This window comes from Salvelinus alpinus, chromosome 31 (assembly GCF_045679555.1).
Source record: "Salvelinus alpinus chromosome 31, SLU_Salpinus.1, whole genome shotgun sequence".
In the NCBI taxonomy this organism is placed as follows: Eukaryota; Metazoa; Chordata; class Actinopteri; order Salmoniformes; family Salmonidae; genus Salvelinus; species Salvelinus alpinus.
In genome coordinates this window covers 15,028,679-15,100,767 of record NC_092116.1, presented here as the reverse complement: position 1 = coordinate 15,100,767, position 72,089 = coordinate 15,028,679, and the positions used below count along the sequence as shown (strand labels likewise).

Below are 72,089 nucleotides of genomic sequence, written 5' to 3'. Positions count from 1 at the left end.
AATGTACAGGGAACTTCTCCATGTTTCCCTCTGTTTTTCTTCTCTCTCTCTTCAGCTTTGTTTTTCCACTCAAACCACCATATCTGCTCACCAGCATCAAAGTCAGATGTTTTAAGCAGATGTCTTTTGCTTTGCAATGGGAGCACTCTATATACATGCACTCTTTCTTCAGGTTCTCACAGCACAAAGACTCAAAAAGGTTCTCACAGCACAACGACTCATTAAGGTTCTCAACGTTGCTGCAGCTGATCACTTTGTGATACTGTAGTTTGTCTGCCATGAACTGGAGGTTAGCGTGGGTTTTGCAGAGACGTGTCCCTATCCTGGACTGTTGGCTTGACAACCCAAAAAGGACGTTTTTTGCAGAATTCACAGTAGGAAATTTGAATTTCTGAATATTCCCTCTTAAACTTCTGATAAAGGTTCTGAATTGTGCCATTCAAGAAGTGCTTCTGTTTTTCTTCTTGTTCCTCGTTAGTGTGTCATTTTTCCCTGTTGTTGTTCTGCTGTTGTCATCACGTTCATAGAATCTAGTGTTTTTCTCTTCTGTGGCAGTGCTAATTCTGTTACACTGATTTTTCCTGGAGTATTGAAGACTTGATGGCCTGTTTTCATTTGCCCTCATTGCTTTTGCTGAAAATCCAAAGTCTCTGTTTGCGGCTTTGACCAGGCCATACTTTCTCAGGATGTTGCCTCTGAGCATTTTTGAAGCCACTCGTTTGTCTTTGGCACTGCACATTTTTTCATACTTTTGTTTTAACTCTGCAATGATGGCATTTTGAAACAATAAAATCCTTCTCAAGTTCTTCGGAGTTCCCTTCATTTGCTGTTCTGTCTGTCTTTGGGGAATCTTTGGGGAATCTTGTCTCTTCATTTTGTTCATCAGTCGATCATACCTTTTTTTGTATTTTTCACTTTCCGTAAAGCATTAGCAAGTTTGACATTTGTCATACTAAGATCTCTGTATGCTTTTGAGCGACCTCTTCCAACCTTTTTCCTTCCAGTAAGTATTCAACTTCTCATTCATGTTGCAGACGATGAGGAAGGGGTACCAGTGTGTGCATCAGGGGTAGGTAAGTTAGGGGCAGGTATGTTAGCCTCATGTTCTGGCTGCAAGTCATCTGGTGACTGATGTGGTGTGTTGGCTGATAGGTAGGTCTCCATTGCAACTGTTCTCTTTAAAGTCTGTCTTCTATTCCGTTGGTTACATTTCCATTGCAATCTCTTGTTTCTTTGTTCTTTCAGTTCTCCCTTTTCTTTTTTCTTCCAGTATCTCTCCCTGTCTTTTTGCAGATGCTCCTGGTATCATATAGGATTTTTTTACATTTTGTTTCTATATGTCTGTGACCTCTGGGTTGTTTTATGTGGCATCTTCTAAAAATAAAGACAAATACTACTTAGTTTTTAACTTGTGCACACCTTGGAGCATTTTCTAGATTCAATTAATTTAAAACATGATTAAATGAGCCTAAAAAATAAATAAATAATGTTAAGTAAAAATGAATAAGATAATGGTACATTACAGTACAACGGTTTGATTTGTTTGATCTTAGCTAGCTACATAGCCGTCTTTGTATCAAAGATAATTGTGTAGTTTAGAGTAATTATCGATGTTCGCTAGCCAGCTATTTTCGTTCTTCTAACGTAACGTAACGTAGTCAACACTGCTAGCTAGCCAGCTAGCCAGCTAGCCACCGAATAGCAGCACTGTAGAAACTATTAGAAACTATTACATTACAACGGAACAACGGAACGACTTGATTAGTGTAGTGTTAGCTAGCTACATAGTTGTCTTTGCTGTCTTTGTATCTAAGATAATTGTGTAGTTTAGAGTAATTATCGGTTAGCTAGCCAGCTATTTTCATCCGCCGCGCTGCCGTTCTCCTACCTAGTCAACACTGCTAGCTAGCCAACTTCTACCGAATAGTAGAAACTATTACATTACAACGAAACGACTACAACGGAACGACTTGATTAGCGTAGTGTTAGCTAGCTACATAGTTGTCTTTGCTGTCTTTGTATCCAAGATAATTGTGTAGTTTAGAGTAATTATCGAGGTTACCTAGCCAGCTACACTTTCAAACAAAGTCAACAACGCAGCCACTGCTAGCTAGCCTACTTCACCAGCCAGCAGTACTATATCATTTTAGTCAATAAGATTTTATTTTTTTTGCAACGTAAGCTTAACTTTCTGAACATTCGAGACGTGTAGTCCACTTGTCATTCCAATCTCCTTTGCATTAGCGTAGCCTCTTCTGTAGCCTGTCAACTATGTGTCTGTCTATCCCTCTTCTCTCCTCTCTGCACAGACCATACAAACGCTTCACACCGCGTGGCCGCCGCCACTCTAACCTGGTGGTCCCAGCGCGCACGACCCACGTGGAGTTCCAGGTCTCCGGCAGCCTCTGGAACTGCCGATCTGCGGCCAACAAGGCAGAGTTCATCTCAGCCTATGCTTCCCTCCAGTCCCTCGACTTCTTGGCACTGACGGAAACATGGATTACCACTGATAACACTGCTACTCCTACTGCTCTCTCCTCGTCTGCCCACGTGTTCTCGCACACCCCGAGAGCTTCTGGTCAGCGGGGTGGTGGCACTGGGATCCTCATCTCTCCCAAGTGGACATTCTCTCTTTCTCCCCTGACCCATCTGTCTATCGCCTCCTTTGAATTCATGCTGTCACAGTTACCAGCCCTTTCAAGCTTAACATCCTTATCATTTATCGCCCTCCAGGTTCCCTTGGAGAGTTCATCAATGAGCTTGACGCCCTGATAAGTTCCTTTCCTGAGGATGGCTCACCTCTCACAGTTCTGGGTGACTTTAACCTCCCCACGTCTACCTTTGACTCATTCCTCTCTGCCTCCTTCTTTCCACTCCTCTCCTCTTTTGACCTCACCCTCTCACCTTCCCCCCTACTCACAAGGCAGGCAATACGCTTGACCTCATCTTTACTAGATGCTGTTCTTCCACTAATCTCATTGCAACTCCCCTCCAAGTCTCCGACCACTACCTTGTATCCTTTTCCCTCTCGCTCTCATCCAACACTTCCCACACTGCCCCTACTCGGATGGTATCGCGCCGTCCCAACCTTCGCTCTCTCTCCCCCGCTACTCTCTCCTCTTCCATCCTATCATCTCTTCCCTCTGCTCAAACCTTCTCCAACCTATCTCCTGATTCTGCCTCCTCAACCCTCCTCTCCTCCCTTTCTGCATCCTTTGACTCTCTATGTCACCTATCCTCCAGGCCGGCTCGGTCCTCCCCTCCTGCTCCGTGGCTCGACGACTCATTGCGAGCTCACAGAACAGGGCTCCGGGCAGCCGAGCGGAAATGGAGGAAAACTCGCCTCCCTGCGGACCTGGCATCCTTTCACTCCCTCCTCTCTACATTCTCCTCTTCTGTCTCTGCTGCTAAAGCCACTTTCTACCACTCTAAATTCCAAGCATCTGCCTCTAACCCTAGGAAGCTCTTTGCCACCTTCTCCTCCCTCCTGAATCCTCCTCCCCCTCCTCCCCCCTCCTCCCTCTCTGCGGATGACTTCGTCAACCATTTTGAAAAGAAGGTCGACGACATCCGATCCTCGTTTGCTAAGTCAAACGACACCGCTGGTTCTGCTCACACTGCCCTACCCTGTGCTCTGACCTCTTTCTCCCCTCTCTCTCCAGATGAAATCTCGCGTCTTGTGACGGCCGGCCGCCCAACAACCTGCCCGCTTGACCCTATCCCCTCCTCTCTTCTCCAGACCATTTCCGGAGACCTTCTCCCTTACCTCACCTCGCTCATCAACTCATCCTTGACCGCTGCCTACGTCCCTTCCGTCTTCAAGAGAGCGAGAGTTGCACCCCTTCTGAAAAAACCTACACTCGATCCCTCCGATGTCAACAACTACAGACCAGTATCCCTTCTTTCTTTTCTCTCCAAAACTTTTGAACGTGCCGTCCTTGGCCAGCTCTCCTGCTATCTCTCTCAGAATGACCTTCTTGATCCAAATCAGTCAGGTTTCAAGACTAGTCATTCAACTGAGACTGCTCTTCTCTGTGTCACGGAGGCGCTTCGCACTGCTAAAGCTAACTCTCTCTCCTCTGCTCTCATCCTTCTAGACCTATCGGCTGCCTTTGATACTGTGAACCATCAGATCCTCCTCTCCACCCTCTCCGAGTTGGGCATCTCCGGCGCGGCCCACGCTTGGATTGCGTCCTACCTGACAGGTCGCTCCTACCAGGTGGCGTGGCGAGAATCTGTCTCCGCACCTCGTGCTCTCACCACTGGTGTCCCCCAGGGCTCTGTTCTAGGCCCTCTCCTATTCTCGCTATACACCAAGTCACTTGGCTCTGTCATATCCTCACATGGTCTCTCCTATCATTGCTATGCAGACGACACACAATTAATCTTCTCCTTTCCCCCCTCTGATAACCAGGTGGCGAATCGCATCTCTGCATGTCTGGCAGACATATCAGTGTGGATGACGGATCACCACCTCAAGCTGAACCTCGGCAAGACGGAGCTGCTCTTCCTCCCGGGGAAGGACTGCCCGTTCCATGATCTCGCCATCACGGTTGACAACTCCATTGTGTCCTCCTCCCAGAGTGCTAAGAACCTTGGCGTGATCCTGGACAACACCCTGTCGTTCTCAACTAACATCAAGGCGGTGACCCGTTCCTGTAGGTTCATGCTCTACAACATTCGCCGAGTACGACCCTGCCTCACACAGGAAGCGGCGCAGGTCCTAATCCAGGCACTTGTCATCTCCCGTCTGGATTACTGCAACTCGCTGTTGGCTGGGCTCCCTGCCTGTGCCATTAAACCCCTACAACTCATCCAGAACGCCGCAGCCCGTCTGGTGTTCAACCTTCCCAAGTTCTCTCACGTCACCCCGCTCCTCCGCTCTCTCCACTGGCTTCCAGTTGAAGCTCGCATCCGCTACAAGACCATGGTGCTTGCCTACGGAGCTGTGAGGGGAACGGCACCTCCGTACCTTCAGGCTCTGATCAGGCCCTACACCCAAACAAGGGCACTGCGTTCATCCACCTCTGGCCTGCTCGCCTCCCTACCTCTGAGGAAGTACAGTTCCCGCTCAGCCCAGTCAAAACTGTTCGCTGCTCTGGCACCCCAATGGTGGAACAAACTCCCTCACCACGCCAGGTCAGCGGAGTCAATCACCACCTTCCGGAGACACCTGAAACCCCACCTCTTTAAGGAATACCTAGGATAGGATAAAGTAATCCTTCTAACCCCCCCCCCCCCCCTTAAAAGAGTTAGATGCACTATTGTAAAGTGGTTGTTCCACTGGATATCATAAGGTGAATGCACCAATTTGTAAGTCGCTCTGGATAAGAGCGTCTGCTAAATGACTTAAATGTAAATGTAAATGATGGAAATGACTGTGATGGAAATTACATTTCTACAGTTTCTGGAGAAAATTGACAGACAGCTTAGCATGCTTTGATTAGTATTACAGCTAGCATATCGTTTACCTTAAATACATAAAATATAAAAAATATAAAAAAGTTCTACCACAAATGAAAGAAATTATAGCCTGTTTGGAAATGACTGACAATTAGAATATTCTCTACACAAGCAATATTTACCTTGACTTTTCTTAAACTTCAGTACATCACATCTGGAACAACTGTCCACTGCAACCATGTGCTTCAGTGTCACAATGTTTCCAGGGTAACTAAATTAACATTCTCTTGAAAAAACTTTATTAAATGAGGAATTTGTCCTCAGTGGTGGAACTGACACCAGGACAGGTATATGTTGTGTAAAAAACAATATAGGGCATACGGCATACGCATAATAAATATTGATATATATATTTAATTTAATTTATTATTTCTGTAGTACATAACATTATATAATGCGTAATTATAAATGTTTTCTCATAGAAAAACATAGAAGAAGCTTAGAATCTGGGTCAGGGACAAGGGCAAAATAGTGAAATTGAGGTATAAAATGCATTTAAAAAGTAGCTAAAATACTTGATAGAGAGGTGTTTAAAAAAGTATGGGGTGATTCCAGTGTGAACTTAACATACAAATATTTGTATTTGTTTTATTTGTATAAAATCCCCAAAATTGACCTGGGGACATGGAAGTGCCCTTAGTTGCATAATCACCCACATACTGTATCTGTATGTAAGGTGGGACATTTTTTCAACCTCACTTCCTCTTCAAACAACCCATGGATCCAACCTAAAAGTTGTGCCTCCTGTGGTGTATGTAGATACACATTTCTGCTGATGCTGTCACTTCACTTTGTCTCTTGACCGTCATCTCAGTTGTACTGTCACACCAGTTCAGAGAGAGAGAAGTTGAAGGATGTTCATGTTGTGTTTAGACCTTGTTATCATTCCAGTTTAACAACTTAAAGTACTATTGGTAAACCAAGGACTATAATATTCCATATTTCATCAAGTCGAGTCACTCCAAGTGTCCTGGACATGCGCTTCAATCAAACAGAAGGCATGCTACATTTCGTTTTAATCCTGTATTGAACACAGATCATCCCGTCTTCAATTTTATCGATTATTAACGTTAAAAAATACCTAAAGTTGTATTACAAAAGTAGTTTGACATTTCTTGGCAAGGTTTAGAGGTAACCTTTGAGATATTTTGTCGTCACGTTTGAGCAAGTTGGAACCTGTGTTTTTCTGGATCAAACACACCAAATAAATGGACATTTTGGATATACAGTGGGGAGAACAAGTATTTGATACACTGCCGATTTTGCAGGTTTTCCTACTTACAAAGCATGTAGAGGTCTGTAATTTTTATCATAGGTACACTTCAACTGTGAGAGACGGAATCTAAAACAAAAATACAGAAAATCACATTGTATGATTTTTAAGTAATTAATTTGCATTTTATTGCATGACATAAGCATTTGATCACCTACCAACCAGTAAGAATTCCGGCTCTCACAGACCTGTTAGTTTTTCTTTAAGAAGCCCTCCTGTTCTCCACTCATTACCTGTATTAACTGCACCTGTTTGAACTCGTTACCTGTATAAAAGACACCTGTCCACACACTCAATCAAACAGACTCCAACCTCTCCACAATGGCTCCCCACTGTATATCGACGGAATTAATCGAACAAAAGGACCATTTGTGATGTTTATGGGACATATTGGAGTGCCAACAACAGAAGCTCGTCAAATGTAAGGCATGAATTATATTTTTATTTCTGCGTTTTGTGTCGCACCTGCAGGGTTAAAATATGCTTCTCTCTTTGTTTACTATTGTGCTATACTCAGATAATAGCATCGTATGCTTTTGCCGAAAAACCTATTTCAAATCTGACATGTTGGCTGGATTCACAACCAATGTAGCTTTAATTTGGTATCTTTCATGTATGATTTAATGAAAGTTTGATTTTTATAGTAATTTTCATAGTAATTCATTTGAATATGGCGCTCTGCAATTTCTCAGGCTTTTTGCCAAGTGAGACAGTAGCGTCTTGCCTAAACTCAGATTTTTGGATATAAATATGAACTTTACCGAACAAAAAATACATGTATTGTGAAACATGAAGTCCTATGAGTGTCATCTGATGAAGATCATCAAAGGTTAGTGATTAATTTCATCTCTATTTCTGCTTTTTGTTACTGCTCTCTTTAGCTGGAAAAATGTCTGTCTTTTTCTGTGACTTGGCTCATACCTAACATAATCGTTTGGTGTGCTTTCGTCGTAAAACCTTTTTGAAATCGGACACTTTGGCTGGATTTACAACAAGTGTAGCTTTAAAATGGTGTAAAATACTTGTATGTTTGAGGAATTTAAATTATGGGATTTCTGTTGTTTTGAATTTGGCACCCTGCAGTTTCACTGGCTGTTGACGAGGTGGGACTCTACCGTCCCACATACCCTAGAGAAGTTAAACTCTTAGACTATCGATACCGACAGAATAAGAACAAGTCTCTGATATGAATTACTAGTCTGCAGCTAGGAATTCGGTATCATTGAACGCGAAGACCGACAACCGCCGAAACATTTATTTTATATGAGCGGACAGGCTCTCCAACAGAAACAAACTTTTCAACAGAGATCCCGACGACACACTGAGCATAAATATATATATTGATTGCAGTTGTTCCCGAATGAGTGAGTGTTCATGTGCAAAGGATTAGCATTTCAATTGTTATAATTATCAACTTTGTAGTGTCTCATCTCAGTTGACCCCCACTTCCCTTTGTGTCCACCAAGCCGCAATGCCGGTTTATCCCACTAGGGAAACTCCGTTATCATTTCCTTGTAACTATCTACTGTTTGTTTATGCATTTCTGTGAATTACTTAGTTAGTAAATAAATGATTTACGACAATTGATGTATGGATGACTCATAGTGAAGACTGGGTTCCTGCAGATAACCAACAATTTACGACGTTTGGAATGAGACTAACGTGAGGTAAAGAAGAATTCATTAATCAGAAGACTAATTGATCAGATATTAAAATATCTGAAAAGTTTTATTAGGAAAATTATAACTTTGCAATTTGAATATTTTCCTTGGTGCCCCGACTTCCTAGTTAATTACATTTGCTTGATTAGTTCATCACGAAATGCTAATTACAGAGAATCTTTGATGAAAACTAAAAGTCTTCAGTTAATGATAGTAAAGACACGACACTGTCTTCACACACCTCAGTGCATCTAAACCACAAACATCCATGTCACTAAGATCACAACTCACTCTCTTCATGAGAAAAGCCTGAACTAAAAATAGACTTCTTAGCTGAGTAGATTTTGAAAAGAGCTGATATTTTTGAAAATATAATCCAAATATGACAACATACACATTGTCACTAAGAATATTTCACAAACAATACAGAATGTGAATATGCATATGTGCAGGTTGAAGCGCTGTGATTCAGTCAGGAGAGGCCTTGATTTATTGGGAGTGCACGTTCCTACAGTCTTCATTTATTTTAACTAGACAACTCAGTAAAGAACAAATCCTTATTTTCAATGACAGCCTAGGAACAGTGGGATAACTGCCTTGTTCAGGGGCAGAATGACAGATTTTTACCTTGTCAGCTCGGGGATCTGTCCTTGCAACCTTTCAGTTACTAGTCCAACACTCTAACCACTATGCTACATGCCGCCCCAAGTCTACTGCAGTCTAATTGATAATTACACTTTTCATACACAAAGAGCTTAAACCTAACACTACTTTCAATCTGTAAGAATAAAAAACTGTATATTCACAAAAAGAGAATATAATGATATAAAACAGTAAATATAGAAGACAATGTAATATAAAATAAATTAGGATTTATCAGCACCCACCCCAGACACATGCTTCTTGTTCCCTATCTAATAATTCTTGCACTCAGCCTTTGTTCATTACCTCTGCCCAAATACAGTGTACAGGCACCAAAAGTCAAGCGGTCTGAAACGTTCCGAATGCACTGGAACTGCTAATATATTTGTAGAAGCAATATTTACATTTTGATTCTAGATTATGTTCTAACTGCGGCACAATCCTCACCGATACACCTCGGGTCAGCCAATGTTGGAGATACAGTAACTTTGCATTGCTTCAAAGACGAAAACATGGGAATTCAATTATTGGGGCACAAGCAAACATTGTGAGAATTTCCTCAAATCTTAGCAACCTTTTATAAGTATAACATTGATGAAACGTTTTACCATAAGTTTAAGGATAACCCTCGCTTCTCAGTGCAAAGCGGCAAAGGAATAGACCACCAAAGGATCTCAGACATGCAGCTGTCTGATTCAGCAACATACTATTGTGCAAATGCTTTTAACAACATGGTGCGCTTTGAAGATGAAGCCATTCTCATTGTAAGGTACAGAGAGAGTTCTTATTTTCAGAAAGTCTAAAATATGTATTTATAGATAAAGGGAGTAAAGCATAGCTAAATGAAAGCATCGCTAAATTAATGAATAGTTGTGATAACCAAATGTACTGCCTCTTTTAGAATTTTCATAATGAGATGATATCATGATTCCACACGTGAGGCAGGAATGTTCTGGTTCAGTTGAATTCAACTCTACCCTACGAGATCCAGAGCCTGATGGTTTCCTGTTCTACCTGATCATTTATTGCACGCACCTGGTGTTCCAGGTCAAAATCAGTCACTGATTAGAGGGGAACGATGAAAAAAGCTATGGAACTGACTTTAAGGTCCAGAGTTGAATTTGTGTTTCTAGATAATCAAAAGTGTTATTGACATGATGCTTCTTTTCAGGTTAAGAGTCCAACAGCAACCCAGTTTTACAGCAGCCTGTGTTTGTGTCAGTCAATCTGTCTGTAAACAATTGTTCTAAAAATTACTTGTGTCATGCACAAAGTAGATGTCCTAACCGACTTGCCAAAACTATAGTTTGTTAACAAGAAATTTGTGGCGTGGTTGAATAATGAGTTTTAATGACTCCAACCTAAGTGTATGTAAACTTCCGACTTCAACTGTAATTGACATCTATCTTGCATAATATTAGTTTGAGGTCATTTTTGCCTGTTAAAATATCTGGTTAGCTTCATTATTACGATTTACATATTTCTACAGTAACTGATAGTTATAAAGTAAAATGTTTGCTTTGTTTATATCTTGTTTCGTCTTTATTGCCATTGTACTGGATGGAAGAGGGTTCAGTGAATGGGTAAGTCCCAAGTCCATACTAAGTCAATAGGGCTAACTGGATAGCTAGCTAGCCACAAAGAATTGGTCGCTACCCATGAAAAATGTACATATACCTTGCATAACATTAGTTATAGGTCATTTTCGCCTCTTTAACTATCTGGCAAGATAGATTATTACGAGTCACACATGTAGCTGATAATCGTTAAGTAAAACGTTTGCTTTGTGTAGATCTTGTTTCGTCAATTGTTGCCGTTGTCCTGGCTGGAAGAAGGTTCAGTGAATGGGGAGGTACAGTGTGAGGTAATACAGTAGGTGGAGTGCGAGTGCCTCTCAAATGTAATGTTTAATGCGTTCTCCACACTCTCGTCCTCACAAGAACATACTCAAGAGAACGTCCTAGGAGAATCCACTTGGAGCATGAGAGTGTGGAGCACAGTAGTATGCATATTGAGAAACACCCTATGCCTACCAGTTGATCGAATCACCTTTTACTCCATTGTTGAAGTGTTGTTCAAATGGGTAGACTCTTTCCACACACGATAATCTCTTCAACGATGATGTCACTGTGTATGATATTTCTATTTCTCAAACAAATGGGTGTTAAACCTTCATATTTCTGTTTATGTGCTTCCTAAAAAATACAAGAGGTATTTTAGTATTATTCACAGATACTTTGAGGCATCTATATCCAACACTGGAATGGTTGTATTTTGGATAATGGCTAATATATTTGAATAAGTAATGTTTTTTTGTGTCTAGATCATTTTTATGTCTGTGTCACAGTCCCAGCCAGCCCTTTGTCTATGTATCTGTCAAAGTTGGAGGCACAACAACTTTGCATTGTGTCAACTTCAACTGCATGTGATTTATTTTTCATCTACATCTCTGATCCATTTTCTTTTTTTGTATTTTACAGTTTGTGCATTTACTATGGACAACCAGGTCTGGTGATAGTAACTCATCTGGGAGCTAGTGTGACTCTCACTTGCTTTTGTCCATCTAGGTTGATGACCTATGTTGCTTGGTTCAATCAGGCTGTTGGACAAACGCCTTTACTCATGACATCATCACTTCACACCAATCAACATAGTTATTATACAACAACTTTATCAAGGACTTCCCTGGAAACTAAACACCTGAGTGTGAAGAGAGGATTTGACAGCTTTAACCTGACCATCTCCAAGACAGAGTCAGGGGACTCAGCTACATACTATTGTAGAGTGCTTTATTCGTGAATGACAATGAATTTAGAGAAGGAACTCTTTTAGCTGTCAAAGGTAACTTAAATGGCTTCTTTCATTTCGGCACATGCGAGTGTTCATAAAATGCTAAATTAATTAATCTAGCAGGAAAATAGTGCAATTATCTTACTCATTCTCTTGTCAGAGACTATTGGGTCAGACATGGCTCAGGAGAATCCCATCCAGTAATCAACTACACCCATCAGTGTGATCAATGTGAGAGGAGCCCTGAGGCTGGGTCTCCTATCTAGAGCTCTGTCTACAACCTCCCCAAGAGGAACCTCAGCCTCTCTGATGTTGGGACTTACTACTGTGCTGTGGCCTCATGTGGGGAGATGCTGTTTGGAAACTGGACCAAGCTGGAGATCAAGGATAGGTAATACATCTTACAGTTTTGTTTATATCTATTGTATAATCTACTGTGTAAAACTGTACACAGTACTACTTATTTAGATCACGTAAGAAAACATGCAATCATCTATATAGTTACTATACTTATATCCCCATATTTATTTTCACAGACAATGGAGCAGACTCTCTACGTTTGGTGTACTGCATAGGAGTAGCATTGGCTGTCTCTCTTATCCTGATCATTGTCCTGAATTGCATAATTTACAATACGAACAAGAGAGCATGTCTGCAGTGCAGAGGTAAGTGACGTATACTTTGAAGTTGCTCTTCTTTGATATCACCATTTACAGTTGTATCAGTAGTAAGGGGTTGTTACTCTCAAACAAGAGGTCCAGCCAGTCTCGTCTTTGGATACACGGGTAAGTAGAATTCCTTAAAAATGGTTCCAGTCTAATAACATCTAATATCTATACGTAGTTAGTAATATTCTCCTCCATTTTATCATTGTTATTCACAGGCCCGCGATGTAGACAGTCTCCATTATGTAGCTCTGAATCTGAGCAACAAGTAGAACAGGTCTAGAAGACAGAGAAGCAACATGGAGGAAGAGATGGGGTACTCTGGAATCAGACAGTAGAACAATAAAACAGACGTCAATTAAAATTCATGAGCTCTGAATTAACTTTATTAGCTTTGTTATTTTAACTGTAGCAACTAATAAATGAAATGCGTTGCTTCTCTGCCATTTCATATCGACTTGCTTGTGATAAGATGAATAAAGCTTTCAACAATAATCAAGACAAAGGAAGTTGAATGTTTTTATTTGGGCCATACTCAGGCATCTATACGTTGTAGTGTTGAAAATTGTTTTCTCCTCTCATGCCACTTATACACCCTCACACACCAAGCATTTACAGTTACTCTGTGGTCTGTGATGAACACAAGATGAGGATGTCTCTATGCTTTGTTAGGGCCTGCTGGCCTCAGGCACACAATACCTTTGTCTCTCTGCTCCTTTCACTCACTCTCTCTCTCTCTCTCTCTCTCTGTTTCTCTATTTCTGTGGTTTTCAGACAGATTTCTCAGAACTCTTAGTTCTCTCATACTGTAGGTCATACTACTTCCAATTCAAATTGACAATTTTTGCAACAATAAACAAACTATTTTGATGAGGCAGCTTATCTATACCAAGTCAACTGAAATCTGTGAGCTATGTATTATGTAAGCTGATGTAGAGATCAGTACAGTATTCTCAATCAAACACAAACTCTGATTTTAAGTGTGATGTTAGGCCACTAGAACCATGGACCTACTCAATAACAATATCATGGGAGGGCATTCTATCCATCTGTTCTACTGAGTGTAAATCCTGAATGAGAGATCACTAAAAGAAGACTACTGTATTGTGTTTGCTGTGTTTGTTATGGGTTTTTCGTAGATGTTTTTGGTGAGGTGAAGTGAAGTGACTGTGTGGTGATAGAAGCCCTAGAGGATGACAGTGTCATAGAGGCATGCTCCAAAAAGGTCACATTTGAGTCTCATAGACAGCAGCAGATGCAGTGATAAAGAATAAGGGAAACCATACTTTAAAAATGTGTGCTCAATTTGTACAAATCTGTACTAAACTTTGAGATTCTACCTTTTGGACAACTCTGTGACTCTGAACTGTACAAGATACATGTAAAGACAACAGTCGTGCCTGAATGAGGCGTCAACAAAAATGACGTGGTCCAGTTCGACCAATCACCTGTAACTCCATTGTTGAAGTGTTGTCTACATGGGTGGACTCTTTCCACTCAAGACCCAAGTTGTGAAGAGCTGACAACTTTAAAGATGATCGCACTGTGTCTGATATTTCCACTTCTCATAGAGATGGGTAAGTCAATATTTTATATTTCTCTGCTTATGTGATGTCCAAACTTGATTTGAAGAAACAAGGTATCCTATTATCGTTCTACAGACACTTTGACCATCCAAAGTTGTATTTAAGGTATGTAACAGCTAATATGTTTTTATGTTCTCTAGTTCATGGGGTAGCTGGGACTGAATCCTCATCCATCAGTCAGGAGATTGGTCTCATGTCAGCCAACGTTGGAGACACAGTGGTTTTGCGTTGCTTCAAAGCAGGCGACATGGGAGTAATGTTCTCCTGGTACAAGCAAACTTTTGGAAATATTCCTCAGCTCATCTCGACCATCTTTAAGTATGGCAGGAATGCAACATTTTACCAGGAGTTTAAGGATAATCTTCGCTTCTCAGTGGAAGGTGGCCAGGGAAAAAATTATCTAATGATCACAGACGTGGAACTCTCTGATTTAGGCACATACTATTGTGGAAGTGCTTATGGATACAAGGTAGAGTTTGTACATGGAGTCACTCTCATCATAAAAGGTAAAGAGAAAGTTATTATTATGATAAAAAAATATTAAATCTGAATTTACAGATATATAGTGTAAATATTATATATTCTCTTAATCAAACGTAATCTTGATTTAATACTTTTTCATTTACAACACTTGCTACAGAGATGTTCTAGAGAGATGAAATTGGTTTATTGGCCTTCTTGTCAGATTCAGGTACCAAAGAAATGCCAGTTATACATCAGCCTGTGTCTGAGTCGGTCCAGCCAGGAGACTCTGTGACTCTGAACTGTACAATACACACTGAGACCTGTGCAGGAGAACACAGTGTCTATTGGTTCAGACATGGCTCAGGAGAATCTCGTCCAGGAATCATTTACACGCATGGAGAAAGGAGTGGTCAGTGTGAAAATAGCATTGAAGCTGTGTCTCCTACACAGAGCTGTGTCTACAACCTCCCCAAGAGGAACCTTAGCCTCTCTGATTCTGGGACTTACTACTGTGCGGTGGCCTCATGTGGGGAGATACTGTTCGGGAATGGTACCAAGCTGGACATTGAGGGTAGGTTAAATAGCTTTGATTGTTGTTCCTATCTCCTATACCTATGGTTGCTATTCTGAGTTTCTTCTATTTCAGCAGGCGAGAGTATAGACCCTCTTCTCTTTGTATACTGCCTGGCCGTAGCATTGGCCTTTGCGTTCATCTTGATCATTCTCCTTGCTTGCATCATTTACAAGACGAAGAAGACAACATGTCTGCAGTGCAGTGGTAAGTGATTAAAAGTTGCTTTTCGTTGATGTCACCATCTCTAGATGTAGATAAACTGGAAGACGTGGCAGTATCTATAGTGTTTTGTGTCTTTTTTTCTCAGAACTGGTCTCTCAGACAAGAGATTCTACAATTTCCCGGTTAGATGCAGGGGTAAGAGGATTTTTTTTAAATGTTGCATGTCTTATACACATACACATTATTAGACTTGGCTTGCATTACCAAATTGTGCAAAATGTAATACACTTAATATCAACAAAACAATTTTGTTCTTCACAGAGCCAAGATGCAGACAGTCTCCATTACGTTGCTCTTTCTCTGAGCAACAAGAAGAACAGGTCTAGAAGACAGAGAGGAAACATGGAGGAAGAGACGGTGGTCATGTACTCTGGAATTAGACAGTAGTGTTACGTTTCAGGTATGACCCAGATGCAGACAGTGTCGAATAAACAAAAGTTTATTTCTAAGAGAGGGACAGGTCAAAGGCAGACAGGGGTCAGTAATCCAGAGAAGGTGCAACAGGTCCAGAACGGGAGGCAGTCTCAGGGTCAGGGCAGGCAGGGGTCAATAATCCAGTGAGGTAGTGCAAGGTATAAAACGGCAGGCAGGCTCAGGGTCAGGGTCAGGGCAGGCAGAAGGGTCAAAACCAGGAAGGACTAGGAAACAGGAGCAAGAAATAGACAGGAGCAGGGGAACAAATGCTGGTAGGTTTCATGAACAAAACGAACTGGCAACAGACAAACAGAGAACACAGGTATAAATACACAGGGGATAATGGGGAAGATGGGCGACATCTGGAGGGGGGTGGCGACAAGCAAAATACAGGTAAAACAGATCAGGGATTGACAAGTAGTACTGGATGAATGAAATACTTTCCCCTTTATACTAGTTAGCTCTTTAACTAGCTCTAGCTTCATTAGCTATTTCTATGAATGGATATGCGGAAAAAGGTTATGAAATCAGTTGTTAACGCTTTTTTTATGTAATACAAAGTATGCATAATTTCATGCATTGCTTCTCTGTCAAACGTATTTTACATTTGATTTGCATTTGTCAAGAAAAATAAATAAATCGTTTTCAACTGTTAAACCAAATTTATTTTAATAATTTGAACTCATGCATTCTGTTCACACTCCTCTCTGGTCATAGTGGAGGGTGTTACAGTGACTTTCCAATATTGGAAACTAACCTTTCATAGACCTTTAACACAGGAAGACTGACCTGCAGCAACACACTGCACTCTACTTTTCCTCTCAGGGCCACCGTACTGTTCACACCCCTTTGTGCACCAATGGTCTCTACACACAGTGCTTACAATGTAAAGGTCAATGTCTTCTCATGTATGTGAAGTCAGGTAGTCCCTTGCATCATGTTACAGTAAATAACGTAGGCCTCTTTCAACATAATTACTCATAGTGAAAGTGGCACAACAGCCCCCACCACAAAAGGAGGACAGGCCAGTTACAGTGTAGGAGGTTTTCTTCCTTGTTTTCTCTTTAAGACATAGGCCTACAGATTGCATGCCACACAAACCCTCACATACACAGCAAAATATTTACAGGTTTTCTGCGGTCTGCTGTGAAAAATACACAAGGCTGAGGCCATCTACACTTTGGTAAGGCCTGTTGGCCTTCTGCACAAGACCCTCTATGTCTCTCTCTGTGTTTCTTTCTCTCTCTGTCTCTCTGTGTGGTTTCAGCAGGATGTCTCAGTGGTGTCAGTCAGTTGTATCACATACTCTTTTGCTCTTCATGTTGTTCTTTTTATCAACAATAGAACACTATTTTTATGAGGCAGCTAGTTCTCTATATATAGTCAACTGAAATCTGTGAAAAAACGAAATGAACTATTTATTAGGTCATTTGACCTAGAGATCTGAAGTCCGTAGTTAAACACAAACCGTGGTTTGAAGAGTGATGTAAAGTATCATCATCATCTGGGCCAAGAAGAAAGAGCCTCCTTCTAATTATATAATGGGAGGGATTTTATCTGTCAATACATTACAGAATAAATAGTATATGAGGTGTTGTTGGTTAAGTAAAGACTATTGACATGTTTTCTGTTTCTCTGTGTTATGAAGTGACTGTGTGGAAGTGATAGAGGCCCTAGAGGATGACAGTGTCATAACATGTGGCCAACCAGGTCCCAACTACTGTATGACTCCCATGCACCACAATGGCTAGAAAAACATTAAGTAAAGGATCCACTGACTCTTGCTGTTGTGTCTCTTATTTTGGGTGGACAAGCCCTCTGTTGGCCAGCTGCAGTACATAGTATTGCAGACAGTATGAGCTGTAGTTAGACCTAATAAAGGATAAATCCACAGTAGTCACATTGTTTAAAAAATAAAACTGAAAATCGACATATTCAAACTTGCTATGTGATAAAGTTGTTGGGCAACACAGAATCAAGCTGTACAACAACATAAGAGGACAGTGTTGGTTCCATTCATGGTCTACTGGGCGGCCTACCGAGTGTTCAGCCAATCAGATTTGACCATCAAAATCAGACGGTACCTGAGATGAACCAATGAACGCAAACGCAAGTTTCCATTATTTTCTGTGGAGAGACTGCATTTTACACAGGTCAGTCTCGTCCCGTGAAAGCAGGATGAATACACTACTCACATTTCTTTTGATATGGAAAGCATGTCAATAACATCTAGCTCAATTGACTAATGTTATACAAGTTCTCTATACATTTAAAGTGCTCACTATAGGCATTTGGTAAATGTAATAAATGCAGTAAATATAGTGTTTTTTTCAGGTGCATCTCAAACACCAGTTCTTGTTCAGCCCACTTCTTCCCAGAAAGCAGAGCTGGGAGGCAATGTGACTATTGAATGCCACATGACTAGTGAAAACATACACTACATGCTATGGTACAAACTCACCACTGGCATGGTGCTTCAGTACATCGCTAAATGCTCTAAGTACCTGGGTGATGTCCTATTCAACAATTAATTTGATGGCTGATTGACTGTGATGGCAGGCAGAACCACATTTCACCTCAAAATTTCTGCCACAAAGGGACCTTGGGACCTACCATTGTGGGAATATTTTCTTGAAACACATGCTCTTTGATGATGGAACCATGTTAATGCTGACAGGTGAAAATATTACAAATACTCTACCTTTTATTATTATTTATATTTTATTAGTCATTTTCCATAACCATGCTTTTTTGTGATCTACCATTCTTAGGCACAAAGTCAAAACGCAATACACAATGAGACCTGCGCAAGAGACATACTACTGTGTTAGTTTGTCAGCGAAGGGAAGTCAAATTTGGAGAAGGAACTGTTTTAATTGTCAAAGGTAACTTAAGTTGCTTTAAAAATGTTGGTACTGAAGTGTGTTCATATAATGCTAAAATAATTAATCAAGCATTAAAGAATGTACAAACCATGATCTTATTCACTCTCATCAGATTCAGGGTCCAACAGCATGTCTGTGCTCCAGCAGCCTGTGTCTGAGTCAGTCCAGCCAGGAGACTCTGTGACTCTGAACTGTACAATACACACTGAGACCGGTGCAGGAGAACACAGTGTCTATTGGTTCAGACATGGCTCAGGAGAATCCCATCCCATCTAGGAATCATTTACACCCATGGAGACAGGAGTAATCAGTGTAGGAAGAGCCCTGAGGCTGGGTGTCCTACACAGAGATGTGTTTACAACCTCCCCAAGAGGAACCTCAGCCTCTCTGATGCTGGGACTTACTACTGTGCTGTGGCCTCATGTTGGGAGATACTGTTCGGGAACAGGACTAGGCTGAAGATCAAGGGTAGGTGATACATCTTATATCTTTGTTCATATCTATTGTATAATCTACTGTGTAAAACTGTGTACAGTACTAGTTATTTAGATCACATAAGAAAATGTGCAATCATCCTGTAAGGCGTGTGTAACTGGTGGCAGGGAAGTCAGACGCAGGAGAGCAGAATAGGTAATAGCCGGAGCAGTTTAATTGTAAAACCAACGGCATATTGAAATAAATAAACATGGGTACAAAACCCGATGCGCACCAGTAACATGTGCACAAGAACTTACAATACACCATTCCACACAAAGACATGGGGGAACAGAGGGTTAAATACACAACAATAAATTAGGGAAACTGAAACCAGGTGTATAGGAAAACAAGACAAAACAAATGGAAAATGAAAAATGGATCGACGATGGCTAGAAGACCGGTGACGCCGACCGCCGAACACTGCCCGAACAAGGAGAGGAAACGACTTTGGTGGAAGTCGTGACACATCCATAGTTACTTTACTTCAATCATCATATTAATTTCCCCAGACAATGGTGCAGACCCTCTTCTCTTTGTTTACTGCCTGACCTCAGCACTGGGTCTCTAGTTTATCCTGATCATTGTCCTTGGTAGCATCATGTACAAGATGAAGAAAAGAAAGTGTCTGCAGTGTAGAGGTAAGTGAAGTTCATATAAAATAAATGAATATTGTATGTAGCAAGTAAATTCCTTTTTAGAAGTTGCTCTTCTTTGATATCACCAGATGTATCTGTAATGGAAGAAGCAGTTGTATCTTTATCTTTCTGTCTTTCTTTTCAGGATCTGTCTCAGACAAGAAGTCCAGGACTCTTTTCTTCAGATACAGGGGTAAGCAGAATTCCTGATGTTGTATTACCATAAAAACATATAGTAATATTCCTCACCATTTTATAATTGTTCTTCACAGGCCCAAGATGCAGACAGTCTCCATTATGTAGCTCTGAATCTGGAAACAAGAAGAACAGGTCTAGAAGACAGAGAAGCAACATGTAGGATACGATGGTGTACTCTTGGATCAGACATTAGAACTGGATGAATGACAGCCTTAATTGTTAACTTCATTGGCTGTAACTGTAATGAATTAGGTGCATTGCTTCTCTGCCAAACTCATTTGACAATTACTTTCTTGTGAGAAGATACATGAAGCATTTAACAATAATCAGAACAAAAGTGTAACATATATGCTGGGAGTCGGAAAGTAAGTTCAGGTGGTGAGTTTAATAAGAAACGGAACATAGAACAATATAACAAACACGAGTAGCGTATAGACATGAAACACATAGTCAACACTTTAATTTTATTTAACCTTTATTTAACTAGGCAAGTCAGGTAAGAGCTGTCTGTGGAATGGAACTAAAGGAGTGTCAGACATAGGGGAGGTAATCAGTGAAGTGATGGAGTCCAGGTGTGCCTAATGATGAATGCCAGCTGGGCGTAATGATAAAGGCCAGGACCGGTGGTTCCTAAACCTGCGAGAGTAGACATGACAAAAGGAAGGTATTTATTTAGGCCATACTCAGGCATCTTTATGTTGCAGTGATGAACAGTTTTTTTCTCTTCTTGTGCAACTAACACCAGCTCACACACACAGCAAGCTATTTACAGGTACTCTGATGTAATTTCTTAATTAAGAAGAACAAAAGACATGGTAGTAAGTCTTTTAACAAGTAAACAAGAAGAGGTTTCAAGTGTTTTAAATGTTCTGTCATTTTTCTTTTAACGGGGACCCCTTCTCAGCAAAGACAGTATGTGAAGCCGCACGCCAACACATTAGACCAACAGGTTAGCAGGATAAGACAGGAAAAGAGTATTGAAGAAAAAGATTACAGCATTAGATTTGACCCATAATCTGAATTCTCTGAGTCCTAAACGGTGATAATGATGCCCTGAACTATACTGCCCTGTAGTTCAGTGACAAGAAGAGTACCAAGCCCAGGAGACGGTGGAGAGAACAGAGGAAGAAACCATCAACTCTGGTGTGAGTCATCAAGACAGTATGTGACATATGAGGGTTCTTCAATTAGCATCATTCTAAATTAAGCCCCGCCCCTCCTCTGAACTCCACTTTGATCCTGACAGAGCCTGCATAAACTGACTATTATATACATTTCTCATTTATTGTAGGATGCTATTGCAGGGGCCTAGCTATGCCTAACATAAATGTAAAAACTGTCAGATGCTGAGCATAATTGTCCAGCAAGTGTGAAAGCTGATACTAGGATGATTTCAGAAGTCTCAAATCCTTTGCAATAGTGGTTGAGGTTGACTGACTGTTTAATGAAATGTCTGAATTTGTGGCCTCCACATTTGTGGCCTGCTGGAGGTCATTTTGCAGGGCTCTGGCAGTGCTCCTCCTGCTCAAAGGCGGAGGTAGCGGTCCTGCTGCTAGGTTGTTGCCCTCCTACGGCCTCCTCCACGTCTCCTGATGTACTGGCCTGTCTCCTGGTAGCGCCTCCATGCTCTGGACACTACGCTGACAGACACAACAAACCTTCTTGCCACAGCTCGCATTGATGTGCCATCCTGGATGAGCTGCACTACCTGAGCCACTTGTGTTGGTTGTAGACTCCGTCTCGTGCTACCACTAGAGTGAGAGCACCGCCAGCATTCAAAAGTGACCAAAACATCAGCCAGGAAGCATAGGAACTGAGAAGTGGTCTGTGGTCACCACCTGCAGAATCACTCCTTTATTGGGGGTGTCTGGCTAATTGCCTATAATTTCCACCTTTTGTCTATTCCAGTTGCACAACAGCATGTGACATTTATTGTCAATCAGTGTTGCTTCCTAAGTGGACAGTTTGATTTCACAGAAGTGTGATTGACTTGGAGTTACATTGTGTTGTTTAAGTGTTCCCTTTATTTTTTTGAGCAGTGTATATTGGACAATCTTTTTGTTTTACGCCAATTTGGGTAAGTAAGAAATATTAATATGGTTCCTTTTACTTTTTATGTCATGGTCTTTTTCATCCATTTGAATGACTATGTAGTCTGAATAATGATAATAATGTATAATTCTGTACTATAACTTTGTCTGATTTATTTTGTTTGTTTGTTTCACAGGTTGTGCACTTAACACGGATGTAATCCAACCAGACCCTTTGATAGTTACACAACTGGGACAAAGTGTATCTCTCACTTGCTTTTGTCGATCTAATTTGATGGTCAGAGTCTCTTGGTACAAGCAAACTGTTGGACAGAAGCCTCTTCTCATGGCATCATCATATTATGGGACTGAAAATAGTTTTTATTTCAACAACTTTACCGAGGACTTTACTGAGACTAAAAGTTTGAGTGTGAAGAGAGGATTTGACAGCTGTAACCTAACCATCTCCAAGACAAAGTCAGGGGACTCAGCTACATACTACTGTGTTAGTTTGTCAGCGAAGGGAAGTCAAATTTGGAGAAGGAACTGTTTTAATTGTCAAAGGTAACTTAAGTTGATTTAAAAATGTTGGTACTGAAGTGTGTTCATATAATGCTAAAATAATTAATCAAGCATTAAAGAATGTACAAACCATGATCTTATTCACTCTCATCAGATTCAGGGTCCAACAGCATGTCTGTGCTCCAGCAGCCTGTGTCTGAGTCAGTCCAGCCAGGAGACTCTGTGACTCTGAACTGTACAATACACACTGAGACCTGTGCAGGAGAACACAGTGTCTATTGGTTCAGACGGGGCTCAGGAGAATCCCATCCAGGAATCATTTACACCAATGGAGACAGGAGTGATCAGTGTGAGAAGAGCCCTGAGGCTGGGTCTCCTACACAGAGCTGTGTCTACAACCTCCCCAAGATGAACCTCAGCCTCTCTGATGCTGGGACTTACTACTGTGCTGTGGCCTCATGTGGGGAGATGCTGTTAGGGAACGGGACCAAGCTGGAAATGGACTGTTAGTGATATTTCTGACATTTCTAAAATGTTTCTAACATTGTACGCCTGGATGAACAAAATGTCCTGAATCTCCTCTGTCACTGTCTGTTTTTCCACAGATGGTTGTAAGGAGGACCAGGTTCTCTTGGTGTACTGTCTGGGTGTAGCGTTGGCTCTTTGTGTCATCATCATCATTGTCCTTGGTTGTATTACGTACAAGATGACCAAGAAAACCTCTCTGCTGTCCAGAGGTAAACGTTGTCATTGCCCACAATATATGATTAAACTGTTGGTGCAGTGTAAAGTGCATTTTGAAAGTATTCACACCCCTTGACTGTTTCGACATGTTGTTACGTTACAGCCTTATTAAAAAATTCCCATAATGACAATGTGAAAAAAGGTTTAAAGAAATGTTTGCAAATGTGTATTTATTTAATACAGAAATACCTTATTTACATAAGTATTCAGACCAAAATTGAGCTCAGGTGCATCATGTTTCCATTGATCATCCTTGAGATGTTTGTACAACCTGATTGGAGTCCACCTCTGTTAAAGGAATTGTCCGTAGAGTTCCGAGACAGGATTGTGTAAAGGCACAGATCTGGAAAAGGGTACCAAAACATTTCTGCAGCATTGAAGGTCCCAAAGAACACAGTGGCTGTCATAATTCTTAAATGGAAGAAGTTTGGAACCACCAATACCCTTCCTATAGCTTACCGCCCGGCCAAACTGAGCAATCGGGGGAGAAGTGCCTTGGTCAGGGAGGTGAACAAGAACGCGATGGTCACTCTGACAGAGCTCCAGAATTCCTCTGTACAGATGGGATAACCTTCCAGAACCATCTCTGCAGCACTCCACCAATCAGGCCTTTATGGTAGAGTGTGCAGATGGGAGAACCTTCCAGAACGACAACCATCTCTGCAGCACTCCACCAATCAGGCCTTTATGGTAGATTGGCCAGATGGAAGCCACTCCTTAGTACGAGGCACATGAATGCCCGCTTGGAGTTTGACAAAAGCCACCAAAATACTTTCAGACCACGAGAAACAAGATTGTCTGGTCTGATGAAACCAAGATTGAACTCTTTGGCCTGAATGTCAAGTGTCACGTCTGGAGGAAACCTGGCACCATCCCTACTGTGAAGCATGGGGGTAGCAGCATCATGCTGTGGGGATGTTTTTCAACGGCAGGGACTGGGAGACTAGTCAGGATCGAGGGAAAGATGAACGGTGCAAAGAACAGAGAGTTCCTATATGAAAACCTGCTCCAGAGCCCTCAGGACCTCATACTTGGGCGAAGGTTCACCTTCCAACAGGGCGACCCTAAGCACACAACCGAGACAACGCAGGAGTGGCTTCAGGACAAGTCTCGGAATGTCCTTGAGTGGTCCAGCCAGAGCCCGGACATGAATCCGATCGAAAATCTCTGGAGAGCCATAAAAATAGCTGTGCAGCAATGCTCCCCATCCGACCTGACATATTTTGAGAGGACCGGCAGAAGAGAGTTGGAGAAACTCCCCAAATACAGGTGTGCCAAGCTTGTAGTGTCATACCCAAGAAGACTTGAGCCTCTAATCATTGCCAAAGATACTTGAAAGTACTGAGTAAAGGGTCTGAATACTTATGTAAATGTTATATTTCAGATAAAATATAAACTGTTTTTGCTTTGTCATTACAGTATGTGGTATTGTGTAGATTGATCAGGGAAAGAACAAGGTCATCTATTTTAGAATGAGGCTGTAACGTAACAAATTGTGGAAAATGTCAAGTGGTCTGAAGATATTCCAAATGCACTGCACATTACGTTTTAGTCATGAAATTGGGTTATTTTATTGTGTGATGATGATGATGATTCCTTCATGTTTGTCTAAAAGGAACGCACCCTCAGCCAAGTGGTCCGACAATCCACAGTTATCATAACCAGGTATGCAGATCTTATGACGTTGATGTAAACAAATTATCAGGTAATTTCCTGATGTCTTTGGAATTTGTTTAGCTATTTCTCTTAGGATCAAGAACATGATGACACACTCACATCGGTCCATTACGCTGCTCTGAATGTCATCCACAAGAAGCCAAAGACCCAGAGACAGAGTATCGCCATGGAGAGAGACACGGTGTACTCTGGGGTGAGGTGCCAAAACATGGACTGAAAGATATGACAAGATAAGACTTGCATTGCTTTTTCTGTTACACAGTGTGTTTTTATCATTATAATTGTGTTACAATTTCTTGTATTCTGTCTAACTCTTTTTTACATTACTGTTGGCAATTTTATATCAAATAAAACTTTAATTCACTGCAATGTGGATGTTTTGTTTGATTTTCTCTCATAATCTTCAAGTTAAACTGGTCAGTTTGCAGGGACATTGCACCCTGATTACATGATGTGCATAATAGCATGCATAGAGTTAATTCTATTGACTATCACTTTCAGTTGTCTCAAAACTCATTTTTTTAAGCTGTATCCTGTATCACATATCTGTGGTATTCTGATGGCCCTAAATAGATTTAACACTCAGCTTAACTCATCTCTATCCCCCAGTAATGACCGTCATTCCTCACCACACACTGTCTTCACACACCTCAGTGCATCAAAACCACAAACATCCATGTCACTAAGATCACTACTCACTCTCACTCTCAACTCAATAAAAATAGACTTCTTAGCTAAGTGTATTTTGCAGAGAGCTGATATTGTTGATAATTCAATCAAAATATGACAATGTACACATTGTAACTGAGACGTTTTCACAAACAACACAAAATGTGAATATGCATATGTGAAGGTTGAAGTACAGGAACTTAATATCTCTTTCAATGGGGTGCAGCAGTGTACGTGGAAGTCCCCATAACTGCCTGAACAGTAGAGTTGGCAGCAACTTTAAGAGTTGTCAAAATGTTCAAATTGTTCACAAAGAATCGTAGAAAAAGTACTTTCCTGTGATAGTTGATGTGTGTAGTCATATTATTTGTCAGCAAAGGCCCAACAAAGACACTGTGTGGGTTTTAAGAATCTATAACAAGGTAATTTATACATTTATTACTTACATATTACACATCTGTATCATGTTATAAATCCTTTTCAGCATCATAGAGTCACATGCATCAAACAGGCTAGTTAGTCATCATCACTGGATCATTACTACTAACATCAACTAAGTTATTATAAAGTGTAGATTAGTTACCAGGAGGAGCCGCACAATCATTCAAAATAAAACTGGTTGTAGAGTGATCTGTATAACAAAGACACTCATGTTTATGTGTAGTTTTGAATTGAGTTCCAGGGAGTAATTAAATAAGTATGTGAGACAAACTATTTATCAATTCATCTCTCCTCTGTAATGTGTTGTCCTGTTTTAGTAGCGTTGATAGCATGCCACTCACACCCACCCCCACACAACAAGGTCACAGGTACTCTGCAGTCTTCCATAAACCCAAGACGAGGCCGTATCTAAGCATTGGTCATGTGGGTCTGCTGACTTTGTGCAGACAGGACCCTCCTACCTGCTCTCTGTGTCTCTGTGTCTCTAAGTGGTTTTCAGCAGGATGTCTATGTGGCGTCGCTGTTGATCTCACAATCTTTACATTTTGCAGCCACAGCCAAAAAAGTCATTTGTTACACTGTCTATTTAGTTATCTGAAATCAGTTACAAACCACAAAGAACTGCTGATGAACCCTATTTGAACTCTGAGTTAACTGTCTTATGTGTGATACAGCACCATTTATTCTAGATCTATGGGCTCAGGGGGAAGGGACAATTTATGATGACGTCATGGGAGAACTTTTCAGTGCATTCTGAATTAGACAAGTCTTGTAAGACTACTGCAGGATTCTCTGTCAGAAGGAGACCAATAGAGGATGATTACTTCCTATCAGAACAACACTAACCAGAGAGTGATACAGAATAGAAATAGCATGTCACATGTATTAGTTAGGCTGGTGTGTCCAATCAGTCATGGAACTCTCAGCTTTACACTTCAGTTAGTGGATGTTTCTGTGTATGATATACAGGGAACGAGACTGACATAAATTTGACTTGTTTCACTCTGTAGGTGTTTCCCCCATATACACTCACATTGCTCTACCCCTACATGTCAACACATGTTAAATGCACAACAGACCTCCTATGGACCATCGCAGGAGTACTGTGTTAGGTTCTAATTTCTGGGACAGTAAATCAGACGGACTCCAAGAAAAACTCAAGCTGGATTTATTCACCACACCACCACACCAAAATAAAGACATAACAATGGAACTAAGGTCAGAATGTGACAGTACCCCCCCCCCCACCCCCCCCCCCTCAAAGGTGCGGACTCCGGCCGCAAAACCTGAACCTATAGGGGAGGGTCTGGGTGGGCATTTACCGCGGTGGCGGCTCTGGAGCGGGACGAGGACCCCACTCCACCATAGTCTCGGCCCACTTCTGTGACACCTTAGGAGTGCGACCCTCGTCACCGACCCTGGATTGGAGACCCTAGTAAAGGGCACCACTGGACTGAAGGGCGCCTCAGGACTGACTAGCGCCTCCGTGACTGACGGGCGCCTCTGGACTGACGGGCGGCTCTGGGCTGACGGGCGGCTCAGGCGGCTCCTGACTGAAGGGCGGCTCAGGCGGCTCCTGACTGAAGGGCGGCTCATGCGGCTCCTGACTGAAGGGCGCCTCAGGCGGCTCCTGACTGAAGGGCGGCTCAGGCGGCTCCTGACTGAAGGGCAGCTCAGGCGCCTCCGGACTGAAGGGCGGCTCAGGCGCCTCCGGACTGAAGGGCGGCTCAGGCGGCTCAGGACAGACGGGCGGCTCAGGACAGACGGGCGGCTCAGGACAGACGGGAGCACCTGTAGGGAGGAGACGGAGAGACAGTCTGGTGCGTGGGGCTGCCACAGGACCCACCAGGCTGGGGAGACCTACAGGAGGCCTGGTGCTTGGAGGAGGCACCGGAGGACCAGGCTGTGGGGGAGCACTGGAGCTCTGGTGCGCAGCCTTGGCACCACTCCCCCAGGCTGGATGACTACTCTAGCCCGGACCCTCCAGAGTGCAGGCACAGGTTGAACCGGGCTGTGGGTGAGCACTGGAGATCTGGTGCATACTACGCGCACCTCCCCCTTAGGCTCAATTCCCACATTCGCCCCGTGACGAGCCGGCACAAGTATTTTCCAACCAAAGAGAGGAGTCACAAAAAGCAGAAATATTGATAAAATGAATCACCAACCTTTGATATTCTTCATCAGATGACACTCCCGGGACAACATGTTACACAATACATGTATGTTTTGTTCGATCAAGACCTCAGCTTTTTGTGACTCCTCTCTTTGGTTGGAAAATCGCTGTATGCTTTCAGTGACTAGTTGCTGACCTAACATAATGATATGTTCTGCTTTCGCTGAAAAGCTTTTTTGAAATCGGACACTGTGGTTGGATTAACAAGAATTTTATCGATAAAATGGTGTCTAATACTTGTATGTTTGGGAAAATTCAATTATGAGATTTCTGTTGATTGAATTTGGCACCCTGCAATTTCATTGGCTGTTGGCGAGGGGTTCGGCTAGCGGAACCCCAGTCCTAGACAGGTTAACCAACAGTGCAGTTCAAGAAGAAGAAAATATTTACCAAGTAGACTAAAATAAAAAGTAATAATAAAAGTGTCATGATATGGCCCTCTTTGGGTACAGCGAGCACCATCCCCCTCTCTCTGCACCCTACACCCAGGCTCTGTTAGGCAGGTCATACATTCCTAGAGGAGTTTCTCTCCTCATGGCCAGAGTATAGAGAGAGAGAGTTTCACAGGAGAACAAAGGAACCTCTTCCACATCACAGAACTTGAGAACTGAACAATGTCCATGTTTTGGAGAATGTGTACACGGTCGGGGAAGAATCCAGCTACGACCGGTCCATTTCATTTAATGTTTGTGAAACTCATGAGAGACAATACAGCCACATTACCATAACTCTGTTTATACAGGAGTCTCAGTTGTGAGGCTTGCATCGACTTGTTGTATAAAATGAATGAGTAAAGATGAAACTATTTGTTAAATTATGTAATGTGATTATAAACTGTTTAATGAAGGAATCTCCAATTCCCTTTGGAGTTTAACTAGGTCATAGGCCCGCCCCATGAGCACAGACATTGACCTGGCGTCATGGGACAGCCCTCTTCTGCCGTTATGAATATAACCCCCAACTGAAGGATTTCCCTTCAGACCAGCTTACCTCGATTATCACGAGAGGGCTAAGGTTTGCGTAGAGACCAGTACCTCATCACAGAGGGAGCTAAGGTTTAAGTAGATTGCTGAATCTTTTAACCATACCACGTGGTTAAACTCTGAGACTATCGATCCGACAGAATAAGAGCAAATCTTTGATACTAATTACTAGTCTGCAGCTAGGAATTCTATACCAATGAATGCGAAGGCCGACAACCGCCGAAACATCTATTCTATAACAACATTTCTGAATGTTACTCTGAAGTAGCCTTTCTAACCAAAGACTCCAGGGACGCAGAGAGAGGTGCGGATGAACTTCCAACAGAGATCACGACGACACACTGAGCGTAAATATATATATTGATTGCAATTGTTCCCGAATGAGTGAGTGTTCATGTGCAAAGGATTAGCATTTCAATGGTTATAATTATCAACTTTGTAGTGTCTTTTATCTTTCGCGCCCTTCTCAGTCCCTTTGTCTACCAAGCCGCCATGCCGGCATGCCACTAGGGCACATCCCCTATCATTTCCTTGTAACCATATCTACTTTGTTTGTTTGTGTGTGCATTTCTGTGATTATTTAGTTAGTTAATAAATAAATGATTGAGACAATTTATGTATGGGCGATTCATAGTGAAGACTGGGTTCGTGCAGATAACCAACAATGTATGATGTTTGGAATGAGACTAACGTGAGGTAAAAAATAATTCATTAATTAGTAGACTAATTGATCAGATATTAAAATATCTGAAAGTTTTATTAGGAAAATTATAACTTTGTAATCTGAATATTTTCCATGGTGCCCCGACTTTCTAGTAAATTACATTTACATTATTAGAATAATCACGTAATAATAATTACAGAGAATTGATTTGATGAACTAACAGTCTTCAGTTTAATGATGCCAAAGACACGACAAAAGTAACACAATAAGAATAACAATAACGAGGGTATATACAGGGGGCACAGGTACCGAGTCAGTGTGCGGGGGTACAGGCTAGTTGAGGTAATCTTTACATGTAGATGGGTTATCAGACTGTAGAACTGGATGAATGACATAGCCGTAGTTGTTAACTTTATTAGCTGTAACTGTAATGAATTCATGAATTTCTTCTCTGCCAAACTCATTTGACCATTACTTACTTGTGATAAGCTAAATTAATATTTTAACAATAATCAAGACAAAGGAAGTTGAATGTATTTATTTAGGCCATACTCAGGCATCTTTATGTTGCAGTAATGAACATCTATATCTTCACATGCCATGAACACTCCCTCACACACACAGCAACCTATTTACAGATACTCTGATGTAATTTCTTAATGAAGAAGAGCACAATACATACATGGTAGTACTCCTTTTTTATTAGTAAACAAGAAGAGGTTTCAAATGTTTTAAATGTTTTTTCATTTTTCTTTTAGCGGGGACCCCTTCTCAGCATAGCCAGTATGGGAAGCTTCATGCCAATACGTCAGACCAACAGGTTAGTAGAATGAGACTGGGAAAGAATATTACAGCAAAATATTACTACATTAGGTTTGACCCAGAGTCTGAATATAGTGAGTCTGTTTTTATCCCCAAAGCTCCCCAGTGACAATGATGCCCTGAACTATTCTGCCCTGAAGTTTACTGACAAGAAGAGTATCAAGCCCAGGAGACAGAGGAGAGAAAAGAGAGAGGAAGAAACCATCTGCCCTGGTGTGAGTCAACAAGACAGGAAGTGACATGTGAGGGTCATCCAATAAGCATCATTCTAGCTATGCATTTCATATGCAGAGCATATTTGTCCAGCAAGTGTGAAAGCTGATATTGGGATGGTTTCAGAAGTCTCAAATCCTCAGAAATAGTGCATGAGGTTGACTGACTGCATACATTTGTTTTTGTAGAAGTGTACAACAAAATGTATATAATGATTTAGCAAATGTCTTAATTCTTCCTTTTGATGATAATAGTTGTAACATGGAACTCTGTTACCTGCCTTTATGCTTGTGTGATATTTCAATAAACTTGTTATTTCCTACGTTTAATGACTTGCCCAATTCTTACCAATTATTTGCACCAGGTATCAAACGATCACATCTTTTTTTTGTCAAAAAAGGTGCCAACCTCACCAGAGTTCACTTCCTCCTGAAAGCTTGAACTGCGTTCTACAACCATGAAGTGAGAAATGGTACGTAAACACCCTGTGTATGTCAAAGAGGACATATGTACCAGTAGTCTCAGCCACCGACCCAAATGCTAGAAAATACAAACCAGTAACTGTGATTTTAACATCATTTGAAGAGCTGCTTTAACTATGTTATGCCACAGGACACATGTTAGAGTGTAGTTTTAATCAGATTTTTTATGCCTGTTCAGACAGCCAATAAAATCACTTAGTTCAGAGATTCCACCTACTTCGTAATGATTAACCGATGAGTGTCATCATATAAAAGGGGCCCACACCCAAGACTCACACTCTATACAGTTCAGAAAGGACAGTGAAATTATGATTATATATTGGACAATCTTTTTGTTTTACGGCAACTTTGGTAAGTAAGAAATATTAATACGGTTCCTTTTTCTTTTTATGTCATGGTCTTCTTGAATCAATTTGAATGACTATGTAGTCTGAATAATGTTAATGTATACATCTGTACTATGCCTTCGTCTGATTTATTTAGGTTGTTTTCTTCACAGGTTGTGCACTTAAAAACGATGAAATCCAACCAGACCCTGTGATAGTTACACAACTGGGACAAAGTGTATCTCTCACTTGCTTTTGTCAATCTAATTTGATGGTCAGAGTCTCTTGGTTCAAGCAAACTGTTGGACAGAAGCCTCTTCTCATGGCATCATCATATTATCGCACTCAAAAGACGTTTTATTTAAACAATTTTACCAAGGACTTCAAAGAGACTAAACGTTTGAGTGTGAAGAGAGGTGTTGACAGCTGTAACCTGACCATCTCCAAGAAAGAGTCAGGGGACTCAGCTACATACTACTGTGGTGCTATGAAAGCGGGCAAAGTCAAATTTGGAAAAGGAACTGTTTTAATTGTCAAAGGTAACTTAACTTCCTTCCCTAATTTGGGATTTTATATTTAGCACCATTAAAATATAAATATACTTTAGACTTTGGCGCTAAATGAATATACCAGGCCAATACAATATACACACAATGATCTTACTCCATCACTCTCTTTAGATTCAGAGTCCAACAGCATGTCTGTGCTCCAGCAGCCTGTGTCTGAGTCAGTCCAGCCAGGAGACTCTGTGACTCTGAACTGTACAATACACACTGAGACCTGTGCAGGAGAACACAGTATCTATTGGTTGAGACATGGCGCAGGAGAATCCCGTCCAGGAATAATTTACACCCAGGGAGACAGTAGTGAACAGTGTGAGAAGAGCCCTGAGGCTGGGTCTCCTACAAAGAGATTTGTCTACAACCTCCCCAGGAGGAACCTCAGCCTCTCTGATGCTGGGACTTACTATTGCGCTGTGGCATCATTTGGAGAGATACTGTTTGGGAATGGTACCAAGCTGGACGTTGACTGTTAGTGATGTTTCTGACATTTCTGAAATGTTCTAACATTGTATGCCTGGATGAACAAAATGTCCTGAATCTCCTCTGTCACTGTCTGTATTTCCACAGATGGTTGTAAGGAGGACCATGTTCTCTTGGTGTACTGTCTGGGTGTAGCGTTGGCTCTTTGTGTCATCATCATCATTGTCCTTTGTTGTGTTATGTATAAGATTACAAAGAAAACCTCTCTGCTGTGCAGTGGTAAGCGTTATCATTGCCCACAATATATGCTTAATCTGTAGGTGCAGTATACATTACATGTTTTAGTAATGAAACTGGGTTAATTCAATGTATGATGGTGATGATGATCATGATGATGATGATGATTCCTTCATGTGTTTGTTTAAAAGGAACGCATCCTCAGTCAGGTAGTCCGGCAGTCCCCAGTTCTCATAACCAGGTATGCGGACCGTATAGTGAATTATTCTGAGTATTACTTTGATGAACTGTAAACAGATCCTTCTATCAGTTTATTTCCTGATGTCTTTGAAATTTGTTTTGCTATTCCTCTTAGGATCAAGAACATGATGACACACTCACATCGGTCCATTATGCTGCTCTGAATGTCATCCACAAGAAGCCAAAGACCCAGAGACAGAGGAGCACCTTGGAGAGAGACACTGTGTACTCTGGGCTGAGGTGCCAAAACATGGACTGAAATGTCAACTTTTACTCCTTAAAGACTTGCATCGCTTTTTCTGTTACACACTGTGTTTTTATTATTATAATTGTGTTTCAATTGCTTGTATTCTGTCAAACTCCTTTTTACATTACTGTTGTGCATTTTAGATCAAATAAAACATGAATTCACTGTAATTTAGATGTATTGTTTGATTTTCTCTCATATTCTTCAAGTTAAATTGGTATGTTTGCAGGGACATTGCACCCTGATTACATGATGTGCATAATAGCATGCATAGAGTTAATTCTATTGACTATCACTTTCAGTTGTCTCAAAGCTCTATTTTTTATGCTGTATACTGCATCACATATCTGTGGTGTTCTGACAGCCTTAAATATATGTTCCACTCAGCTTAACTCATCTCTAACCCCCAGCAATGACAGCAATGACAGCAATGACAGTGCATCAAAACCACAAAATAATATGTCACTAAGATCACAACTCACTCTTTAATGATAAAAGCCTGAACTAATAATAGACTTCTTAGCTGAGTATATTTTGAAGAGAGCTGATATTGTTGAAAATATCATTCAAATATCACTACGTACACATTGTAACTGAGACGTTTTGACAAACAATACAAAATGTTAACATGCATTTGTTCAGGTTGAAGTACTGCACTTCATTTCTCTTTCAATAGGGTGCAGCAGTGTACATGGAAGTCCCCATAACTCCCTTAACAGTAGAGTTGGCAGCAACTTTTAGAATTGTCAACATTTTCAAAATGTTCACTAAGAATTGTTGAAAACGTACTTTCCTGTGATATTTCACGTGTGTAACAGTGGTGGAAAAAGTACCCAATTTTCATACTTGAGTAAAAGTCAAGATACCTTAATAGAAAATTACTAAAAGTGAAAGTCACCAAGTAAAATACTACTTGAGTAAAAGTCTAGAAGTATTTGGTTTTAAAAAATATTTAAGTGTCAAAAGTAAATGTAATTGCTAAAATATGCTTAAGTATCAAAAGTTAATATATAAAATTGTTCACATTCCTAATATTCAGCAAACCAGACGGCACCATTATCTTGTATTTTTTATTTATTTACGGATAGCCAGGGGCACACGTCAACACTCAGACATAATTTATGAATGAAGCATGTGTGTTTAGTGAGTCCACCAGATCAGAAGCAGTAGAGATGACCAGGGATGTTCTCTTGATAAGTGCGTGAAATTTCCTGTCCTGCTAAGCATGCAAAATGTAACGAGTACTTTTGGGTGTCGGGAAAATGTATGGAGCAAAAAGTATATTATTTTCTTTAGGAATGTAGTGAAGTAAAAGTAAAAGTTGTCAAAAATATAAATAGTAAAGTACAGATTCCGCAAAAAACAACTTAACTAGTAATTGAAAGTAGTTTTACTTAAATCACCTTACACCACTGATGTGTAGTCATAATATCTGTCAACAAAGGCCCAACAAAGACACTGTGGTGCTGTTAAGAATCTATAACAAGGTAATATATACATTTATTACTTACATATTACACGTCTGTATCATGTTATAAATCCATTTCAGAATAATAGTCACATGCATCAAACAGTCTAGTTAGTCATCATCACTGGATCATTACTACTAACATCAACTAAGATATTATAAAGTGTAGATTAGTTACCAGGAGGAGCCACACAGACACTCAAAATAAAATGGGTAGCAGAGTGATATTTAAATGACGAAGACAATGACTCATGTGTTTGTGTGTAGTTTTGTATTGAGTTCCAGGGAGTAGTTGAATAGGTATCGGAGACAACCTATTTATTCAAGTAATCTCTCCTCTGTAATGTGTATTTTAGTAGTGTTGATAGCATGCCACTCACACCCACCCCCACACAACAAGTTCACAGGTACTCAGCGGTCTTCTGTAAGCACAAGACGAGTCCGTATCTACATTTTGGTCAGGTGGGCCTGCTGGCTTTGTGCACACAGGACCCTCCTACCTGCTCTCTGTGTCTCTGTGTCTATGTTTTTCAGCAGGATGTATATGTGGTGTCACTGTTGTTCTCACTATCTTTGTTTGTTGTTCATGTTGCCACTGACAACTTACAGTCACAGCAAAACAGTTATTTATTAAACTGACTGTAATATTTATTTAGTTATCTGAAATCTGTTGCAAACCACAAAGAACTGCCAATGAACCGTATTTGAACTCTCTGAGTTAAGCATCTCATGTGTGATACAGCACCATCTATTCTAACTTATGGTCCATGGGGAGGGGCCATTTTGTGATGATGTAATGGAAGAACTTTCACTAAATGTTCAAACAGACATGTCTTGTGAAGCACAAAGACAACTGCAGGTTCCTGTCAGAATGAGACCAATAGAGGAGGATCCTCCTGATAGATTGCTTCCTTTTAGAACCACAGTGACCACAGAGTAAATCAGACTAGATGAAGTGTGTCACTAGCTGGTTGTCTGGGGTGTCCAATCAGGTATGGCACTCTCAAGTGTTACACTTAGTGAATGTTTCTGTGAATGATATACAATCAATGTAAGACTGACATGAAATGTACTTGTTTCATTGTGTAGGTGTTTACCCCACATGTTCACACGTGTACATACAAGGGCTCCCGAGAGGGGCAGCGGTCTAAGGCACTGCATCTCAGTGCAAGAGGCTTCACTGCAGTCCCTGGTTCGAATCCAGGCTGCATCACAACCGGCCATAGGGTCCCGTAGGGCGGCGCGCAATTGGCCCAGCGTCGCCAGATTTGGCCAGGGAAGGCTGTCATTGTAAATCAGTATTTGTTTTTAACTGACTTGCCTAGTTAAATAAAGCTGTGGTGTAAAGCTCGCCGCCATTGGAACCTGGAGCAATGGAAACGTGTTCTATTAATTACTGTTCTCTATCTGGCAGTCCGAATCTGGGTTTGGCGGATGCCAGGAGAACGCTACCTGCCTGAATACATAGTGCCAACTGTAAAGTTTGGTGGAGGAGGAATAATGGTCTGGGGTTGTTTTTCATGGTTCAGGCTAATCCCCTTAGTTCCAGTGAAGGGAACGATTCTGTGTGCTTCCAAATTTATGGAAACAGTTTGGAGAAGGCCCTTTCCTGTTTTACCCCTGTGCACAAAGCGAGGTCCATACAGAAATGGTTTGTCGAGATCGGTGTGGAAGAACTTGACTGGCCTGCACAGACACCTGAACTCAACCCCTCGAACACTTTTGGGATGAATTGGAACGCCGACTGTGAGCCAGGCCTAATTGCCCAACATCAGTGCACGACCTCACTAATGCTCTTGTGGCTGAATGGAATCAAGTCCCCGCTGCAATTTTCCAGCATCTAGTGGAAAGCCTTCCCAGAAGAGTGGAGGCTGTTATAGCAGCAAAGAGTGGACCAACTCCATATTAATGCCCAGGATTTTGTAATGAGATGTTCGACGAGCAGGTATCCACAAACTTTTGGTCATGTAATGTAATTATTAATTTTTGGTATCGACTAATGCCCATAGCAATATATTGGAGTGATACTGTATACACTGAATAAACCAAATATTAGGAACACCTTCCTAATATTGGCTGTATGTCCTTTGTGTGGTGGACCATTATTGATACACACAGGAAACTGTTGAGCATGAAAAACCCAGCAGCATTGCAATTGTTGACACAAACCGGTGTGCCTGGCACCTACTACCATACCCCGTTCAAAGGCACTTAAGTCTTTTGTCTTTCCTATTCACCCTCTGAATCACACAATCCATGTCTCAATTGTTTCAAGGCATAAGAACCCTTCTTTAACCAGTCTCCTTCCCTTCATCTGACCTGATTGAAGTGGATTTAATAAGTGACATCAATAAGGGATCATAGCTTTCACCTGGTCAGCCTATGTTATGGAAAGAGCAATTGTATTATTTCATATTGTGACTTTGATCCTCAGATGAGAATCCTGGTCCTTCTCTCCATCTCCATGGTCCCGTGTGGCTCAGTTGGTAGAGCATGGCGCTTGCAACGCCAGGGTTGTGGGTTCAATTCCCACGGGGGGACCAGGATGAATATGTATGAACTTTCCAATGTGAAAGTCGCTCTGGATAAGAGCGTCTGCTAAATGACGTAAATGTAAATAAGAACTGGAATTCTCCTCTGCTGTCTGATCATCTTAATCATCGTCTACACCACCAGGAAATAGATACAGCTAAGACCAGTGTCAATAGACTAGAGATGGGTTTTGGAGTGAAGTCTGTGGTACTGTGTCATCGCTGTACATTGCAAATTTGAATAATTGAGATTGCTTAGTTGCTCGTTTTGCATTTGAAAAATATTAGCCTGCGACTTCCAAATCAATTGAGCATTATCATCCTTCATTATGCTGTATGTGTTAATTGATTGAACTGCTCTCCTGAAATCCCTGTGTTCAGAATGTGCCTTCTTTTTGCATGAATAAATATATATTTAAACAACTGATACGGACTAAAATAGAATTCTTCTATCTCTTAGTTTCTGTATATACAGTATGTCTGTATGAATGTTTGTCCAGAGAGTTTCTGCAGAGACAACCTACTGTTACCATGCTAAACCCACACACTCATCATGCAGTCAGTGAGCTGTTCACAGGTTCCTGAACACTTTGATCTCCTGTGAGCTAAAAACAAATCTGTCTCTTTACTTTGTACAGGCCTGGTTGGCCTTTCACTCACTATGTAGTTTCAGCAGGATGTCTATGTGGTGTCAGTGTGTTTTCTCTCATGTTTACATTGTTGATCAAGACCAAGACAATTAGAAACACAGTCCACTGACATACTGCATGCTATATAGCCTCTATCTTATCACATGGGCCAGTTTCCCAGACACAGATTATGACTAGTCCTGGACTAAAAAGCATGTTCATGTTCATTCTTGAACTACGATAATTGATTTAATGTAGAAGTTGTATTAATTTATACTAAGCTACAGCTAAGAGCCCTATCCACCCAGGTACACCCCTGACCCCTGACCCCTATTAAACTGTCAGGTGTTACACTTCAGATAGAGCATGATTCTGTGAATGATAGTGAACGAGACTGACATACAATAGACTTGTTTCATCCTGTAAGTGATTCCCTCATATACACTCATGATGCTCCATCCCTGTTCCTCATGGTACATATCAAGTTATGTTCTATGTATAACAGTCCTCCTATAGGTCATCAGGAGAACTGCAACTTTTGGGCCAAGTCTATCAACTGGGCCAAGTCTATCACAACACTATGACAGCATAAGTTCGATACTAGAGCATACAGGTACATTCTGTAATGTATGCTTGAAAATGTTCTGCATGCTTACCAGACAACAGTATTACTTTAAACTAATTTTACTGATGGACATTTATATATCTCTTTCCACAGTGAAACCTCAGGATTAGACATCTTTGTCCAGACAGTACTTTCAATCTACACCATGTTCATCAAGACACCAATAACTGTGATTCACCCAACCTGCACCAAATATTATATAAAGTAAGCATTGGTCCATTTTAAACATTGATTATATGAGTGATTTTCAGTTATGCAGACCATGGTGGGCTGAATAAGGCATTTACAAAAATGACGCACACGTCCAGTCCAACCAATCACCAATAAGCCCATTGTAGAAGTGTTCTGTACATACTGTATGTCTGTATGAATGTTTGTCCGGAGGGTTTCTGCAGAGACAACCTACTGTTACCATGCTAAACCCACCCACTCATCATGCACTCAGTGAGCTGTTCACAGGTACCTGAACACTTTGATCTGCTGTGAGCTAAAGACGAGGCAATCTCTACACTTTGGACAGGCCTGCTGGCCTACTACACACTCTGTGGTTTTCAGCAGGATGTCTATGTGGTGTCAGTCAGTTACTCTCTTTGTCCGTTGTTCACACCCATCACAATTAGAAACACAGACCCACAGACATACTGCATGCCATGTAGACTAAGACAGTATCTTATCACTTACAAGATCATAGGTTTTATTAAGTAATTGAACTGTAATCATTAGTTTACAGAGTGTAGAGTAGAAGGTGTATCCAGGCTACAGCCAAGAGCCCTAACCACCCAGGTACACGTCTAGACCCTACTGAACTCTAACGTGTTATACTTCATGTTTCTGTGAAATAGTGAAAGTAAGACTGACATAAAATAGAGTTGCTTCATCCTGTAAGTGTTTCCCCCTTATACACTCATTATGCTCCACCCCTATTCATCCTGTACATAAGTATCAAGTCATGTTCTATGAATAACAGTCCTCCTATAGGTCATTAGGAGAACAGTAACTGCTGCATGTGGTGGAACCAAAGATATCTAAGGCACACAACTGATGTTGATAACAAGAGCATACAGGTACATATAATGTATGCTTAAAAAATACAAAATGTACAAACTACTATTTAAAAAACAACAACAACCTGTGATGGTAAATCAATCAATCAAATGTATTCATAAAGCCCTTTTAACATCAGCCAATGTCACAAAGTGCTGTACAGAAAATGATGATTGCCAAAAAAGAAAAATGGTTGTTGTATGATATTTGAATTGTTCTTACACAGACTATCTATCCAGATAAGAGTTTTAACAGAGTATTAAACAGCATTCATCCAGCCAGTTGTTGCAAATGACTAGAATTGGAACTCTTTTAGCATTGATTATACACAGTAAGTGATTCTCAGTTTACCTGTGAAGACCATGGTGGGCTGGATAAGGCATCAACAAAAATGACCTGTCCAGTTCAACCAATCACCAAACAGCCCACTGTTGAAGTGTTGCCTACTTGGGTAGACTTCTTCCACTCAAGACACAGTTAGTAAAGAAGATGGAAACTTAATAGATGATCAATTCAATGTCAATTCAATTTTAAATTCAAATTCAATTAAATTCAATTTAAAAGGGATTATTGCCAAAGCAAGTGAAATAGATAATTAACAAAAGTGAATTAAACAATAAAAAAGTCCCTTTTTTTGTGGCAACAGGTCACAAATATTGCTGCTGTAATTGCACACTGTGGTATTTTGCCCTAAATATATAGGAATTTATCAAAATTAGATTTTTTTCTAAATCTTTGTGTGGAAATAATCTGAGGGAAATATGTTTCTCTAATATGGTCATGCATTTGGCAGAAGGTTAGGAAGTGCAGCTCAGTTTCTAAATAATTTTGTGGGCAGTGCGCACATAGTCTGTCTTCTCTTGAGGGCCAGGTCTGCCTTCCTTTCTCAATAGCAAGGCTATGCTCACTGAGTCTGTACATAGTCAGATTTTCTTAATTTTGGGTCAGTCACGGTGTTCAGGTATTCTGCCACTGTGTACGCTCTGTTTGGGGCCAAATAGCATTCTTGTTTGCTCTGTTTTTTTGTAAATTCTTTCCCATGTGTCAAGTAATTATCTTTTTGTTTTCTCATGATTTGGTTGGGTCTAATTGTGTTGTTGTCCTGGGTCTCTGCGGGGTCTGTTTGTGTTTGTGAACAGAGCCCCAGGACCAGCTTCCTTAGAGGGTTCTTCTCTCTAGGTGATGGCTTTATTATGGAATGTCTGGGAATTGATTGCTTTTTGGTGGATGTAGAATCGAATTGCTCTTTTCTGGATTTTGATAGTTAGCGGGTAATTCAGCTCTGCATGCATTATTTGGTGGTTTACGTTGTACACAGAGGATATTTTTGCAGAATTCTGCATGCAGAGTCTCAATTTGGTGTTTGTCCCATTTTGTGTATTCTTGGTTGGTGAGCGGACCCCAGACCTCACAACCATAAAGGGAAATGGGTTCTATATCTGATTCAAGTATTTTTAGCCAGATCCTAAATGGTATGTCAAATGTTATGTTCCTTTTGATGGCATAGAACGCCCTTCTTGACTTGTGTCTCAGGTCGTTCACAGCTTTGTGGAAGTTACCTCTGGCGCTGATGTTAAGGCCGAGGTATGTATAGTTTTTTGTGTGCTCTAGGGCAACGGTGTATGGATCATCTAGATGGATCATCACAATCTGCCTGATATTTCCACTTCTCAGAAAGATGGGTAGGTCCAGCTTTTATACTACTGTGCTTATAGGGGGTACACCCTAAATTTGAAGACACCCAGGAACTTTATTGATGCAATTCATATTTGTCTTTGTGTGTATTCTAGGTGCGGTACAATCCTCAGCCATGCGCCTTGTGTCAGCCAACATAAGAGACACAGTGACTTTGCACTGCTTCCATGAAGGCAACGTGTCACTGCACTTCTTGTGGTTCAAGAAAACCTCGGGTGACAATCCTCAGCTTACAAGTATGACAATAATGCTACATTCCACAATGAATTTAAAGGCAACCTTCACTTCTCAGTGCAAAGTAATAAAACACCTAAGGATCTCAGACGTGCAGCTCTCACATTCAGCAACATTTTACTGTGGGAGTTCTTATTCCAACAAGGTGGAATTTAGAGAAGGAGCCATTCTTATTGTTAAAGGTACAAAATCTGAATTTAGAGAGAAGATAACTAGAAACTAATGTTCCGAAACTAATCTTCAGCATTTTTGCACTTTACGTTTTGGATATTCAATGTCTTCATTAAATGTGAGGTATTCGCACAATCAGACATTACTGTCGCTTAAGTTTTCAGCGTCCGGAAACTCTGTGTCTGGAGTTTCCGGACGTGTCTGGACTGTGTCTGGACTGTGTCTGGACTGACTCAGCACTCTGTGTCTGAGTCAGTCCAGCCAGGAGACTCTGTGACTCTGAACTGTCCAATACACACTGAGACCTGTGCAGGAGCAGGAGAACACAGTGTCTATTGGTTCAGACATGGCTCAGGAGAATCCTATCCAGGAATCATTTACACCCATGGAGACAGGAGTGATCAGTGTGAGAAGAGTCCAGAGGCTTGTCCTCCTACACAGAGATGTGTCTACAACCTCCCCAAGAGGAACCGAGTTACTACAAAGCTGTGTCCTCATGTGGGGAGATACTGTTTTGAAACGGGACCAAGCTGGACATCAAGGCTAGGTGAAATATCTTACATTTCTGTTTATATCTATTGTTTAATCTACTGTGTCAAAATGTACACAGTTGTAGTTATTTACATCACATTAGAAAATGTCCAATAATTTTCCAGGACAATGGTGCAGACTCTCTTCTCTTAGTGTATTACCTGAGCTCAGCATTGGGTCTCTCGTTTATCCTGATCATTGTCCTTGGTAGAATTATGTACAAGATGAGCAAGAGAAAGTGTCTGCAGTGTAGAGGTAAGTAAAGTCCATACCAAATAAATGAATGATATATGTAGCAGGTAAAGTCCTTCATTGAAGTTGCTCTTCTTCGATATCACCAGATGTATCTGTAATGGAATAAGCAGTTGTATCTTTATCTTTTCTGTCTTCCTTTTCGGGACCCGTCTCTCAGACAAGAGGTCCAGCAGTCTCTTCTTCAGATACAGGGGTAAGTAGAATTCCTGATGTTGTATTATCATAAAAATAAGTGTAAAAGGGGTTACAATAAAATAATAATTTTCTCCTTAATTTTATAATTGTTCCTCATGGGCCTAAGATGCAGACAGTTTCCATTATGTAGCTCTGAATCTGAGAAACAAGAAGAACAGGTCTAGAAGACAGAGAAGCAACATGTAGGAAGAGATGGTGTACTCTGGGATCAGACAGTAGAACTGGATGAATGACACAGCCTTAACTGTTAACTTTATTCACTGTGACTGTAATGAATAATCAAGACAAAGGAAGTTGAAGGTTTTTATTTGGGCCTTACTCAAAAAAATGTATGTTGCAGTGATGAACAGCATTTTATCTTCCCATGCCACTAGCACCCCTCACACACACAGTAACCTATTTCCAGGTACTCTGATGTCATTTGTTAATTAAGAAGAAAATAAGACACGGTAGTACGCCTTTAAATGAGTAAACAATAAGAGGTTTCAAGTGTTTTAAATGTTTTGTAATTTGTGTTTTAGATTTGAATGCTTCTCAGCAAAGCCAGTGTAGGAATCCTCATGCCAACACATCAGACCAACAAGTTAGCAGAATTGTTGTATCAAGAGTGAGACTGGATGAGAGTATTAAAGCTAAATATTACAGCATTAGATTTGAGTCTGACTTGAGTGAGTTTGTGTTTCATCCCCATAGCGCCACGGTGACAATTATGACCTGAACTATACTGCTCTGAAGATCACTGACAAGAAGGGTACTGAGCCCAGGAGACAGAGGAGAGAAAAGAGAGAACAGAGAGAGGAAGAAACCATCTACTCTGGTGTAAGTCATCAAGACAGGATGTGACATGTAAGGGTCATCCAATCAGCATCATTCTAAGTTAAGTCCCACCCCTCCTCTGAAATCAACTTTGATCTTGACTGTTCCAGTTAGAACTGGCTATTATTTACTTTTCTCATTTGCTGTAGGATGCCTTTGCAAGAGCTTAGCTTTGCCTGATTTAAATGTAAAATAACTAATTTGCTGACCATAATTGTCCTGCAAGTGTGAAAGCTGATACTAGGACGGTTTCAGAAGTCTCAAATCCTCAGCAATAGCGGCTGAGGTTGACTTGGTTTTGTAGAAGTGTACAACAAAATGTATATCATGATTTTGCAAATGTCTGAAGTCTTCATTTTCATGATAATGGTTGTAACATGGAATTCTATAACCTGCCCTTATACTTGTGTGATACATCAATAAACATGTTTTTATTTCCTAATTTAATGACTTGCCCAATTCTTAACAATTATTTGCACCAGGTATCAAAGGATCAAATCTTTATTTTGTCAAAAAGGTGCCAACCTCACCAGAGTTCACTTCCTCCTGAAAGCTTGAACTGCCTTCTACAGACCTGAAGTGAGAAATACAATGTAAACCCCTGTGTATGTCAAAGAGGACATATGTACCAGTAGTCTCAGCCACCGACCCAAATGATGAAAAAATACAAACCAGTAACTCTGACATTACATCATTTGAAGGGCTGCTCTAACTATGGTATGCCACAGGACACATGTTAGATTGAAGTTTTTATCACATGTTTTGTGCCTGTTCAGACAGCCAATAATATCACTCTGTTCAGAGTTTCCGCCTTCTTCATAATGATTACCTAATGAGTGTCATCATATAAAAGGTGCCCTGTTGTCAGACCCACACACTATACAGTGCAGAAAGGACATTAAAATGATGATTATATATTGGACAATCTTTTTGTTTTACGGCAATTTGGGTAAGTAAGACATATTAAAACGGTTCCTTTTGCTTTTTTATGTCAGTCTTTTTGAATCAATTTTATTGACTATGTAGTCTGAATAATGACAATAATGTATAATTCTCTACTATAACTTTGTCTGATTTATTTAGTTTGTTTGCTTCACAGGTTGTGCACTTAACAAGGATGTAATCCAACCAGACCCTGTGATAGTTACACAACTGGGACAAAGTGTATCTCTCACTTGCTTTTGTCGATCTCATTTGATGGTCAGAGTCTCTTGGTTCAAGCAAACTGTTGGACAGAAGCCTCTTCTCATGGCATCATCATATTATGGGACTAAAAATAGTTTGTATTTTACCAAGGACTTTAATGAGACTAAACGTTTAAGTGTGAAGAGAGGAGTTGACAGCTTTAACCTGACCATCTCCAAGACAGAGTCAGGGGACTCAGCTACATACTACTGTGGTGCTATGGAAGAGGGCGACCTCAAATTTGGAGAAGGAACTTTTGTAATTGTCAAAGGTAACTTAAGTCGCTACCTAATGTCTGTTCATATAATGCTAAATTAATGAATCTAGCAAAAATATGGAATGTACACACCATGATCTTACTCACTCTCTTCAGATTCAGAGTCCAACAGCATGTCTGTGCTCCAGCAGCCTGTGTCTGAGTCAGTCCAGCCAGGAGACTCTGTGTCTCTGAACTGTACATTACACACTGAGACCTGTGCAGGAGAACACAGTGTCTATTGGTTCAGACATGGCTCAGGAGAATCCCATCCAGGAATCATTTACACCCTTAGACACAGGAGTGAGCAGTGTGAGAAGAGCCCTGAGGCTGGGTCTCCTACACAGAGCTGTGTCTACAACCTCCCCAAGAGGAACCTCAGCCTCTCTGATGCTGGGACTTACTATTGTGCTGTGGCCTCATGTGGGGAGATGCTGTTTGGGAAAGGGACCAAGCTGGATGTTGAAGGTAAGCTAAGCATAACCAAAATACACCACTACTTTTCTCTCAAATGGTTTGAAATATCAATATGTAAATATTTCACCATTAGTTGATAGTAGATTTCAGATGATTTAACTTTAATAGCTAACTTTTATGCCAAATGCATTGAGGAAAAAATAATGAAAGAAAATAATTTAGCCTTGTTTTTTAAGTTTCAGACCTTTTGGGTGATCAGAGTAATCTTATTTTCCCCATCATTATATCTTGCCTGACAACTACTGTGATTCTGAGTGTGAGTGTCAACTTTATCCTCTGTGTGAGAATGAAGAGGTCACGATGTGAACACTGTGCAGGTACAGTAAAAGTCTTCATACTAATATTAACATTAATGATAGTTACAGCTCAAAAGAAGGGTGAAAGGCTCGCCCACCTTTTACAACTTCCCTCTCTGGCCGACTTAATTTTGATTCTGAAAATATTACATTCACAGTAGTATGTCTTTTTATTAGTTAACAAGAAAAGGTTTTGAATATTTTGAATGTTTTGACATTGGCCTTTTAGCAGGGACCCCTTTTCAGCAAAGCCACTATGGGAATCCTCTTGCCAGCACTTCAGCACAACAGGTTAGCTGGATCAATTGTACTGTGTCAAGAGTGGGTCTGAATAAGGAAAAGAGTACAGCATTAGATTTGACCGAGAGTCTGATTTGAGTGAGTCTATGTTTCATCCCCACAGCTCCACAGTGACGATGATGGCCTGAACTACGCTGCCCTGAAGTTCACTGACAAGAAGAGTACCAAGCCCAAGAGACAGAGGAGAGAACAGAGAGAGGAAGAAACCATCTACTCTGGTGTGAGTCATCAAGTCAGGATGTGACAGTCCTCCAATCAGCATCATTTTAAGTTGAGCCCTACTGACCTCCACTTTGACCTTGACTGTGTCTGTGTGACTTGGCTGTTTTGTACTTTCCTCATTTGCTATACAATGTAATAGTCGGTTCTAGCTGTAACGACATAGAATCACTCAGATGCAGAGCATAATTGTCCAGCAAGTGTGAAAGCTGATACTAGGATGGTTTCAGAAGTCTCAAATACTCACCAATAGTAGCTGAGGTTGACTGACTGGATACATTTGATTTTGTGGAAGTGTACAACAAAATGTATATAATGACTTTGCAAATGTCTAGTTGTAACATGGAACTCTGTAACCTGCCTATATGCGTGTGATGGTTCAACAAACATGATTTTACTTCATATGTTTAATGACTTGCCCAATTCTTACCATTAATCCTATGTTTGAATTTCTTCCAATTTGACATGAGTGTTTTGTGTAGATTGTTGACAAAAAATGACAATTAAATCCATTTGAATCCCACTTTGTGTCACAATAAAATGTGAAGAAACCCAATGTTAGTGTAGACTTTCTATAGGCATTGTATGTGCTACTAGTCTCAGAAACCAACTCAAATGATGAAAAAATACAAACCAGTAACTCTGACTTCATACCACTTGAAGAAAAATAGCACTCATTTGTGATAGCGTGAGCATTTTAGAGAGAATAGCATCATTGATTCATCTATGAATACATACTGTATTTGTATGTAAGGTGAGGCATTATTTTGACCTCACTTCCTCTTCAAACAACCCATGGATCCAACCTAAAAGTTGTGCCTCCTGTGGTGCATGTAGATACACATTTTTGCTGATGCTGTCACTTCACTTTGTCTCTTGACCCTCATCTCAGTTGTTCTGTTACACCAGACCAGAGAGAGAGACGTTGAAGGATGTTCAGGTTGTGTCTTGTCCTGGTTATCATTGCAGTTTAACAACTTAACTTCACTAGAGTAGGGGGCAGCATTTTCACATTTGGATGAAAAGCATACCCAAATTCAACTGCCAGCTACTCATCCCCAGGAGATAAGATATGCATATTATTAGTAGATTTGGATAGAAAACACTCTGAAGTTTCTAAAAGTGTTTGAATCATGTCTGTGAGTATAACATAACTTATTTAGCAGGCGAAACCCCAAGGGCAAACCATTCAGATCTTTTTTTTTTGAGGTCACTCTCTTTTCAATGTGGTTTCATTGTGAAACCAGATTTCTAAGCGAATTGCATAGACATTCCACTGGATGTCAACAGTCCTGAGAAATAGGTTGAGGTTATTCCTTTGTGTAATGAAGAAATACGGCCATCTTGAAGTCGAGTCACTCCAGGTGTCCTGTTTGATTGAAGAGCATGTCCAGAAGGCATGCTACATTTGGTTTTAATCCTGTATTGAACACAGATCATCCCGTATTACATTTTATCGATTATTAACGTAAAAAAATACCTAAAGTTGTATTACAAAAGTAGTTTCAAATTTTTTGGCAAAGGTTTACAGGTAACCTTTGAGATATTTTTTCGTCACGTCTGAGCAAGTTGGAACCTGTGTTTTTCTGGATCAAACGCGCCAAATAAATGGACATTTTGGATATATATCGACGAAATTAATCGAACAAAAGGACTATTTGTGATGTTTATGGGACATATTGGAGTGCCAACAACAGAAGCTCGTCAAAGGTAAGGCATGAATTATATTTCTATTTCTGCGTTTTGTGTCGCGCCTGCAGGCTTGAAATATGCTTCTCTCTTTGTTTATTATTGTGCTATACTCAGATAATAGCATCCTATGCTTTCGCCGAAAAGCCTATTTGAATTCTGACATGTTGGCTGGATTCACAACCAGTGTAGCTTTAATTTGATATCTTTCATGTGTGATTTAATGAAAGTTTAATGTTACAGTAATTTTCATAGTAATTTGAATATGGCACTCTGCATTTTCTCAGGCTTTTTGCCAAGTGAGACAGTAGCGTCTTGCCTAGACTCAGAGTTCTGGATATAAATATGAACTTTACCGAACAAAAAATACATGTATTGTGTAACATGAAGTCCTATGAGTGTCATCTGATGAAGATCATCAAAGGTTAGTGATTCATTTTATCTCTATTTCTGCTTTTTGTTACTGCTCTCTTTAGCTGGAAAAATGGCTGGCTTTTTCTGTGACTTGGCTCATACCTAACATAATCATTTGGTGTTCTTTCGTCGTAAAACCTTTTTGAAATCGCACACTTTGGCTGGATTTACAACAAGTGTAGCTTTAAAATGGTGTAAAATACTTGTATGTTTGAGGATTTTAAATTATGGGATTTCTGTTGTTTTGAATTTGGCGCCCTGCAGTTTCACTGGCTGTTGACGAGGTGGGACGCTACCGTCCTACATACCCTAGAGAAGTTAAAATACTATTGGTTAATGTGTTGGTTAATGGCACGCACCCTTACTATTGGTCAGTGAATCTGTGTTTAAAACCTGTTACAGCTAGACGTGCCGCTAGCGGGACACCTCGACAACATTCGGTGAAATTCAAACTACAGAAATATAATTATTTAACGTTCATGAAAATACAAGTGTAATGCATCAAAATAAAGCTTTACTTCTTGTTAATCCAGCCGCTGTGTCAGATTTCAAAAATACTTTACGGCGAAAGCACACCATGCGATTATCTGAGGACAGCGCCCCTCATACAAAACCATGAAAAACATTTTTCAACCAGGCAGCTGCGACACGAAAGTCAGAAATAGCGATATATTAAATGCCTTACCTTTAAAAATCTTCTTCTGTTGGCACTCCAAAAGGTCCCAGATACATCACAAATGGTCCTTTTGTTCGATAAAGTCCTTCTTTATATCCATAAAAACTCAGTTTAGCTGGCGCGCTTCAGTCAATAATCCACCAGTTTCCCTCCATCAAAATGCATACAAAATGAATCCCAAACGTTACTAATAAACTTTTCCAAACAAGTCAAACAACGTTTATAATCAAACCTCAGGTACCCTAATACGTAAATAAACTTTAAAATTTAAGACGGAGAGTAGTATGTTCATTACCGAAGATAAATACCAAAGAACGCGCTTCCATCCACGCGCATGGAAACACTACAGCCAAAATGGGAGCCACATAGAAAAACTACAACTTCTAGCTCATTTTTCCAAAAACCAGCCTGAAACTCTTTCTAAAGACTGTTGACATCTAGTGGAAGCCCTAGGAACTGCAATCTGGGAGGATTTTGCCTTATAATAAAAGTGACAGCCATTGAAAACAGTGGTAGGCATACTTTTCTTGGGGGGGGATGGTTTGTCCTCGGGTTTCGCCTGCCATATCAGTTCTGTTATACTCACAGACATTATTTTAGATCCAAATCTACCAATTATATGCATATCCTAGATTCTGGGCTTGAGTAACAGGCAGTTCACTTTGGGCACGCTTTTCATCCGGACGTCAAAATACTGCCCCCTAGCCCAAAGAGGTTTTGATTCACTCACTCAGGGAAATCAAACGCTGTACACCACACCCAACCAGGACTTAGGGTTAATGTAATTAAAGTAAGTAAATGTTCATGTTGTCTGAGTTATCCTCTTCTGCACTTTCATCTTGGAGACAATGTGACTCTGCAATGCATCTATTCAGACAGAAAATATTTTCTGATGGTACAAGATAAGTGTAGGAAAGAATCCTCAACTTGAATTAATTACAATTTACAGATATGATGGTGGTGCAACATTTCACAATGAGTTTAAGGATAACCCTCAGTTCACAGTGCAAAGTGGAAATGGATTTTATCATCTACATATCTCCAGTACTCAACCATATGACTCCACTACATATTTCTATGGTGCAATGAATGTTAATGTGATGAAATTCAAAAACAGGATATTTCTCATTCTGAAAGGTGGGCTATTGTTTTATTAACAGTAATATTGTTAATTGTTATTGTTTTAATTGCTATTGTTTTATTAACAGTTAATTGTTCAAATGTGCTAATCCATCATCTAAAGTTCTGAACTAACTTTTTATTTCAGGATCAAGCAAAACTGTTGTACAACATTCTGTGTCTGTGTCAGTCCAGCCAGGAGACTCTTTCCTCTGTGAAAGTTGCGCCCCTGAAATTACATATTGGTTTCCTTACCCTATAAGAAGTCTATGGAGAAGGTATGACAGCAATCCATGCTTTGGTTTAACTTACTCGGCACTGTTTCCAAATGCTAATGTTTTAGCATTCGTGGCACAAATTATCCTGTTTCACACATCAAGTCCAAATCATTTGAAAGTATCTAAAATTAATTCTGAAGCTTAACAAAGTCACTTATAGATGATTGAACATGATGCACAAAAAATTCTGAAATCAGGACCTTTTGCAACTATTTGCACGTTTTTGGATACCATGTCTTGAACATGAGGTAACTATTCACATAATCAGATCACTATAGGAAGCAGATTTACTGTCAGGTTTGAAACGGGACCAGGCTGGACATCAAAGGTAAGTGATACATCTTATTTTTGTTATATTTCCTCCGGCGGAGGAGAGGCACTCAAGGCGGCCTGCTGGTTTGACTTAGGAGGCGCGCACACCACCCACCACTTCAGAGTATATTACTCGCTAATGTTCAGTCTTTGGACGACAAAGTTGATGAGCTTAGAGCAAGGATTTCTTTCCAGAGAGACATTGGGGCCTGTAACATACTTTGTTTCACGGTAACATGGCTCTCTCTGGATACTCTGTCAGAGTCGGTAAAGCCAGCAGGATTCTCAGTACATCGCGCAGACAGTAATAAATATCTCTCCGGGAAGAAAAAGGGCGGAGGTTATGTTTCATGATTAACGACTCATGGTGTAGTTCTAGAAATGTACAGGAACACAAGTCCTTTTGTTCACCCGACCTGAAATACCTCACAATTAAATGCCGACCATATTATCTCCCAAGAGAATTCTCCTCCGTCATCGCCAGGGCCGTTTACATCCCCCCTCAAGCCGTTACCTCGACGGCCCTCAAAGAACTTCACTGGACTGGAAACCACATATTCTGAGGCTGCATTTATTGTAGCTGGTGATTTTAACAAAGCAAATCTGAGGACTAGGCTGCCGAAGATCTATCAACATATTGACTTACTACTCGCGCTGCTAAGACTCCCAACCATTGCTATTCAAACTTCCTAGATGCTTACAAGGCCCTCCCCCGCCCTCCTTTTGGCAAATCTGACCACGACTCCATCTTGCTCCTCCCATCCTATAGGCAGAAACTCAACCAGGAAGGACCCGTGCTTCGAACTATTCAACGCTGGTCTGACCAATCGGAATCCACGCTTCAGGATTATTTTGATATCGTGGACTGGGATATGTTCCGGATTTTATAAGGAAGCGTATAGGAGATGTAGTACCCACTGTGACTGTTTCAACCTATCCTAACCAGAAACCGTGGATAGATGGTAGCAATTGTGCGAAACTGAAAGCGCGACCCACTGCATTTAACCATGGCAAGGTGACTGGTAATACGGCAGAATATAAACAGTTTAGTTATTCACTCCGCAAGGCAATCAAACAATCTAAACGTCAGTATAGAGATAAAGTGGAGTAGCAATTCAACGGCTTAGACACAAGATATATGTGGGAGGGACTACAGGCAATCACGGACTACAAATTGAAAACCAGCCATGTCGCCGAGACCGACGTCTGGCTTCCAGACAAGCTAAACACGTTCTTTGCATGCTTTGAGGATAATACAGAGCCACCGACGCGGCCCAGACTGTGGGCTCTCCTTCTCTGTGGCCAACGTGAGTAAAACATTTAAACGTGTTAACCCTCGCAAGGCTGCAGGCCCAGAGAGCATCCCTAGCCTCGTCCTCAGAGCATGCGCAGACCAGCTGGCTTGTGTGTTTACGGGCATATTCAATCTCTCCCTTTTACAGTCTGCTGTCCCCACATGCTTCAAGATGGCCACCATTGTTCCTGTACCCAAGAAGACAAAGGTAACTGAACTTAATGACTATCACTCCGTAGCACTCACCTCTGTCATCATGAAGTGCTTTGAGAGACTAGTCAAGGATCATATCACCTCCACCTTACCTGCCAACCTAGACCCACTTCAATTTGCTTACCGCCCCAATAGATCCACAGACGATTCAATCGCCATCCATCTGCACACTGCCCAATCCCATCTGGACAAGAGGAATACCTATGTAAGAATACTGTTTATTGACTGTAGCTCATCACTCAACACCATAGTACCCTCCAAGCTCATCATTAAGCTTGAGGCCCTGTGTCTGTACCCCACCCTGTGCAACTGGATCCTGGACTTCCTGATGGGCTGCCCCCAGGTGAAGGTAGGAAACATCACCTCCACTCTGCTGATTCTCAACACCCCACAAGGGTGCGTGCCAAAAGGGTTCAGACCCCTCCTGTACTCCCTGTTCACCCATGACTGCGTGGCCAAGCAGTCCTCCAACTTAATCATCAAGTTTGCAGATGACACAACAGTAGTAGACTTGATTACCAATGATGACGAGACAGCCCACAGGGAGGAGATTAATGCTCTGGGAGTGTGGTGCCTGTTAAACAACCTCTCACTCAACGTCAACAAAACAAAGGAGATGGTCGTGGACTTCAGAAGAGAGCAGAGGGTACACCTGCCTATCTACATCGACGGGACCGCAGTGGAGAAGGTGGAAAGCTTCAAGTTCCTTTGCGTACACATCACTGACAAACTGAAATGGACCACCCACACAGACAGTGTGCTGAAGATGGCGCAACAGAGCCTCTTCAACCTCAGGAGGCTAAAGAAATGTGGCTTGTCACCAAAAACCCTCACAAACTTTTACAGATGCACAATCGAGAGCATCCTGTCGGGCTGTATCACCGCCTGGTATGGCAACTGCCACATCCGCAACCGCAAGGCTCTCCAGAGGGTGGTGGGGTCTGCCCAACGTATTACCGGGGGCAAACTACCCGCCCTCCAGGACACCTACAACACCCGATGTCACAGGAAGGCCAAAAAGATCATCAAGGACATTCACTACCTGAGCCACTGCCTGTTCACTCCATTATCATCCAGAAGGTGAGGTCAGTACAGGTGCATCAAAGCTGGGACCAAGAGACTGAAAAACAGCTTCTATCCCAAGGCCATCAGACTGTTGTCGTGACATTGTTATTCATCAAATAATTAGCTATGTTTATAATTATGGGATTAAATTAATCAGGTAATCATTAACTCAGTAACCTGGGGCACCATGGGAAAAGTGTGTATAATGAGTCTCCGCTTTCCAAATTAACTCAAAGTATATCCGAATATCGATTTTACAGCACTCGCTAATTAATTAATTTCCTCTACTGTCTCATCCTGAACGTCGCATAATTTGTAAATCTGCACAAACCCGGGTCTCACTAAATCATTCCGTACCACACCAATTGAGTTTATTCTTTATTTACTAACAAGCAAAATGATAATATAAGGAACATATACACAAACACACGGTCTACACCATAAGTACAATGAAACAGGTCCCAAGGTAACCAACACAATATGACATGTGTTACACAAGATTGGGATTAAGAAAGAGAGCCAGAGAGAGTGCAAGAGACAAAAGCTTACTTGGATACATTTGTAAACTATGCTTAGTTTAACCCTAACAACCTGCCCCGAACCGCCACTCTTTTGGGTCAAAATTATAATGATGTAATTACTTGTTGAAGGTCTCCGTTGGGTATCTCTTCGTGGACCGAGTTCCGCTTACTGGGAGGTTCCACGAGGCATATTCTTTCGATGGAGGTCTCCTTCGTTATCGGGTATAAGTCTCTGATTGTCCAGACGATGTCAGTGTCCTTTCTCTTAGTGGTCTCTTCCCTTGCACTCGTTCTGTGAGAGCGGACTTCTGAGGAGGCTAATCAGCCATGTTGACGCTCCCAGCATGGGTAGGAGGGCCGTGTAGACAACCAATGATTTGAAGAGAATAGCCGTTTGGTACTTCTTGAATTCACCTTCGTAGGTCAGGGACTCAATCAAAGCCTTGATTGTTAACAGGTTCCTTTGTCCTCTTCCTCGTGTTGCATTTTGTGTGGTCGCAACTATCTTAGATCACGCTGCAGCTGTGGTCCGTTTTAGTCTGATATGTAAATTCTTAACTCACATGTTTTATACCCCAGGGTACAAAGCGCTTTTCCGTCTTCATGACAAGTTCTCTGGGGCGTATCTAGTTACGAGGCAAGGTATTACAATGTACTATGGATGGTCTCATTATACAACTAAATTAAAAGTTTATTGTTCCAAAAACATTCTCTTTGATCTGGATATTTTCTACACAACGTACAGTATGTAAACATCATGTACATATTATGAAATCTCTACAAGTTACAATATTTTCATTAAAACATTGTCATTAACTTTTAAAAACATTACAAAAACGACATTCATTTTCATATTCCATCTATCATTGTTACCAACATTTTGGCTGATGAAATATAACGTCCCAAAGTACATTTATTGCATGTTACCGTTCTGAGATAGATTCTCCATAGGCCAACCATACATTCCAGTCCTCCACACTGAGAGGACAAAGGATTCGTCTGCTGCCTTAAGATTTACAATGGGCGTGAGGTGTCATAAACCCCCCTCACCAATCCCTCTATGCCTCTCCAGTGAGAGATGTGAGAGATGAGAGATGTGTGAGAGATGTCTCTGTAGGACTGTGATCCACTGTAACCTGACCCGAACAGTTCAGTCATGACACTGTTAAACAGCCATCACTAGCACATCAGAGGCTGCTGCCTATAGGCGTAGACTAGAAATAACAGGCCATTTTAAGGAATGGAACACTAGTCACTTTAATGAGCGTGTAGTTGACAGCCAAAACTGCACTGTGAATACGATGGGGAATAGTAGCCTACACAGCCTCCTGCAGCCTGCCCATAGTCCCATAATGTCACGGATCCCTCCGGAACTTTCATTACGCACACCTGTCCCCTATTCCCACTGATTAGTGCTTGTATAAGTGTGCCCTTTGGTTTACATTGGGCTGTCGATCATTGTTCCAATGTCCGTTGGTGCGTATGAGTTCCTGTGCTGTGTGTTTTGGCTTTCGTGCCATTGTGGATTGCGCAGATGATTACGGGTGTTCCCGTGTGTTAATCATTGTGCGTGTGTGTTATTTATTCCAGGTTGTCACGGATCCCCCCGGAACTTTAATTACGCACACCTGGCCCCTATTCCCGGTAATTAGTACTTGTATAAATGTGTCGTTGGTTTACTATTGTCCCTTCGATTATTGTTACAATGTTCATTGGTGCGTGTGAGTCCCTGCGCTGTGTGTTTTGGCCTTCGTGTCATTCTGGATTGCGCAGATGATTACGCGTCTCGTCCCGTGTGTTAATCATTGTACGCGTGTGTTATTTATTCGAGGTACTCCTCGCTCTTTTGTTTGGGTTTCAACCCTGTGTTTTTGTATAGTGTTTGTTTGGTCTTCGTCCTGTGCCTTTACATGGCACGCAGTAATTTGGGTACAATAAAAAAAACGATTACGCATTCCTGCGCCTGTCTCCCGAATCATTTATACCAGCATGACAGAGGTACTCCTCGCTCTTTTGTTTTGGGTTTCTACCCTGTGTTTTGTTACGTGTTTGTTTGGTCTTCGTCCCTGTGCCTTTACACGGCACGACGTAATTTGGGCTTAATAAAAAAAACTATTACGCATTCCTGTGCTTGTCTACCGAATCTCTTCATACCAACGTGACACATAATAACCCATGTTTTAACAAGTGAATGGGATTTACAGCTTTTCTGCTTGCTCATTTGATCGATGACAAATACATTTTGATTGCCAACTAAGAGATATGCTAACAGTCGTTCAAGTTTGAGTAAATGGGTAACTAGCATAGTTAGTCACATTTCTTGAAAGATAATCCCAATAGCTGTAGCCACCAAAGCTGAAAGAAATTGTGTGTGTGTGTGTGTGTGTGGGGGGGGGGGGGGGCCTGCCACTTGGGCACTTGTTCAGGTGATAACATAACATCCTTCCAGCAGCTAGCTAGCTACAGTTCAAGGCTCTGTGTCATTTTATGTTTTAGCTAGCTACATTGCTTGGCTAGCTGTCAAGACATATAGCCAGCTTCCTAAATAATTAGGCCTACATAAAAATATAAGCTATAGCCTTAGCCACATAACCTTACTGCATAGCTAGATTGATTGTGTTGAGATTCCCAATCATTGCCTTTTTCGTCTGTTTTTCTCCAAAATATTGGATCCCTAACAAAAAAAGATTGCAGTTTTGAAACTACAGTAAAAGTGCAGTAACTGCAGTCAACAGTGGTATTTTGAAAGGAGTAATTGCAGAATAACTACAGTGTGCTGCTGTTGAACTTCAGTTATACTGTACTCTAAATGCAGTTACACTGCAAAATTACTGCTGTAAAAACATTGATATCAACCAGATTAATTTTCCAATGGCTTCCACAGGTTGTGAACAGGCTTTAGACAAAGTTGCAAGCTTTTATTCTGAAAAATGAGCGAGATTTATCAAAACGCGTCAGTGGATGGCCAGGTGTCCTTTGATTAGTTCATGTGCGCGAAAGTTGTTGCTCGACATTTTCTTTCTCTCTAGTATTGATAGTTTACCGTCCGGTTGAAATATGATCGATTAGTTATGTTAAAAACAACCTGAGGATTGATTATAAAAAACGTTTGACATGTTTCTACGAACTTTACGGATACTATTTGGAATTTTTGTCTTCCCTTCATGACTGCTGGATCCTGTTGATATCTGAACATAACGCACTGGCTAGGCCACTCCAGGACCTTGAAATGCTTCTTACGAAGCCACTCCTTCGTTGCCCGGGCGGTGTGTTTGGGATCATTGTCATGCTGAAAGACCCAGCCACGTTTCATCTTCAATGCCCTTGCTGATGGTAGGCTTTGTTACTTTGGTCCCAGCTCTCTGCAGGTCATTCACTAGGTCCCCCCGTGTGGTTCTGGGATTTTTGCTCACCGTTCTTGTGATCATTTTGACCCCACGGGGTGAGATCTTGCGTGGAGCCCCAGATCGAGGGAGATTATCAGTGGTCTTGTATGTCTTCCATTTCCTAATAATTGCTCTCACACAGACACCTGAACTCAACCCCTCGAACACTTTTGGGATTAATTGGAACGTCGACTGTGAGCCAGGCCTAATTGCCCAACATCAGTGCACGACCTCACTAATGCTCTTGTGGCTGAATGGAATCAAGTCCCCGCTGCAATTTTCCAGCATCTAGTGGAAAGCCTTCCCAGAAGAGTGGAGGCTGTTATAGCAGCAAAGAGTGGACCAACTCCATATTAATGCCCAGGATTTTGTAATGAGATGTTCGACGAGCAGGTATCCACAAACTTTTGGTCATGTAATGTAATTATTAATTTTTGGTATCGACTAATGCCCATAGCAATATATTGGAGTGATACTGTATACACTGAATAAACCAAATATTAGGAACACCTTCCTAATATTGGCTGTATGTCCTTTGTGTGGTGGACCATTATTGATACACACAGGAAACTGTTGAGCATGAAAAACCCAGCAGCATTGCAGTTGTTGTGACAATCCGGTGTGCCTGGCACCTACTACCATACCCCGCTCAAAGGCACTTAAGTCTTTTGTCTTTCCTATTCACCCTCTGAATCACACAATCTATGTCTCAATTGTTTCAAGGCTTAAGAATCATTCTTTAACCTGTCTCCTTCCCTTCATCTACCCTGATTGAAGTGGATTTAACAAGTGACATCAATAAGGGTGTCACGTTCCTGACCTTATTTCCTTTGGTTAGTCTTTGTTTAGTTGGTCAGGACGTGAGCTGGGTGGGTGTAGTCTTTGCTATGTGTTTCTTGGTCTTATTGGCCTGATATGGTTCTCAATCAGAGGCAGGTGTTTTACGTTGTCTCTGATTGGGAACCATATTAAGGTAGCCTGTTTTCACTGTTGGTTTGTGGGTGATTTTTCCTGTTCATGCGTTCATCTGTTTTTGTGTTCTCTAGTTCGGGACTGTAGCTTCGTTGGGTTTTCGTCTGTTTATTGTTTTGTTCATTATAGAAAAAGTATTCAGTAAATATGGATACATACCACGCTGCGCTTTGGTCCTCCTCCCTTCTACCGACGGAAGCCATTACAAAGGGATCATAGCTTTCACCTGGTCAGTCTATGTCATGGAAAGAGCAATTGTATTATTTCATATTGTGACGTTGATCCACAGATGAGAATCCTGGTCTTCTCTCCATCATAAGAACTGGAATTATCCTCTGCTGTCTGATCATCTTTATCATCGTCTACACCACCAGGAAATAGATAAAGCTAAGACCAGTGTCAATAGACTAGAGATGGGTTTTGGAGTGAAGTAGGGCACACTGTATCTTCGCTGTACATTGCAAATTATGATTAATTGAGCTTGCTTAGTTGCTCGTTTTGCATTTGAAAAATATTAGCCTGCAACTTTTAATTCAATTGAGCATCATCATCATCCTTATGCTGTATGTGTTAATTGATTGAACTGCTCTTCTGAAATCCCTGTGTTCAGAATGCACCTTCTTTTTTCATTCATAAATATATATTTAAACAACTGATACAGACTAAAATAGACTTCTTCTATCTCTTTGTTGTTGTACATAAAGTACGTCAGTATGTTTGTTTGTGCAGAGGGCTGCTGCAGACACAACCTACTGTTACCATGCTAAACCCACCATCACATCATGCAGTCAGTGAGCTGTTCACAGGTTCCTGAACACTTTGATCTCCTGTGAGCTAAAGACAAATCTGTCTCTTTGCTTTGTACAGGCCTGGTTGGCCTTTCACTCACTATGTAGTTTCAGCAGGATGTCTATGTGGTGTCAGTGTGTTTTCTCTCATGTTTACATTGTTGATCACGACCATGACAATTACAAACACAGTCCACTGACATACTGCATGCTACATAGCCTCTATCTTATCACATGGGCCAGTTTCCCAGACAGAGATTATGACTAGTCCTGGACTAAAAAGCATGTTCATGGTCATTCTTGAACTACAATAGTTGATTTGCAGAGTTTAATGTAGAAGTTGTATTCATTTATACTAAGCTACAGCTAAGAGCCCTACCCACCCAGGTACACCCCTGACCCCTGACCCCTATTAAACTGTCAGGTGTTACACTTCAGATAGAGCATGATTCTGTGAATGATAGTGAACGAGACTGACATACAATAGACTTGTTTCATCCTGTAAGTGATTCCCTCATATACACTCATGATGCTCCATCCCTGTTCCTCATGGTACATATCAAGTTATGTTCTATGTATAACAGTCCTCCTATAGGTCATCAGGAGAACTGCAACTGTTGCATGTTGTGGGGCCAAGTCTATCACAACACTATCACAGCATAAGTTCGATACTAGAGCATACAGGTACATTCTGTAATGTATGCTTGAAAATGTTCTGCATGCTTACCAGACAACAGTATTACTTTAAACTAATTTTACTGATGGACATTTATATATCTCTTTCCACAGTGAAACCTCAGGATTAGACATCTTTGTCCAGACAGTGCTTTCAATCTACACCATGTTCATCAAGACACCAATAACTATGATTCACCCAACCTGCACAAGTTATTATATAAAGTAAGCATTGGTCCACTTTAAACATTGATTATATGAGTGATTTTCAGTTATGCAGACCATGGTGGGCTGAATAAGGCATTTACAAAAATGACGCACACGTCCAGTCCAACCAATCACCAATAAGCCCATTGTAGAAGTGTTCTGTACAAACTTTATGTCTGTATGAATGTTTGTCCGGAGGGCTTTTGCAGACACATCCTACTGATACCATGCTAAACCCACCCACTCATCATGCACTCAGTGAGCTGTTCACAGGTACCTGAACACTTTGATCTGCTGTGAGCTAAAGACGAGGCAATCTCTACACTTTGTACAGGCCTGGTTGACCTCTCACTTACTATGTGGTTCCAGAAGGATGTCTATGTGGTGTCAGTTAGTTACTCTCTTTAGTTGTTGTTCACACCCATCACTATTAGAAACACAGTTCCCCTGACATACTGCATGCCATGTAGACTAACACAGTATCTTATCACTTACAAGATCATACGGTTTATCAATTATTGAACTGTAATCATTAGTTTAGTGTAGAGTAGAAGGTGTATCCAGGCTACAGCCAAGAGCCCTAACCACCCAGGTACACGTCTAGACCCTACTGAACTCTAACGTGTTATACTTCATGTTTCTGTGAAATAGTGAAAGTAAGACTGACATAAAATAGAGTTGCTTCATCCTGTAAGTGTTTCCCCCTTATACACTCATTATGCTACACCCCTATTCATCCTGTATATAAGTATCAAGTCATGTTCTATGAATAACAGTCCTCCTATAGGTCAGTAGGAGAACAGTAACTGCTGCATGTGGTGGAACCAAAGATATCTAAGGCACACAACTTATGTTGATAACAAGAGCATACAGGTACATATAATGTATGCTTAAAAAATACAAAATGTACAAACTACTATTTAAAAAACAACAACAACCTGTGATGGTAAATCAATCAATCAAATGTATTCATAAAGCCCTTTTTACATCAGCCGATGTCACAAAGTGCTGTACAGAAAATGATGATTGCAAAAAAAAGAAAAATGGTTGTTGGATGATATTTGAATTGTTCTTACACAGACTATCTATCCAGATAAGAGTTTTAACAGAGTATTAAACAGCATTCATCCAGCCAATTGTTGCAAATGACTAGAATTGGAATTCTTTTAGCATTGATTATATACAGTAAGTGATTCTCGGTTTACCTGTGAAGACCATGGTGGCCTGGATAAGGCATCAACAAAAATGACCTGTCCAGTTCATCCAGTCACCAAACAGCCCACTGTTGAAGTGTTGCCTACTTGGGTAGACTTCTTCCACTCAAGACACAGTTAGTAAAGAAGATGGCAACTTCAGAGATGATCAATTCAATTAAATTCAATTTAAAAGCATTTATTGCCAAAGCAAGTGCCAAAGCAAATGAAATAGATAATTATCAAAAGTGAATTAAACAATAAAAAAGTCCCTTTTTTTGTGGCAACAAGTTACAACAATTGGTGCTGTAATTGCACACTGTGGTATTTTGCCCTAAATATATAGGAATTTATCAAAATTTGATTTTTTTCAAAATCTTTGTGGGGAAAAAATCTGAGGGAAAAATGTTTCTCTATTAGGTCATGCATTTGGCAGAAGGTTAGGAAGTCTGTCTTCTCTTGAGGGCCAGGTCTGCCTTCCTTTCTCAATAGCAAAGCTATGCTCACTGAGTCAGTACATAGTCAGATTTTCCTAATTTTGGGTCAGTCACGGTGTTCAGGTATTCTGCCACTGTGTACGCTCTGTTTGGGGCCAAATAGCATTCTTGTTTGCTCTGTTTTTTTGTCAATTCATTCCCATGTGTCAAGTAATTATCTTTTTGTTTCCTCATGATTTAGTTGGGTCTAATTGTGTTGTTGTCCTGGGGCTCTGTGGGGTCTGTTTATGTTTGTGAACAAAGCCCCAGGACCAGCTTCCTTAGAGGGTTCTTCTCTCTAGGTGATGGCTTTATTATGGAATGTCTGGGAATTGATTACTTTTTGGTGGATGTAGAATTTAATTGCTCTTTTCTGGATTTTGATAGTTAGCGGGTAATTCAGCTCTGTATGCATTATTTGGTGGTTTACGTTGTACACAGAGGATATTTTTGCAGAATTCTGCATGCAGAGTCTCAATTTGGTGTTTGTCCCATTTTGTGTATTCTTGGTTGGTGAGCAGACTCCAGACCTCACAACCATAAAGGGAAATGGGTTCTATATCTGATTCAAGTATTTTTAGCCAGATCCTAAATGGTATGTCAATTGTTATGTTCCTTTTGATGGCATAGAACGCCCTTCTTGCCTTGTGTCTCAGATCGTTCACAGCTTTGTGGAAGTTACCTCTGGCGCTGATGTTTAGGCCGAGGTATGTATAGTTTTTTGTGTGCTCCAGGGCAACGGTGTCTAGATGGATCATCACACTCTGCCTGATATTTCCACTTCTCAGAAAGATGGATAGGTCCAGCTTTTATACTACTGTGCTTATAGGGGGTACATCCCCTAAATTTGAATACACCCAGGAAATGTATTGATGCAATTCATGTTTGTCTTTGTGTGTATTCTATCTGCAGTACAATCCTCAGCCATGCGCCTTGTGTCAGCCAACATAAGAGACACAGTGACTTTGCACTGCTTCCATGAAGGAAACTTGTTACTGCACTTCTTGTGGTTCAAGAACACCTTGGGTGACAATCCTCAGCTTACAAGTATGACAATAATACTACATTCCACAATGAATTTAAAGGCAACCTTCACTTCTCAGTGCAAAGTAATAAAACACCTAAGGATCTCAGACGTGCAGCTCTCACATTCAGCAACCTTTTACTGTGGGAGTTCTTATTCCAACAAGGTGGAATTTAGAGAAGGAGCCATTCTTATTGTTAAAGGTACAAAATCTGAATTTAGAGAGAAGATAACTAGAAACTAATGTTCCGAAACTAATCTTCAGCATTTTTGCACTTTACGTTTTGGATATTCAATGTCTTCATTAAATGTGAGGTATTCGCACAATCAGACATTACTGTCGCTTAAGTTTTCAGCGTCCGGAAACACAACCGTTGTTCAGCAGTCTGTGTCTGAGTCAGTCCAGCCAGGAGACTCTGTGACTCTGAACTGTACAATACACACTGAGACCTGTGCAGGAGAACACAGTGTCTATTGGTTCAGACATGGCTCAGGAGAATCCCGTCCAGGAATCATTTACACCCATGGAGACAGGAGTGATCAGTGTGAGAAGAGTCCAGAGGCTTGTCCTCCTACACAGAGATGTGTCTACAACCTCCCCAAGAGGAACCGAGTTACTACAAAGCTGTCCTCATGTGGGGAGATACTGTTTTGAAACGGGACCAAGCTGGACATCAAGGGTAGGTGAAATATCTTACATTTCTGTTTATATCTATTGTTTAATCTACTGTGTCAAAATGTACACAGTTGTAGTTATTTACATCACATTAGAAAATGTCCAATAATTTTCCAGGACAATGGTGCAGACTCTCTTCTCTTGGTGTATTGCCTGAGCTCAGCATTGGGTCTCTCGTTTATCCTGATCATTGTCCTTGGTAGAATTATGTACAAGATGAGCAAGAGAAAGTGTCTGCAGTGTAGAGGTAAGTAAAGTCCATACCAAATAAATGAATGATATATGTAGCAGGTAAAGTCCTTCATAGAAGTTGCTCGTCTTTCATATCACCAGATGTATCTGTAATGGAAGAAGGAGTTGTATCTTTATCTTTTCTGTCTTCCTTTTCGGGACCCGTCTCTCAGACAAGAGGTCCAGCAGTCTCTTCTTCAGATCCAGGGGTAAGCAGAATTCCTGATGTTGTATTACCATAAAAATAAGTGTAAAAGGGGTTACAATAAAATAATAATTTTCTCATGGGCCTAAGATGCAGACAGTTTCCATTATGTAGCTCTGAATCTGAGCAACAATAACAACAGGTCTAGAAGACAGAGAAGCAACATGTAGGAAGAGATGGTGTACTCTGGGATCAGACAGTAGAACTGGATGAATGACACAGCCTTAACTGCTAACTTTATTCACTGTGACTGTAATGAATAATCAAGACAAAGGAAGTTGAAGGTTTTTATTTGGGCCTTACTCAAAAAAATGTATGTTGCAGTGATGAACAGCATTTTATCTTCTCATGCCACTAGCACCCCTCACACACACAGTAACCTATTTCCAGGTACTCGGATGTCATTTGTTAATTAAGAAGAAAATAAGACACGGTAGTATGCCTTTAAATGAGTAAACAAGAAGAGGCTTCAAGTGTTTTAAATGTTTTGTAATTTGTGTTTTAGATTTGAATGCTTCTCAGCAAAGCCAGTATAGGAATCCTCATGCCAACACATCAGACCAACAAGTTAGCAGAATTGTTGTATCAAGAGTGAGACTGGATAAGAGTATTAAAGCTAAATATTACAGCATTAGATTTGAGTCTCGTCTAGTCTAGACATATGTAGGTCTATGGTGGCCTGGATTGGTTCCCAATCATAGGCAGCTGTTTATCGTTTTCTCTGATTGGGGATCCTATTTAGGTTGCCATTTTCCAGTTTGGTTTGTGGGTGATTGTCTATGTGAAGTTGCATGTCTGCACTCATTGTTTATAGCGTTCACGGTCGTTTTGTTATTTTGTTAGTTTGTTTAGTGTTCTTTGTGTTTAGTCGTCTTGTATTAAAAATATGTATTCACATCACGCTGCGCTTTGGTCTCCTCACTACAACGGACCTGTCAGGAAGAAACCATCTACTCTGGTGTAAGTCATCAAGACAGGATGTAACATGTAAGGGTCATCCAATCAGCCTCATTCTAAGTTAAGTCCCACCCCTCCTCTGAAATCAACTTTGATCTTGACTGTTCCAGTGTGAACTGGCTGTTATTTACATTTCTCATTTGCTGTAGGATGCCTTTGCAAGAGCTTAGCTTTGCCTAATTTAAATGTAAAACAACTAATTTGCTGACCATAATTGTCCTGCAAGTGTGAAAGCTGATACTAGGATGGTTTCAGAAGTCTCAAATCCTCAGCAATAGTGGCTGAGGTTGACTTGGTTTTGTAGAAGTGTACAACTAAATGTATATCATGATTTTGCAAATGTCTGAAGTCTTAATTTTCATGATAATGGTTGTAACATAGAATTCTTTAACCTGCCCTTATACTTGTGATACATCAATAAACATGTTTTTTTTTAAAGTTTACTGACTTGCCCAATTCTTACCACTTATTTGCACCAGGTATCAAATGATCACATCTTTATTTTGTCAAAAAGGTGCCAACCTCACCAGAGTTCACTTCCTCCTGAAAGCTTGAACTGCCTTCTACAGACATGAAGTGAGAAATACAATGTAAACCCCTTTGTATGTCAAAGAGGACATATGTACCAGTAGTCTCAGCCACCGACCCAAATGATGAAAAAATACAAACCAGTAACTCTGACTGTACATCATTTGAAGGGCTGCTCTAACTATGGTATGCCACAGGACACATGTTAGATTGTAGTTTTAATCACATGTTTTATGCCTGTTCAGACAGCCAATAATATCACTCTGTTCAGAGTTTCCGCCTTCTTCATAATGATTACCTAATGAGTGTCATCATATAAAAGGTGCCTCGTTGTCAGACCCACACACTATACAGTTCAGAAAGGACATTAAAATGATGATTATATATTGGACAGTCTTTTTGTTTTACGGCAATTTGGGTAAGTAAGACATATTAAAACGGTTCCTTTTGCTTTTTTATGTCAGTCTTTTTGAATCAATTTTATTGACTATGTAGTCTGAATAATGACAATAATGTATAATTCTCTACTATAACTTGTCTTTTATTTATTTAGTTTGTTTGCTTCACAGGTTGTGCACTTAACAAGGATGTAATCCAACCAGACCCTGTGATAGTTACACAACTGGGACAAAGTGTATCTCTCACTTGCTTTTGTCGATCTCATTTGATGGTCAGAGTCTCTTGGTTCAAGCAAACTGTTGGACAGAAGCCTCTTCTCATGGCATCATCATATTATGGGACTAAAAATAGTTTGTATTTTACCAAGGACTTTCATGAGACTAAACGTTTAAGTGTGAAGAGAGAAGTTGACAGCTTTAACCTGACCATCTCCAAGACAGAGTCAGGGGACTCAGCTACATACTACTGTGGTGCTATGGAAGAGGGCGAACTCAAATTTGGAGAAGGAACTTTTTTAATTGTCAAAGGTGACTTAAGTCGCTACCTAATGTCTGTTCATATAATGCTAAATTAATGAATCTAGCAAAAAAATTGAATGTACACACCATGATCTTACTCTCTTCAGATTCCAACAGCATGTCTGTGCTCCAGCAGCCTGTGTCTGAGTCAGTCCAGCCAGGAGACTCTGTGACTCTGAACTGTACAATACACACTGAGACCTGTGCAGGAGAACACAGTGTCTATTGGTTCAGACATGGCTCAGGAGAATCCCATCCAGGAATCATTTACACCCATGGAGACAGGAGTGATCAGTGTGAGAAGAGCCCTGAGGCTGGGTCTCCTACACAGAGCTGTGTCTACAACCTCCGCAAGAGGAACCTCAGCCTCTCTGATGCTGGGACTTACTACTGTGCTGTAGCCTCATGTGGAGTGATACTGTTCGGGAATGGTATCAAGCTGGACATTGAGGGTAGGTTAAATAGCTTTCATTGTTGTTCATATCTCCTATACATATGGTTGCTATTCTGAGTTTCTTCTATTTTTTCAAATATTTCAGCAGGCGAGAGTGTAGACCCTCTTCTCTTTGTATACTGCCTGGCAGTAGCATTGGCTTTTGCGTTCATCTTGATCATTCTCCTTGCTTGCATCATTTACAAGATGAAGAAGACAAGTCTGCAGTGCTGTGGTAAGTGATTAAAAGTTGTTTTTCGTTGATGTCACCATCTCTATATGTAGATAAACAGGAAGACGTGGCAGTATCTATAGTGTTTTGTGTCTTTTTTCTCAGAACTGGTCTCTCAGACAAGAGGTCCTACAGTTTCCCGGTCAGATGCAAGTGTAAGCAGAAATACTTTTATGTTGCATGTCTTATACAAATACAAACTTTCACACTTGGCTTGCAAAACCAAATTGTGCAAAAAAAACCTGTTTTGTTCTTCACAGAGCCAAGATGCAGACAGTCTCCATTACGTTGCTCTGCCTCTGAGCAACAAGAAGAACAGGTCTAGAAGACAGAGAGGAAACATGGAGGAAGAGACGGTGGTCATGTACTCTGGAATTAGACAGTAGAACTGGATGAAGGAAACAATTTCCCCTTCATACTAGTTAGCTCTTTAACTAGCTCTAGCTTCATTAGCTATTTCTATGAATGGATATGCTGAAGAAATGTGATAAACAGTTAAATCTTTTTTTAATGTAATTAAAAGTATAAATAATTGAATGTATAACTTCTCTGCCAACCTTTTTTACGGTTGATTTGCATTTGTCAAGAAAAACAATGCATTTCGAGAGGTTAAACCTAATTAATTTGAATAAGTTGAACTCATTGCATTTTGCTCACACACCTCTGTGGTCATAGTGGAGGGTGTTACAGTGACTTTACACTTATGGAAATGAACCTTTCATAGACCTTTAACACAGGAAGACTGACCTGCAGCAACACACTGCACTCTACTTTTCCTCTCAGGGCCACCGTACTGTTCACACCCCTTAGTGCACCAATGGTCTCTACACACAGTGCTTACAATGTAAAGGTCAATGTCTTCACATGTATGTGAAGTCAGGTAGTCCCTTGCATCATGTTACAGTAAATAACGTAGACCTCTTTCAACATAATTACTCATAGTGAAAGTGGCATAACAGCCCCCACCACAGAAGGAGAACAGGCCAGTTATAGTGTAGGAGGTTTTCTTCTTTGTTTTCTCTTTAAGACATAGGCCTACAGATTGCATGCCACACACCCCCTCACATACACAGCAACATATTTACAGGTTTTCTGCGGTCTGCTATGAAGAATACACAAGGCTGTAGCTATCTACACTTTGGTAAGGCCTGTTGGCCTTCTGCACAGGACCCGTTTTGTCTTTCTCTCTCTCTGTCTCTCTCTGTGTGGTTTCAGCAGGATGTCTCAGCGGTGTCTGTCAGATGTATCACATACTCTTTTGCTCTTCATGTTGTCCTTTTTATCAACAATAGAACACTATTTTTATGAGGCATTGTTGATGGAATTTATATGAATGACTAGAATATTCCACCCTGAAGCCATATAATCGTATGAAATTGATTAGAATTATGTATAACCATAGTCTGTACAATATGTCTATAATAGTATCTTAAAAACCGACTGTCTGAGCAAGATTCGGTGCCGACCTTGGCTGGGGCCACTGAGAGTACTTCCCAGGGTCTCCCTATCTCGAGCGAGGATGGGCAGTAAGTCTCACGGATTCCCCTAAGCTTTGTCGGCTGGGCAGCAGGACATTGTGCTGATGTTAGAGTGAATGTGTGTGCGTGAGGAGCCAGTATAAAATGAATTGCTTTGTACAACAGGGGAGCGCTCTCGTAAATAAACATTTGACTGTTGTAGACTGGGCCTCTGTCTGTTTTCATTTCAATCAGTATCTTACAAATCCTGATTTACCAGACTGAGTAGTTTAATTGAATTGGTTTATGAACATTGAGAACATAATTCTCTTAAGCAAAGACTATTGTAATGTTTTCTGTTTCTCTGTATTATAAAGTGACTGTGTGGAAGTGATAGAGGCCCTAGAGGATGACAGTGTCATAACATGTGGCCAACCAGGTCCCAACTACTGTATGACTCCCATGGACCACAATGGCAAGAAAAACATCAAGTAAAGGGATCCATTGACTCTTGCTGTTGTGTCTCTAACTTTGGGTGGACAAGCCCTCTGTTGGCCAGCTGCATTATATAGTATTGTAGACAGTGTGAGCATAGTTAGGCCTAAGAAAGGATAAATCCACAGTAGTGACATTAAAAATAAAATAAAAAACTGAACACCGACATATTCAAACTTGCTATGTGATAAAGTTGTGCATTACAGAATCAAGCTGTAGAACAACATGAAAGGATAGTTTTTGTTCTATTAATGGTCTACTGGGCGGCCTATCGAGTGTTCAGCCAATCAAATTTGACCCTCAAAATCAGACGGTACCTGAGATCAACCAATGAACGCAAACGCAAGTTTCCATTATTTTCTGTAGAGAGACTGTATTTTACACAGGTCAGTCTCGTCCAGTGAAGGAGCAACCAAGATGAATAAACTCATCTTTCTTTTGATCTGGAAAGCATGTCAGTAACATCTAGCTCAATTGACTAATGTTATACATGCTCTTTATACATTTAAAGTTCTTACTATAGGCATTTGGTAAATGGAATAAATGCAGAAATAATTGTGTTTTTTTCAGGTGCATCTCAAACACCAGTTATTGGCGGAGGGGGGTCGTGGGGGACAGCATCAGCCAAGGGACCAGGAAACACTGGCCTGAAAAGGAAGACATGAAACGAAGGTGAGATACGGTAGTCACTGGGAAGCTGTAACCTATACGTCACCTCGTTGACCTTCCGGAGATCCTTGAACGGCCCCACAAACCAGGGGCTCTGCATCTTGCAGGGCATGTGGAGTGGGAGGGTCCTGGTGGAGACCCAGACGCAATCACCAGGATGGAACACGGGCACCTTACTGCGGTGGCGATCCGCCTGCTCCTTCTGACGACGACGGCAAGCTGGACCCTCACATGAGCATCACTCCAAACATCCTCTGCGCACCGGAACCAGTTGTCCACCGCAGGGGCCTTGGTCTGGCTCAGAGTCCACGGAGCCAGGGCCGGTTGATAACACAGGACACATTGGAAGGGACAAAGCCCAGGGAAGGAATCTAGCCCACTCCCCCTGTTGGTCCTGGCAATGACTCCTCAGGAACCTCCCCAGCTCCTGGTTCATCCTCACTACCTGCCCGTTGGACTGAGACCGGAACCCGGAAGAGAGGCTGACCGTGACCCATAGTTTCTCCATGAAAGCCCTCCTCCTTTTTTTCCATACCAGTGAAGTGAATTGGGCGCCACGGTCGCAAATGATGTCCTCCGGAAGGCTATAGTGCCGGAAAACCTGCTGGATCAGTGCGTCAGCAACCTTGAGAGCTGTGGGGAGACCAGAGAGAGGAATAAACTAGCATGATATTGAAAATCTGTCAACAACCACCAGGATGGTGGTGAAACCATTAGAGGAGTGGAGATAACAAAGTAACAAAGTCAATGGACAGATGAGACAAGGGATGCTGAGGCACGTGAAGGGGAAGGAGCTTCCCTGCTGGAACGTGCCGGGGGTACTTAGTTTGAGCACACACAGAACAGGAGTTGATGTAACAAATAACATCCTGCGCCAAGGGTTTTCTGTTTGTCTGTTGCCAGTTCGTCTTATCTCGTCAAGCCTACCAGCATGGTTTTTCCATATACTTTTTTAATATACTGGCAAGTTTGATATATAACTACTAACGTTAGGTAGCTAGCTAACATACCGGTACATACTGCTGTAATGATATGTATGTGGTTCGTAAGGACAGCATAGCTAACAAATTGTCAACCAACATAATGTGTAAGGTAACTTATTTTAAAAGTAAGTACTTTATTACATTGAGCAGCAAGCTACCCCTTGGTCGTTAGGGCAAATCTGGTCTGTGATAGGAGGGGGGGGGGGGGCTTTCACACCTAGCCCAGCTATTAGACAATTCTTTAGTAAAGGTTGAATAGTCAATTGTTCAGCTATTAGCCCCACTCCCCAACTTGCAACAAATTGTTGTTACTCCCATCTCGTTCATCGCCCTCTTCTACGCGTCATTATTATTATATACTTTAGAACCGTAACCCCAATCAGAAGCTAGCCAGATAACTAGCTACTAGCTAGTAGTCAGTTAGCCACTGCTGCGGTCTTCGCCCTTAACTCGGACACAGCCAGATTCAATACCGGGCCAATACCTGCCAGTCTGCAAGCGCGATATCAACCCAGAGCATATAGGACTGCTTTTTCTCTACCACATCACCGGATTCCTGACGCAAGCTCTGGACAATTACACCGTATCATCACAGCTAGCTAGCTGCAACCGAGTGGCTACTACTGGCTAACACCTCTGTCCCGAAGCAAGCACCAGTTAGCCTTGAGCTAGCCTCGAGCTAGGCCCATCTGCCGGCTAGCCGAAGAGGTCTACCAGCGAATTCTTGGGCTACAATACCTCTTTTGCCAATTGGACTGGACCTTTTTTTTGCCGACACAGAGCCCTGCCAATCCATCACAACTGGTCTAAATCAGCTACAAGCTAATTTAGCCATTTTTTTGCCGCTGCTAGTAGCTTTTACCTTCTGCACAGACACCAGCCCTGTTATTAGCCTGGATATTACTCACCAATTTACCAGCATCGGACTGTCTCTCGACAACAACGCCGGATTCCTGCCGTAATCCCTGAGCCACTACTTCTGATCCTCACAGCTAGCTTGCAGCTAGCGCAGCTAGCGCCACTGCCACGAAGCTAGCACCAGTTAGCAAACACAATTCTACAATTCACAACCTCTCTTTCGCCATCCGGCTTGGATTCTCTGGATTCTCTGTCGACACGACCACGTCTGAGCAGACCCCCTCCGTCTGAGCAGACCACCCCCCGGGCTACTAACTTTAAACGCCGCGTGCTAGCTTAGTGGAGGCCTCCCTGCTCCATCTACGGCTGCCCCCTGGACACTATGATCACTTGGCTACATAGCTGATGCATGCTTGACTGTCCATTAATTCACGGTACTCCATTCTGTTTATTTGTGTTTTATCTGTCGGCTCTGTGCTTTAACTCAGGATCTGTGTGTAGTTAATCCGACCCTCTCTGCCTAGTCGTCGCCATTTTTACCTGTTGTTGCTGTGTTAGACTAGCACCCTGTTATTGCTGCTGTTATCTTACCTGTTGTTTTAGCTAGCTCTCCCAATCAAGACCTGCAATCACTTTATGCCTTATTGTATGTCTCTCTCAAATATCAATATGCCTTGCATACTGTTGTTCAGGCTAGTTATCATTATCATTGTTTTGGTTTGCAATGGACCCTGTAGTTCCACTCTCCGTACCTCTGATACCCCCTTTGTCCCACCCCCCACACATGCGGTGACCTCACCCATTGAGACCAGCATG

The 72,089-nt window shown here is 41.1% G+C and overlaps 3 protein-coding genes, 1 long non-coding RNA gene, 1 other non-coding gene and 1 pseudogene across 6 annotated transcripts; all 6 read left to right on the top strand.

Moving 5' to 3' along the window:
* The first annotated feature begins 14,244 nt into the window (after positions 1 to 14,244).
* On the top strand, positions 14,245 to 32,732 carry LOC139561034 (uncharacterized). Its single transcript, XM_071377833.1, has 8 exons — positions 14,245 to 14,586; positions 22,663 to 23,007; positions 23,108 to 23,239; positions 24,862 to 24,911; positions 24,997 to 25,116; positions 30,774 to 30,890; positions 32,076 to 32,235; positions 32,377 to 32,732. Exons 1-8 carry the CDS (start codon positions 14,274 to 14,276, stop codon positions 32,730 to 32,732), a joined length of 1,593 nt encoding a protein of 530 aa, XP_071233934.1. The 5' UTR covers positions 14,245 to 14,273.
* A 100-nt stretch (positions 32,733 to 32,832) lies between these two features.
* Positions 32,833 to 33,552, top strand: LOC139561755 (uncharacterized). Its single transcript, XR_011672207.1, has 3 exons — positions 32,833 to 32,958; positions 33,108 to 33,157; positions 33,272 to 33,552. It is a non-coding gene; the product is annotated as an uncharacterized lncRNA (long non-coding RNA).
* Positions 33,553 to 35,240: 1,688 nt separating this feature from the next.
* LOC139561033 (uncharacterized) lies at positions 35,241 to 43,000 on the top strand (annotated as a pseudogene).
* On the top strand, positions 37,338 to 37,414 carry trnaa-ugc (transfer RNA alanine (anticodon UGC)). Its single transcript has one exon. It is a non-coding gene; the product is annotated as a tRNA-Ala (tRNA).
* A 1,463-nt stretch (positions 43,001 to 44,463) lies between the features above and the next one.
* Positions 44,464 to 46,853, top strand: LOC139561239 (uncharacterized). Of its 2 annotated transcripts, XR_011672090.1 has the most exons (5): positions 44,464 to 44,546; positions 44,697 to 45,053; positions 45,156 to 45,832; positions 46,041 to 46,102; positions 46,215 to 46,853. XR_011672090.1 is itself a non-coding variant. In XM_071378210.1 (3 exons), exons 1-3 carry the CDS (start codon positions 45,802 to 45,804, stop codon positions 46,353 to 46,355), a joined length of 234 nt encoding a protein of 77 aa, XP_071234311.1. In that variant the 5' UTR covers positions 45,603 to 45,801; the 3' UTR covers positions 46,356 to 46,853. The 2 variants fall into 2 exon arrangements, 1 of the variants encoding a protein (XP_071234311.1); XM_071378210.1 differs by lacking the exons at positions 44,464 to 44,546; positions 44,697 to 45,053 and having other exon boundaries at positions 45,603 to 45,832.
* Positions 46,854 to 65,578: 18,725 nt separating this feature from the next.
* On the top strand, positions 65,579 to 67,604 carry LOC139561741 (uncharacterized). The gene is made up of 6 exons (XM_071379009.1): positions 65,579 to 65,647; positions 65,799 to 66,155; positions 66,254 to 66,598; positions 66,686 to 66,814; positions 66,917 to 66,966; positions 67,072 to 67,604. Exons 1-6 carry the CDS (start codon positions 65,602 to 65,604, stop codon positions 67,195 to 67,197), a joined length of 1,053 nt encoding a protein of 350 aa, XP_071235110.1. The 5' UTR covers positions 65,579 to 65,601; the 3' UTR covers positions 67,198 to 67,604.
* Positions 67,605 to 72,089: the final 4,485 nt, after the last annotated feature.

Coding starts and splice junctions, on each gene's coding strand:
- LOC139561034 (XM_071377833.1), top strand. CDS start 14,274: ATGTCAGCCAACGTTGGAGACACAGTGGTTTTGCGTTGCTTCAAAGCA. Junction 30,891..32,075: donor AAGAAACCATCTGCCCTGGT/GTGAGTCAACAA, acceptor AATTTTACCAAG/GACTTCAAAGAGACTAAACG. Junction 32,236..32,376: donor AACTGTTTTAATTGTCAAAG/GTAACTTAACTT, acceptor CACTCTCTTTAG/ATTCAGAGTCCAACAGCATG.
- LOC139561239 (XM_071378210.1), top strand. CDS start 45,802: ATGAAGAGGTCACGATGTGAACACTGTGCAG. Junction 45,833..46,040: donor ACGATGTGAACACTGTGCAG/GTACAGTAAAAG, acceptor TTGGCCTTTTAG/CAGGGACCCCTTTTCAGCAA. Junction 46,103..46,214: donor CCAGCACTTCAGCACAACAG/GTTAGCTGGATC, acceptor TCATCCCCACAG/CTCCACAGTGACGATGATGG.
- LOC139561741 (XM_071379009.1), top strand. CDS start 65,602: ATGATGATTATATATTGGACAGTCTTTTTGTTTTACGGCAATTTGG. Junction 66,599..66,685: donor TATCAAGCTGGACATTGAGG/GTAGGTTAAATA, acceptor CAAATATTTCAG/CAGGCGAGAGTGTAGACCCT. Junction 66,967..67,071: donor TTTCCCGGTCAGATGCAAGT/GTAAGCAGAAAT, acceptor TGTTCTTCACAG/AGCCAAGATGCAGACAGTCT.